Consider the following 72,089-nt stretch of genomic DNA (forward strand, 5'->3'; position numbering starts at 1 on the left):
CACTAAGTGACAGGCTAAAAGGCAAGGCATGAAAAGGGATTAGTGGGTGTGTGTATTCAAATAAAGGGGAGTTCCCCAGAAGCACATCAGTCTGAGAAGGCATCCTTCGACTGTCCATCGGTAGAAAAGCCGTTTGACTGGCAGATATGATTTTTTGGAACAAGCAATAATGGGGAGCTATGGGTGACAGATGTCAGATGTTGGCCGAGTGGCTGCCAAAACAAATCTCTCTCCACCTTCAGACATCAAGCTGAGGGGGGACTGGGCACAGTTGGACTGGCAGCTCCTTCTCGCTTGGATCATTGGTCACGTTATTATTTCTCAGTTGCTGGACAAAGCAGATGGTTTACCATGTATTTGTGATTTTCTTTTGGCCTAGAAATTCTATTCTTCCATCAGGGTACAGCATGTAATCAATTATGACAGTGGGTGGTGCAAGGAAATCCCTGCCAGTAAAAACCCAAGACTTTCTCTTGTATTAAATCTGCATAAATCAGTACAATTTCCAACTTAAAAGCAATAGAAGGAAAAAGCAAAGTAGTGGAGTTAGAAATAACGTGGGCAATTGCAAAACTGCAATTCTCAGACACTCCAGTTGGTCCCAGAGACTCTCAATCTGCGCTAATACCTGGAGTCAGTGTCACCCGTCCATTTTTAAGCTTAAACTTAAAATCCTCTGGACTCTATTCTGATGAGGCTTAAAGAGCTTTATCTTAGAATCATAAAGTGCCATAAATGAAAGTAACTACAATAAATACCAAGAATACATATACAGTACTCATCAACTGTTTTTGTTTTAATACTCAGAGTTGTTAAAAATAATAAGTGCACTTGCCTGGATGAGTGGTCACAAACATAGAGTGATATGTATATTCTTCTTCATCCACTCTCTGAATAACTTTTTGTGAAAGGTATGTTGCTTACTCATATGCATATGCTGATATCTCTGGAAACAGATCCTTTAGTAATGGGATGACACAGCATTTTTTAACATTAGAGCTATCACCTAAAGAAACCCTTTATATACAATTGACATGTTTCTTCTTGTCTTTTTAATGTGTGTGTGTGTGTGTGTGTGTGTGTATCTCCACTGGTGGAGCAGTGGTTAAGTGCTATGGCTGCTATAACCAAAAGGTCGGCAGTTCAGATCCACCAGCTGCTCATTGGAAACCCTATGGCGCAGTTCTACTCTTTTCTATAGAGTTGGAATCAACTCTACAGCGATGAGTTTATATGTATGTATGTTCGGAAACCCTGGTGGTGTATGTGGTTAAGAGCTACGGCTGCTAAACAGCAGGTCAGCAGTTCAAATCCACTGGACACTCCTTGGAAACCCTATGGGGGAGTTCTACTCTGTCCAACAGGGTTGCTACGGGTTGAAATTGACTCAATGGCAATGGGTTTGGTTTGGTTTGGACATATATGTGTGTGCATATATGTATCATAGACTCATTGTGAATAGTTTTATATCCTACCTTTTTTTTTTCTCCATTTAACCACATATCAGGAAAATGTTACCATGCCATTAAACGTTCTTTAGGAACATGATTTCTAATAATGACAAATACTGATTGAATTCCTACAGCATGTCTGGCACTATTCTAGGCTCTGAGGACATAGAGGAGAAGAGATAGTCCCTACCTTCAAGAAACTTATATTCTTGTGGAGAGAGACAGGCAATGAACATATAAAAACAGTAAATAAATGATAAATTTTTTCATCTAAGTGCTACAAAAGGGTGCTAGATAGTAATTATTCAGGTTACTTTGCTTGAGGGAAGGCCTCTTGAGGAACTGACTTTTGAGTTAAGACTAGAAGGAGGCAGCAATGCAAATATCCTGGGAAAGATCTTTGCAAGCAGAAGGAACAGAAGATGCAAAGACCCCACCCGAGGCAGGAATGAACATGACATGGTCTAGGAACAGAGAGACAGCCTTTTGGCTGGAGCTTGGTGAAGAGGGAAGGGCCAAATCACCTCAGCCTTGTAGGCCACGTAAGGAATTTGGACTCTATCCTAGTTTCAGTGAGACTCCATTAGAAGATTTTCAAGCAAGGGCATGACAGTCTGGTTTTGGAAATATCACTGTGGCTGCTCTTTAGGTGGTGGTTTATAGGGGGTAAGAGAGGAGGTGGCAGAGCTATGTTAACAGGCTTGTAAAAATGGCAGGGTAAAAATGGCATCTGACCTCTAACTTCACAAGGTGGGAGAGTCATTATCAGCATCAACAGCCCAAGGCTGAACTGTTAGGCAGAGGTCAGACATGCCTCCATCCTCCAATCTTTTTACCAATTCTGACACCATCCCTCCCTCCCACTGCACTCTCTACTTCTCTGCTAAACAAACAAACAAAAAAAAACCCCACTGCTGTTGAGTCAATTCTGACTCATAGAGACCCTATAGGACAGAGTAGAACTGCCCCATAGAATTTCCAAGGAACGCCTGGTGGATTCGAACTGCTAACCTTTTGGTTAGCAGCCATATCTATGGCTGCTAACTTCTCTGCTAGGCTGGATAATTACACACAGAGCTCACAGACAATACTCAGGATTATGGTGTTTATTAGGGACGTAACAGGGTACAACTCAGGATCAGGAAGGGCTCAGGATACAGTTATTCTATCTGGACAGCCTCTTCTCAGCAGTGCCCACAGGCAAGCCTCTCTCTGACCCTCATCCCCCAGGCCCAGCCTCTGCCCTGATCCGGCAAATGTTACCAAGCTCTTTAGCTCTGCCATTAAGTCCTGGAGGCACCCTACTTCTGCCACTAAGCTTTGGCCTGAAGGCACTCAGCTTTCTCACTTTGTGGGCTAGGAAGCTCAGTGCCCCATCTCCTGGTTCTGCTGTCTCTGCTGCCGCCACTACTCTGCTGCTGCTTCTCACTGTCTTGCTGTCTCCAGTGTTACAGCTGTCTGTCTGTCTCCTGGGTATAGGAGGGTCTCAATGCAGGGATTCCTAGTCCAGAGGACAAGCTCCACTCCTAGCTCTTCTTCCTTAGTAGTAGTCAGTTCCTTCCTTTCCACCTCTGGGATGGCTCATTTTAAGTCTAGCAAATGGCAAAACTTAACAATCCCCACATTAGGGATCCATACACCTTAATTGCATGGTCCCACCCCCACAAGGGTGCCATGCACCTTATTTGTATTATTAGCAAGCTGTCCAATCCCTTTGGTGGGCCACAAGTACCTTATTTGCATATTTTGGTGGCAGTTACAAGACCATGGCTAGAAAGGGTATATAAAAACCATCCATTGCACCACAAGGCTATTACAGTCATCCAGACAAGAGATGATGGAGGCTTAGCCCAGGATGTAGTAATGTCACAAGAAGTGGCAGATTCAAGACGTAATTTGGTAATAGGGTACTATAGAGATTTATGATGAAATTGATGGCAGGTGTTAGAGAAGGTGAAGAATTAAGAATGCCACCTAGCCTGAGCAACTAAGTAGATGGTGCTGCTGTATACTGGGATGAGAAGACTTGAAGACAAGTAGCTGCAGTCTTTGGAGGTAAAAATCAAAGTTTCATTGTAGACAAAGTCAAGCTTGAGATGCCTACCAGAGATCTACATGGAGATGTTGAATGAGTTACTGGGTAAATGAATGAGGAACTCAGGAGAAAGGCCCAGGCTGGGGATATAAATAAGATCTATACACTAGGTAAGATCACCTAGGAGACTGCATGGTGAGGAGAAAAAGCCAAAGGCAGAATTCTGGGACTTTCCAACATGCAGAGTATTTATGATTGGAACAGTGTCTACTCACTAAATATCCACATGTTCCCTTCCATTTCTCATCACTTTGCAGTTAGGCAGGGCCATGGGACTAGCTCTGGGCAATGACACAGGAAGCATTTCAGAGCTGATTTGGTGCCCTCCATCACACTCATTACCTGCCTCAGCAGTTATAAATCCATAGCTGAAGTCAACATGTCACAGTGACTATGTGGAAAAAAGCCCCTCCATGTCAGACATGCAGTGTGAGGTAGCAATAAACCTTAGGGTGAATTTGTTAGCGCACTATAAATTGACCTGTCCTGACTAATTCAGAATTCTGTCATATGATTGTGGGGGAAAAATGATTTGTCGAGTTGTCAGCAAATTATATCATGGCTATTTTAGCTTCTATATAAATCAAAGGACCCTGGTGATGCAGTGGGTAAGTGCTCGGCTGCTAACCAAAAGACACTGATTTACCCTCTACTGTGTAGGGTCGCTATGAGTCAGAATCAACTTGATGGCACTGGGTTTAGTTTTTTTGGTTTGTGTATACCTTTTCTCAAGCTTGTACTGTTTGCTGTTTCTGTTTCTTTTTAGCTTCAGCCTAAATGACCCCTCATAACCCTAGCTGACAGGAGTCCTGGTGGCACAGTGGTTAAGTACTTGGCTGCTAACTGAAAGATCAGTGGTTTGAACCCACCAGCTGCACAATGGGAGAAAGATGTGGTAGTCTGCTTCCATAAAGATTACATCCTTGGAAACCCTATGGCAATTCTACCCTGCTATGAGTGGGAATCGACTCAATGGCAGTGGGTTTGTTGTTGTTGTTGTTTTCTGGTAGCCCTAACTGTATCTAGTGGTTTCTCTCTATGCTTTTCTTTTGCTTCAGCCCTCACAGTGGGTTTGTTGTCGTTGTTGTTTTCTGGTAGCCCTAACTGTATCTAGTGGTTTCTCTCTATGCTTTTCTTTTGCTTCAGCCCTCACAGAAAACTACCTAATTCATTTAGTTTTTCTAGTTCAAATTTCCAGGAGAATCTTTTGGACTGATTGGTTCATTCAGGCATTCAGAATGTATCTTCAGAGTATCTAATATGTACAGGCATAATCTAGGCCCCTTAGGGCCTCCATCCTCATCCTGAAAATCCTTGCTGTTGTGATTGGAGCGTGTTAGAAATTCAAAATTTGGCTGCCACTCCAAAGATATTAAACCAGAACCTGCATTTCAACAAGATCCCCTAAGTGATTTGTGTGCATATTAAAGTTTCAAGAAGATAAAATACTTAGGAATAAATCTAAGCAGAGACGTAAAAGACCTATACAGAGAAAACTAAAAAACACTACTGCAGAAGCCAAAAGAGACCTACAGAAGTGAAAAAACACACCATGCTCATGAATAGAAAGACTCAACATTGTGAAAATGTCAATACTACGCAAAGCAATCTATAGATACAACACAATCCTCGCAAATTTCAACAGCATTTTTCTATGAGATGGAGAAACAAATCCCCAATTTTATATGGAAAGGAAAGAGGCCCTGGATAAGCACAGCACTATTGAAGAAGAAGAACAAAGTGGGAGACCTCACACCTAGAACCTATTATATAGCCATGGTGGTCAACTGATACTGATACTGGTGCAACAACAGACCAATGGAGCAGAACTGAGAACCCAGACATAAATTTATCCATCTGGTATATTGGTTAAGTGTTACAGCTGCTAACCAAAACATTGGCAGCTCGAATCCACCAGGCGCTCCCTGGCAACTCTATGGGGCAGTTTTATTCTGTCCTTTAGGGTCGCTATGAGTCAGAATCAACTCGACAGCAATGGGATGAGCACCTGATACTTGACAAAGGGCCAAAGTCCATTAAATGGGGGGAAAGACAGTCTCTTTAACAAATGGTGCTGGCATAATTGGATGTCCATCTGTAAAAAAATGAAACAAGATCCATATCTCACACCATACACAAAAACTAACTCAAAATGGGTCAGACTTAAATATAAAACCTAAAACAATGATCATGGAAGAAAAAATAGGGACAACACTACGAGCCCTAATACATGGCATAAATAGTATACAAACCATAACTAACAATGCACAAATGCCAGAAGAGAAACTAGATAACTTGGAGCTGCTAAATATAAACATTTATGCTCATCAAAAGACTTCACCAAAAGAATAAAAAGACAGCCTGCAGACTGGAAAAACATTTTTGGCTACGACATATCTGACAAGGATCTAATCTCTACAATCTACAAAATACTTCAACTCTTCAACCTTAAAAAGACAATGCAATTAAAAAATGGCCAAAGGATACGAACAGACACTTAACCAAAGAAGACATTCACGAGGCTAACAAACACATGAGGAAATGCTTGAGCTCTTTACCCATTAGAGAAATGCAAAGCAAAACTACAAGGAGATACCACCTCATCCCGAAAATTCTGGCACTAATCAAAAAAAGAAAAAATAACAAATGTTGGAGAGGCTTCAGGGAGATTGGAACTCTTATGCACTGCTGATTGGGAATGTAAAATGGTACAACCACTTTGGAAAGACATGGCGCTTCCTTAAAAAGCTAGAAATAGAAATACCATATGATCCAGCAATCCCACACCTACGAATATATCCTAGAGAACTAAGAACTGTCACATGACTAGACATATGCACACCCATGTTCATTGTGGCACTATTCACAATAGCAAAAAGATGGAAACAACCTAAGTGCCCATTAGCAGAAGAATGGATAAGCAAATTATGGTACATACACACAATGGAATACTACGCAATGATAAAGAACAATGATGAATCTGTGAAACATCTCACAACATGGATGAATCTGCAGGTCACTATGCTGAGTGAAATAAGTCAGTCACAAAAGGACAAACATTGTATAAGACCACTATTATATGAACTCAAGAAAAGGTTTACATACAGAAAAAAAAATTCTTTGATGGTTACGAGGGTAGGGAGGGAGAAGAAGGGGAAATCACTAATTAGATAGTAGGCAAATGTCAGCTTTGCTGAAGGGAAAGAACGCAGAAAAAGAAGAAAGAAAAATAAATAAATAAAAGGATCCCTTAAGTGATTTGTGTGCACACTAAAGTTTCAAAAGCATTGCTTTAAGTTCTAGCTCTCAAAACTGGCTGCCCATTGGAAACAATTGCGTATTAAAAAAAAAAAAATGATGCCTGGTTTCCTCCCCCAAACCTGTTGGCATCAAGTTGATTGACTCATAGAGGCCCTACAGGGCAGAGCAGAACTGCCTTTTAGGGTTCCAAGGCTGTAATCTTTACATGAACAGATCACCACATCTTTCTCTTGCCGCGGAGTGGCTGGTGGGTTCGAACAGCCAACCTTTTGATTAACAGCCCAGCGCTTAACCACCGTGCCACCAGGACTCCCTCTCCCAGAGGTTCAGATTTAATTTTTCTAGTATACTTCCTGGCATTCACAAGGTCCCTTGACAATTCTAATGTGGAGGTAGGTTTGGGAACCTCTGAACTAGTCCTGTGTCACCACACACCAGCTGAGTGAGCCTAGACAAGTTGCTTAGATTCTCTCTAGGCCAGATTTCTTACCTATTAAGTGCAGATAATATAAGTCACCTTGCCTACCTCACAGTTGTTCTGAGGGCCAAATGATAATACATGGGAAATTGTTTTAAAGTTTGTGCCTCTAACTTTCCTAAGCCCATCTTTTCATACATAAATGGGGTTCAAGAAACGAATTTATTATCAAATGTAATTTAGGTAAAAATGCATGGAAGGTATTATTGTGGTTAGGTACCTTTATCCCATTTTACTCATCACGTAACTGAGGGTTAGGTTAAGTAACTCTCACGGCCATGAGAGCTACTAAATGGCGGATTTGGGGACTGAAACTGGGTTGGCCTAAGCCCACGGACCTGACCTTGCAGACCCTGCAGCCTCCTGTGAAGGGTTAATGGCTAAACCTCATTGGACTTAATTTGTCTGGCGGTGTACACCTGTGAAGTATTCCTCACCCTTGCCAGCTATATGCGACTACTGGCTGCATTTCAGGCTCAAATCAGATCAACCAAAAATCCGAGAGTTGGTTTCCTTATCTACACTGAACCTCCGGGCTCCAAGCTTGCCCGGGCAGGAACCCTTTCTCTTGCTGACTCTCAAGGAGGGCCCCGCACGCACCTGCAGCGCGCCAATCACAAGGCCGCGCGCCGGGGCGCAAGCGCCACAGGCCTGGGCGGGGCCTTACCTTCTACAAGTCTCCGCTAGTCCTCCGACCTTCCATTTCCCTGATTGGCCTACCGGTGATGACGTCAGAGGCCGCCTCAGCCTATGGTGGCGAAACCGGCCGGCAGGTCGGGGTTGGCGGAAGTCGTGTAGGCAAAGTGATCCCGCAGTGCAGAGAGACGGCGAGGTGCGCGGGTGACTGGGATCGGACGCCCAACCGTAGCTATCACTTCGCCGCCCGAGAAGATGACCCGCTTCGCTCTGACCGTTGTCCGACAGTGAGTATTGCTGTTGCATGCTGCCCTTCTCTCTTTCTTCTCATCGGGTGTGTTCTGGGGTGGGTGAAAAAAAAGGGAGCACTAAACTACCACCCCTTCTCTTCAGCGGTTGCTCAGCCCGTGGAGGGATGACTTGGACTGAGCTGTTTTCTAGGCGCTTTCGCAAGTGTTACTTCATTTCGGCCCCTCCCCGAAGATTCCCGGAGAGAGGAACCAAAAAAGAAGGCCAGTCTTTTATCATTGTCAGTCCCGTGTTAACAGCTGAGAGTGAGGTCTAGAGGAGCAAATGATCAAGGTTCCCAGCCGGCTGGTGGCAGAGCTAAAATCGAAGAAAGGACTCCTCTCTGTGCACCATTTTTTCTCCCCAGCAGATTCCAAAGAGTTTGTAGAGTAGTTCGTCCATGGCTGATACTTTGATGCTGGCTGTATTGCACTTTCTCTTCTTTCTCAGCTGGCCCCTTCGCTTGCCAGGGTAAATCAGCCCCACGTGTTTATATGTGAGCTTTATTTCCTTCCTCCAGAGATTACGGTTCTGAGAGAGGAGATAAGGCCTCTGCCTTCTTGACAGCGGACCGCATTTCCCCTAGCAAATATTTTTATCATCACTACAGATTATATGCAGCTAAATGCTGAGATGTCTTTATGCTTCTTGTTCTTTCCTTCTGAACACTTATTTGCCAGGTATTAATGGTAAGTGAAACTCGCAGTAGTTAAGAGCACAGATATTTGAAGCAAGAGAAATCCCTCTTCCGGCTAGGCTCTCTGTATCTGGGCCTCAGTTAACCGACTTAATCTCTAAGCTCGGTTTCCTGATCCAGAAAACGGAGATTATGACAGTACCCACCTTCCTGTGTTCCTATGAGAATCAAATGAGAAAAGGTAAAATGGATAGCAAAATGGAGGGAGATAAATGTATCTGAGGATCCTGGTGACATAGTGGTTAAGTGCTGCTAACCAAAAGGTGGGCAGTTCGAATCCACCAGGCGCTCCTTGGAAACTCTATGGGGCAGGTCTACTCTGTCCTGTAGGGTCGCTGTGAGACGGAATTGACTTGATGGCAGTGGGTTTTTTTTTTTTTTTTTATTATTAACACATGGAGGCCCTGGGAGACATAAACGCTTAACGGTTAAGCATTTGACTACTAACACACAGGTCGGAGGTTCAAGTCCACCCAGAGGCACCTGGGAAGAAAGACCTGGTGATCTACTTCTGAAAAATCAACCATTGAACCAACTGTATGGAGCCATGAGGAGCCCTGGTGGTGCAGTGGTTAAGCCCTTGGCTGCTAACCGAAAGGTTTGCAGTTAGAACTCATCAGCCTTTCCATGGGAGAAAGATGTGGCAGATTGCTTTCATAAAGATTTACAGCCTTGAAAACTGTATGGGGCACTTCTACGTTGCACTATAGGGTCGCTGTGAGTGGGAATCAAATCCATGACAGTGGGTTATGGAGCAGTGAGTCAGAACCAACTCTCTTGTTTTGTTTGTTTGTTTCTATAAGGACAGCTCTAATAAAAATGGAGTTAGTTCTCAAATATGCATGTATAGTTTTATCGGACCAGCATTTTTGAGTAGCTGCTGTGTGCAAGTGGACTGGGTTACACAGATAAATAAGGTACCATTTCTGCCTTCACAGAGCTCACAAGGAACACTAATATGGTTTAACCATGTCAACTGACTTTAACTGCTGTCTTTTCTCTCCTGTTCTCCCTTTATACGAAGATAATCTTGGCAATCATCTCGTTATCTTTTTAGGATTTTAATGCCAAACTGGAAATTTTGTTCCTCCTTACCTCTTCTTTACCCTTTCCCATTTTATAGAAAGCTTTGGGAGGTTTCTTAACCTATTTAAGGTCGTAAGGAGTAGGATAGGGGCTAGGGTCCTGGTCCCTTTCTTCCAGTGTTAGAGAACTTTCTGGATGCCTTGACCCAGCTAGCACAGTGTCTGACTATTGAAGCTCAGAAGTTGTAAGAAATCTAGGTTAAAGCATTCCTGGAAAAAATAAGGTAATCTCAGTATAGATCCTTAATAGACAGTAGTTATATGCAGGGACAGATTACCCAATTAGCAGGGTAAGCATATGCTTGTGGCATCAACAAAACAGGAACCAGTTGTCCAAAGCAGACAGGACACAAGGAAAAGTGAGTGCCACAGTGGAAGGGAACTGGCAGGGCACTAAATAAAACTGATTACCAGCTCCAGTGAGTGAGAATGTGATGGCTGGAAATAAAGTTCACACAGGGTCACAGAGTGCACACAACCAAATGAGGCCCCTATCACTTCACATCCGTCTCCTATGGTCTCCTCCTGTAGGCAAGGACAGATTATAGTAACAGATAACAGGCCTCTGATCCATTTTGGAAACTAAGTTCACTGATTCATTTTCTTTGTTGTAGAATTTGTAGAAAATGTGGTAGGTAGTAAAAATCTCAGTACCCTCAGAACTGGATTTATAGTCCAGTTCACCTCATTCTGCTAAAACAGCATATACTACTTTTGCGTTTAATCATTAATATTATAGTTGCATTTGAAAGAATTTGCATCATGTATAGCTAAGACAAACACACATACATGTATACATATAACTCACATATCCTGTTCAAATGCATGAGTAAGCAGAGGAGGGGGTGCCACAGATTATCAGTGTTTTAGGGCCCACCCATGCCTGGATCTGTCCCTGGTTATATGAAATGAATTTTATCCCCTCCCTGCATCTTAATAAGGTCTGGATTGTGGAGGTCCTCATAGGAATCAATTAAAAAATAAGCCTTACTAAGTTATGAATATGGGCCAGGCACCGATCTAGTTAAATTCTGATAACAATCCACTGAGATAAAGACTGATAACCTCAATCTGCAGCTGAGGAAACAGACTCAGAGAGGTCACGTAACTGGCTTAAAGCCAAACAGCAAGTTGGGGAGGCAGGATTTGAATCAAAGCTACCTGAATCTAAATTCATGTTCTTAGCCACTGTATTCTTCTGCCTCTGTAAAAATGGCGTGATGGGGGCCCCTGACCTCCTCTGACTTCAGCAGGGGAAGGGGAGAGAATCAGCATCAGTCCAAGGCAGATTCCTATGAAGCAGAGGTTAGACTTACCTTCTCTCTCCAACCTTTTTAACTAACTCTGACACCAGCTATCCTTCCCAGGGCACTCCTCTGCTGGGTTTGCTAATTCGTTGCAGTGGCCGCACAGAACACACAGACAATACTTAGGATGATAAGGTTTATTAGGGAGGTAAGAGGTTACAATTCAGGATTGGGAATGACCCAGGATACAGTTCTTTGGTCAGGATAGTCTCTTCTCAGCCATGCCCGCAGGCAGGTCTCTCTCTGGTCCTTGGCCTGGCCTCTGCCCTGCTTGGACAAGTGTTACAAAGCTCTGCCAATTGGTGCTCAGGGCCACCGCACTCCACCAGTAAGCCTCAGTCCAGAGGGGCTCAGCTCTCTTGCTCTGTGGGTTGGCAAGCCTAGCTCTGCTGCCTAGTGCCCAGAGGTACCCCGACTCTGCCAGGAAGCCCCCTGCTTGAAGGCACTCAGTTTCCACCATGTGTCTTGTTCTTTGGACCAGGAAGCCTACCACTCTCACACCTGTCTCGTAGTTCTGCTGCTGCTGTTCCTCTGCCACTGCGTCAGTCCATCTTGCACTGTCTTCAGTGTTACAGCTCTCTCTTTCTCTGTGTCTTTGGGCTAGGAGGTTTTCAGTGCAGAGATACCAGGTCCAAAGGACGTGCTCCACTCCTGGCTCTTCTTTCTTGGTGGTAGTGAGGTCCCCTCTGCTCTGGGATGGGTCTCTTTTTAAGCCTAGCAGGATGGCAAAACTAACCAATCCCCTCAGTAGAGTTCCATATACCTTATTTGCGTGGTTCTACCTCCACAAGAGTGCCATTCAGATTATTGGCATTATCAGCAAACTGTCCAGTCCGCTCTGTGAGCCAGGAGTACCTTATTTGCATAGTCCCACTGGTTTTGTAGGAGTCACAAGACCATGGCGAGAAAGGCCATCTAAAAGTAAATTAATTGCACTGCAGCCACCTATTTTATTGTGTTAGAACCTAGTATTTGTAGAGACTTGAATATCCCCAACCATTTTAGGGGTTACTTTTTATTTCTTCTAATGTGAATCTGAAAGGTGGTAAGAGGGTAGTTTGTTTTGTTCTGTTTTTTATGTGGGAAAGTGAAGTGAAATTCTTTAAACAATTGACTGGGCTTTGTTTAGCTGCCTTTCCCCAAGCTTCAGGGTTCTCAAGGCGATTCTTTCAGGAAAAGAAGCTATTTCAGATTTGATTAATAATTACCATAATTAAATATAGTGACTTACAGGAAATAGCAGGATTGGATAACTTAGCATAATATTGGGAGTAGGCACTTGAAATTTCTATTACCTAATTCTTTATAACTCTAAGATAGTCAGATGCTTTGAAAATAATGGCTTGATCATTATTTTTAAGAGTCAAATAATTTTATTGAACAATGCCTCTTCAGATACTGTAGGAAAACATATTTGAAGCAATTTCTTTAAGTTTAGTCAAATCCTTTATGAACCTTGTGGTTATTGTATTCTGTCCTGATGCTGCTATAACAGAAATACCACACGTGGATGGCTTTAATGAACAGAAATTTATTTTCTCACAGTTAGGGGACTAATAAGTCCGAATTCAGGGCACTGAATCTAGTGGAAGGCTCTTTCTGTAGGCTCTGGGAGAAGGCCCTTGTCTCTTCAGCTTCTGCTCCTCAGTTCATGTGGCGTAACATCTGTCTTCCTACATCTATGTTTCCTTCTGTGCCTAACCTGCTGTTATATCTCAGCAGTGATTGGCCTAAAACACACCCAACCCTGGTGTGGTAATCATTAACATAACAAAGAGAAACTATTCCCAAATGAGATCTTATCCACAGGTAAAGGGTTAGTACTCCAGCACATATTTTGGGGGACACAATCCATTCCATAACATTCTACTTTTTGGCCCTTTCCCAGAATTCACATCCATAATCTCTTTGGCATACTAATGTGAATCATTTTGGGGAAAGAATGTCCAAGATTTCAAACTTCAGCTCTATTATTACTAAACTGTGACTTCTCATGATCTTATTAGTATGGCATTGTTGAAAAATCCAATATGTATATGTGTGTTTGTAATATATATATGTATAGGAATTACCATCAACTGTACAACACAATGAAGGCCCTACCGACCCGACCCATTACCGTCGAGTCAATTCTGACTTAAAGTGACCCTATAGGACAGAGTAGAACTGCCCCATAGGGTTTCCAAGGAGCACCTGGTAGATTCAAACTGCTGACCTTTTGGTTAGCAGCCATAGCTCTTAACCACTGCGACACCAGGGTTTCCTGAAGGCCCTCGTATTCCTTGAAATGTTATTTATAGATGTTTGCAATCAACTGCAAACTCATATATTTCACTTCCATTTTTAACCAGCTCTTAAAACTTTTAATATTTCTTAGAAACTAAATTTAGTTTACTTTTAGTGACTTAAAGGTAATGAATTAGTAAAGGTATTGATAAGAAGACTGGTTTCTTTTTTCTTATATTTACCTCTAGTGTCACTTCGTGTTGAATACTAATCATTGTTGGATCATCTGTAAGATATATGCAATTGTGTAACTGTGATTTTTTTTTGGAATGGCATTGATCAATTGGAGAGAGCCTTTGTAACTAGGGCTAATCTATGTCTAAACACAAATATATGAGGAGTTGGGAATTTTACATGTTTTCTGGTTTGTTTAGAGTTTTTGTATCAATCATCTAGTGAAAGTATCTGTGTTACCGACCCTTGAAATCTATATTTTCACATGAATTAATTGGTGTAGAGGAATTAAGATTAAGCTGTATTCATGATTAAATATCAGGTAATAATATGAGGCTTAACATTTTCATGTAAACTAAATCATATCTATTTTGAAAACTTGCCCTAAATGTATGCATATTTCTTGTGATTTATCTCTCTTTTGTGGCAAACAGTATTGTCTGTTGAATTTAAATTCTTTCAAACGATATGATTGCAAAATTAAGTTTCTATATGATTTTCAAAGAAATGCCATAGAATATAAATCAGAACTAACAAAACATCTTTTAGATGAAGAACAGTGTGATAACCTACAAAATAAATGATGTCCATTTGTAGGACCTATAAATGGCTAGTCATAAGACACCTTCTTGGCGTAAGCATTTGGATTCTTACAGAGTCAGGTGTTCTGTTTCGGAGACGAATCACACTGCGGATTCTGAAAATGAGTGGTGTTACCCCGACACCTTCAAAATATATTCATTTGAGCTTTCAGCTCCCTCCACCTTCTTTGTGGCTATCACAAGCCAATTTTTGGTCAAGGGAAGTAGATTAATAGTAAAATTAATTTGGCTATCTACTTTCCTTTCCTCCTCCTCAAACAAATTTTATACAGTTTCTTTAAGGACTTCCATAAACCTCTCAATAAAGCTGATAAAAGCTGTAAAACTAAATATTTGTGAAAGTTTTCATGAAAAAAATTCCGTTTCTGAATTCCTACTCTAATACTTAGAGAAAAGCGCTTTGAAGGCCAGAGTGCCCGATAGAAAGGTGAATGCCAACGGTTGTTAACAGCAGTTATGTTTGCAGCAATCTCTGTTGTTGACTTAATGCTAAATGGAATCTTTCATATCAGCCTTTTTTTTTTTTTCTCTGAAAATCGTTAGATGGTAGACCGGTACCTTCACAAAACTATCAAATAGGATGATCTTTTTGATAGTATGATGTTTAATTTTCCTCTGAATCTTCTATCAAATCGACCATTGGGGATTAAGTTAAATGTCAAACTAATCTTTTCAGCAAGCTACAAAAAGTTATCATCTTGGCTGACTTTGTATGATTTATAAAGACGTAGATTTTTTGTGGTGGTTCTAACATGATATTCGGGGGAGCGTAACTATTAAATTTATCTTCACCCTTGATTTTAAATTTATCTTCACCCTTGATTTTAAATTTGTAAAATTAGCAAGAGAGTTGGTAATCCCTGTGTAAAATCCCTTTTGAAATCCCCGTATCAAAGTTGGAGTACTTGGGTGGTTGCATACAGTTAACGTGCTCACCTGCTAACTGAAGGGCTGGAGGTCAGAGTGCATCCAGAGGTGTCCTGGAAGAAAGGCCTGGCGACCTACTTCTGAGAGGTCACAGATGTCGGAAGCCCTGTGGAGCACGGTTCTACCGTAACATGCGTGGGGTTACCACGAGTCGGAGTCTACTCTGTGGTCGCTGGTTTTACTGGTACAGAAAAAGATTGTGAATACAAGGGGTAGTATAGGGGAATGTCTTTGGTTTTTGCTGGAAATTGGCTACAAAGTTACCATCTAAAGAGGATGGTACTTGTATTTTGATTCTTGGTCTCAGCAAGATAATGAGGCTGAGACAGAACGTGAATCCAACGTATGGGAACCATTTTTTATATTGAACATGACGAAGCTTTCCCATATTTACATGACCAGGGTTCCCCATATTTGCCCTGGGTGCTGCTGCTTCACCTGTCTGGATGGTAGACGTTAATAACCTTTACACCTATATCATATGATTCCCAATGAATTTGGGAGTATAAGAAATCTTTTATTAATGGCAACAATAACAATGATGGTGATGTCAAATCACTGGCACTGGTTGTAGCCAAGGGATAAATAGTTCTGTGTAATTTCATTTATGTAGCATACATTTTTTTTTTTTCAGGTAATAAATCCACACGCTTAAAAATCAGGACAACTCTCCCTGTCTTCCATCCCCCTCCCCATGTTGTTGTTGTTGTTAGGTGCCGTCCAGTCTGTTCCAACTCATAGAATGAAACGCTGCCCGGTCCTGCGCCATTCCCACAGTCGTTGTTATGCTTGAGCCCATTGTTGCAGCCACTGTGTCAATCCACCTCGTTGAGGGTCTTCCACTTTTCCACTGACTCTGTACTTTGCCAAGCATGATGTCCTTCTTCAGGGACTGATCCCTCCTGACAACATGTCCAAAGTATGTAGGATGCAGTCTCACCATCCTTGCTTCTAAGGAGCGTTCTGGTTGTACTTCTTCTGAGGCAGATTTGTTCGTTCTTTTGGCAGTCCATGGTATATTCAATATTCTTCACAAACACCACAATTCAAAGGCGTCCATTCTTCTTTGGTCTTCCTTTTTTACCTGGTAGGCTTATTAAAGCACAGGTTGCTGGGCCTCGACCTCTGACTTTCAGATTCAGTAGGTCTAAGGTGGAGCCCAGAATTTGTGTTTTGAACGAGTTCCCAAGTGATGCTGATGCTTTTGGTTTGGAGAACATACTTTGAGAACCACCACCCTGGAGGATCTGTTGCATGCTGTACAAAGATAATTCATAGTGGCTTAGCCCCAAACTGGAAGCAATTTAAATGTCTATCAACAATAGAACCATAAATAACTTGTGGAATATTACACAGTAATGAGAATGCAAAGGGTACAGCCACACTCAGCAACATTGATGCATCTTGCAAACACTATTGAACAGAAGAGCAAGACACAGAAGACTATGTATAATAGAATCAACAACAGTTGAAACTAATCTCTACTATACAGTACATGGGTGGGAAAGCTATAAAGAAAGGCAAGGAAATGAGCATCCGAACCTCCAGTAGTGGATGCCCCTGGAGGTTGGGAGGACATTGGGGTGGGGAGAGCCTTCTAGGAGGCTGGTAGTGATCTGTTTCTTGGGTGGTGATTCTGTGGGTGTTGACTTTATAACTGTGTTATTTATTTTTTGCACCTAATTTCACAATTTTTAAAAAGATTAAAAAATATGTTGTTAAATAGTATTTATTTATTAAATCTCCAAACAGGAGCTCCGTTGTAGTGTTTATACTGTAAGTGTGGGGCAGGGAAACCTGAAGCTAAATCTTGGTTGATTTTTCTGCCAGCTGTTAGCGCTGGTCCTTCTCAAACTCCGGCAGCCTGACCCTTAAACTTGGCTCACTTGTTTCCAAACCATTCCACAACTAACAATTGATAGGTACCTTTTTATGCCCAGTTTTTTTTTCTAAAAATAATTTATCTTTTTTGTTGTTGAGAATATACACAACAAGAACATACACCAGTTCAAGTTTTTACATGTACATTTCACTGGCATTGATTATATTCTTCCAGTTGTACAACCATTCTCACCTTCCTTTTCTGAGTTGTTCCTCTTTTATTAACATAAACTCACTTCCCCTAAGGTTCCTATCTGTAGAGTTGCTGTTGTCACTTAGATCCCACATTAAAGAAAACCAAAAAACCAAACCAGGTGCCCTTGAGTCGATTCTGACTCCTAGCGACCCTATAGGACAGAGGAGAACTGCCCCATAGAGTTTCCATGGAGCACCTGGTGGATTGGGATTTGAACTGCTGATCTTTTGTTTAGCAGCTGTAGCTCTTAACCACAATGCCACCAGGGTTTCAAAATCCCGTATAGGTAGTTCTTAAAAGAGCACGATGGTTAAGGCAGAGATTATTTACTAGTTAAGCTAAACTATTGTTTGGTTTTTAAGAAGAGTTCAGGGAATATTTTTGTTTAAGGTTTAAAGATTATTTTAGAGCAACAGCTTTCATGGCTCCAGAAAGTCTGGATTCCATAAGAATTAGAATCCTGTTCTGCATTTTCTTCCTTTTGATCACAATTCTTCTATAGCATCTTTGATCAGAACGTTCAGTAATGGTAGCTGGGCACCATCGAGTTCTTCTGGTCTTGTGGCAGCAAAGGAGGCAGTTGTGCATGGATTATGCCCAAATTCTGTATTTATCAGAAGAACCCCATGAGGCTTTATTACTTCTGTTTTACATACTCTGGAGTGTGAGACTCAGAAGTGACTCAGTAATACTAAATGACTAGTCTAAAGCTATGCAGCTAATGATTTGGACGATTACTTTTATTATAGGCCCGCACCGTTCTCAGTCTTGTCCCTGTACCATCCCCTAATTTTTTCCTTCCTCCACCTGCCCCAGTTATGTCCCTACAAAGTTTCCAGTCTTTTTTATCTTTTGCTTGCTTCAATATTTTTTAAAATTTAATTTGGCTTGTTTTAATTTGCTTATTTAAAAACAATTACACATTATATTTTAGAGCAGGTTTAGGTTTACAGAAAAATTGTACATAAAGTATTGAGAGTTGATGAACTGACATTGATACTTCATTATTATGTAACTGAAGTCCACAGTTTACATTAAGGTTCACATAAGGTTCACTCTTTGTATCATGTGGAAACTCTGGTGGCATAGTGGTTGAGTGCTATGGCTGCTAACCAAGAGGTCGGCAGTTTCAATCTGCCAAGCACTCCTTGGAAACTATGGGGCAGTTCTGCTTTGTCCCGTAGGTCACTATGAGTCGGAATCGACTCCATGGCAGTGAGTTTTTTTTTTCTTTTTCGTTGTTATCGTACAGTTCTTTGTTTTTTTGTTTAAATAGGCTAGAGTTTTTAGAGCAGTTTTTAGTTTGTAGAAGAATTGTGCAAAGAGTCCAGAGAGTTCCTGCATTCCTTCTGTCCCCCTGCTCACAATTTTCCTATTATTAACATCTCGTATTCCTGTGTGTGGTGCGATGATGGATCACTTTTGTGTGGCCTTTCTTGTCATGGTCCTGTAATTCCCACCCAGGCAGTTGAGTGGGACCCTGCAGATAGGGTAATTGTGGCCCACCAAGGGGACTGGTCAGTTTTGCTGTCCTGCTGGGCTTGAAATGAGCCATCCCAGAGGTGCAAAAGGGAAGATCCCACCATCACCAAGGAAGGAGTGCCAAGAGTGGAGTGTGTCCTTCGGACCCAGGATCTTTGCTCTTGGAACCAGGAGAGAGAGAGAAAGCTGTAACACTGAAGATGACGAGAAGCAGTAGCAGAGAAGGGGCTGCAGGAGATGGTGTGGTGGGCTTCCTGGCCCACAGAGCGAGAAAGCAGAGTGTCTTTGGGCAGGAGGCTTGCTGGTAGAGTTGGGTGCCCCCGGGCAGTTGGTGGAGCTGGGTTTGCCAACCCATGGAGCTAGAGCTGAGTGCCTTCAGGCTGAGGCTTACTGGCAGAGTAGGGTTCTTCAGGGCACTTATCTGCAGAACTGAAAGAGCTTTGTAACACTTGCCTGGGCAAGGCAGAGGCGAAAAAAAGCTGTCCTGATGGAAGAACATTCCTTAACCTGTTGCTTCCCTAATAAACCCTGTAATTGTGAGTATTGTCTCTGAGTTCTGTGTGGCCATTGCAATGAATTACCGAATTCAACAGGGAAGTAGATATCGTTGTGGGAGGGATGGTTAGTGTCAGAACCGGTGAAGATGACAGAGAGAGGAGACATGTCTGACCTCCACCTCATAGCAGTCAGCCTTGAGCTGTTTATCTTGGTTCTTCTTCCCCCTTGTGAAGTTTGAAGAGGAGGTCAGCCACCACCCCCGTACCATTTTTACACTGTGGTATGCGGTTGTTACAATCGATGAACTAACATTGATACCTTATTAATTAAAGTCCATAGTTCACATTAGGGTTCATTCTTTGTGTTGTGCAGCCCTGTGGGTTTTGATAAGTGCTTATTGCCATGTGTCCACCATTGTAGTATCATACAGACTGTCCTAAAAATCCCTTGTGTTCCATCTATTTGTGGTTCCTTCTTCACCTAGACCCCTGGCAACTGCTGATCTTTTTACTGCCTCTGTAGTTTAGCTTTTTTGAAAATGCCATGTAGTTGGAATCCTGCAGTGTATAGCTTTTTTTGACAGGCTTCTTTCGTTTAGCAGTACAGATAGTCCCCAGCTTACGACAGGGCTCTCTTCCCACAATTGTAGCAAGTTGGTTCTGATGAAAGTCAAATACCTCTTTTTTTGTTTGTTTGTTTTCATTATTATTGCCTTTTATTTTTAGTATCTTTATAAACTTATCTTTATTTGTCTTTTGGGGGTTGGCATGAGAATGAAAACATCAGCAAATTACATGCTGCAACATTGTATGTAGTGCATATTACTAACTATAAGATGTTATGTAGTATATATTACTAATGATACGATGTTCCAAAAAAAAAAGACGGACAAAACTGCAATTCATCGTAACTCAAATATGTCGTAAGTCAGGGCCTACGTGTATACATTTAAAATTTCTCCGTGTCTTTTTGTAGCTTGAGATCTCATTTCTTTTTATTGCTGAGTAATATTCCACTGTATGGATGTACCACAGTTTATCTCCACACTATTGAAGGATAGCTTCCAGTTTTTGACAATTATGAATAAAGCTGCCGTATTTGTGTGCAAGTGTTTGTGTGGACATAAGTTTTCACCTCATTTGGGTAAATGCCTAGGAGTGTGATTGCTGGGATTGTGTGGTAAGCTTGTGTTGGTCTCTGTAAGACACTCAGGCTGCCTTCCAAAGCGGCTGGACCAGCTGCATTCCCACCAGCAGGAACGACAGCTTCTGCTGCCCCACATCCTCCTCAACATTTGATGTTGTCAGTGTTTTGGACTGGTGGGTTTTTTATTCAATTTTTTTTTTTTTGGTTGGTTTTTTTAATTCTTAAAAGTGTAGCACCTAAAGGTCAGTTCTTCAGCATGGTCTGCAGGTTGTTTTTCAGTACTACAAAACATAACAAGAAGATCTAGGAACTCGGGAAAGACAGGGGACGCCTCAGATCGGTGCACTTTTATGGGATTTTCTACTTGCAGTTGACTTGAGTGATTAATGATCAATACATTTTACTTTTGGGCAGTTTGAAATTCTTAGATCATCAATTACATACCACCACCAGGTGCCCTCCAGTTGATTCTGCCTCAGTGACCTGATGTGTGTCAGTAGAACTGTGCTTTGTAGGGTTTTCTTTCTCTTTCTCTCTCTTTTTTTTTTTTTTTTATTGTGGTGAAAATAGACATAACAAAACGTACGCCAGCTCCACGATTCCTGCACCTACAATTCAGTGACATTGATGACATTCTTCAGGTTGTGCAGCTGTTCTTGCTGTACTTTTCCATATGATTCCACCACCATTAACATAAACTCAGTGCCCCCTCCTCCATAGGGTTTTTAATGGCTGGCTTTTGGGAAGCAGATTGCCAGACCATTCTCCTGAGGTGCTTCTGGGTGGGCTTGAAGCTCAGCTTTTCGGTTTGTAGCCAAGCACATTAGTCATTTCACCACCCAGGGACTCCTCACGTTCAGAGTAGAAAACTGAATGTTAGTTTAGAATAAATTGTGTTTTTATAGATTATAAAACATGTTACAAGGTTCATAAGATACCTTTATGAATATCATTGCCCTTCATTATTTTATTATCTTAGTAATAATGTTGCTGATTTTTTTTTCTCATCTCAAAATAACATAATTTGATAATCGAGGTTTCTTTTTCCTTCTGTTTTAGTGGAGAAACCAGATTTAACAAGGAGAAAATAGTTCAAGGTTGGTATGACCCTGTTATTTTAGCTTTTCCTTCTAATGATATTGTGATATGTGAGTTAATTCTATATGGTGGGGTAGGCAGACTGGGCAGACTGTTATGAATTGGAATTACAGAATTAAAGCATCATAATAATAGAAATATGATCAGAACAATCGGTAACCAAGGAGACTAAATTGCTTAAGTGAACTATATGAAAAAAAAAAACAGTTCTCCAAATTGTGAGTAGCTTCAAAGTGGCCCAATCAGCTGACTAAGGAGCTATATTGGGTCTAGGTAGGTGTCTTAAAATATAACTGCCTGGGTTTAAAATAATTTCATATTTGGAAGCATGAAGTTTACTGGCTGGTGGTAATGGTATTTTTCTACTAAGATAGTTGTTTTAATTTTACTAGTAACAAAGAAGAGGTTTAAAAAAGACAGCTATTCTCACCTGTATTTATTACTTTATTCTGAACAGTTTTTTTCCTCCTCGTTCTGTTAACTTGGGCTCAGATCTTGAGCTCCCTGTGACCCAGCTAGTCTGGCTTTTTAAGACTGTCATGGGTGAACTTTCAGATAGACACACTATTTCTGTACTGCAATTATAAAAGCATCTAGAGTTTTTGTTGTTGTTAGGAATTTCTGAGGTTTGCAGAAAGTAATTTTCCCAGTGTGCATAACTCCCTCTTCTGGAAATGAGCCTGATAATTAAATGAACCTTTGTTTTCAGATGTCACGTGCCCCACCCAAATTATCCTTTGAACCTTAGTCTTTTAACCACCTTGTTGTTAGGTGCTATGGAGTAAAACTCTACTCATAAGAAGTCCATGTGACTATAATCTTTATTGAAGCAGATCGCCAGGTCTTTTCTTCCATGGAGCTGCTGGGTGGGTTCTAACTGCCAACCTTTTGGTTAGCAGCCAAGTGCCCAACCAGTGTACCACCAGGGCTCCTTTGTTGTTCCTTAGTGCTGCTTATTTGTCTTAGAAGCTGAAAATGGAATGTGAATAAATTTTTTTTTTTGTGCATCTGCACTCATTTTTAGGTTGATTTTGTAGCACCTTAAGGTTTTTTTTTTTTTTTTTTTTAAAGCGTTCTTTGGGGCAGAGTTTTTTTCTAAGTAACTATTTTTTGTTGTATTCCAACTTTTTGATTGTGATAGAATGCGTGTCATGAACAATTTGCTGTTTTAACCAGCCTTGTAAGTATACAGTTAGCTGTACGCACTGTGCTGTACGGCTGGCGGCACTGACCGGCAGGTCTGATATGAGTGATCACCTAAGTATCCAGCACCAAGTGTTCTCAGGTTCCACTGGGACTTCTTTGACATGTGAGTTATTTCAAACTATTTTTTAAATTTCTGAATGATTGGCTTTTTGTTTTTATTCTTTTTCTTTTGTGATTGACTTACAGTTTATTTGCTTTCTGTCCCAACAATATGGTTTATTTGAGAATACTTTGAAATTTATCAGCATGGTCAGGTTTTATAAATGTTCCACCGGGTGTCTGAGAAAAATTGTATTCTCTAATTGATTTTGTTGTTCAAATCTTCTGTGCTTTACTAAGTTTGTAAATGTACTAATTCGTCAGAATAACCTAAATATCAATTTATGAGTTAGTTGTGTTGGATCTCCCACTGTGGTGGCAAATTTATCGATTAGTACCTGGATTCTATCAATTTTTGCTTTCTGTATTCTGCTTTTATACAGTTAGTGGTTATTGTATTAGATACGTACATGTTTAAAATTGTTACATCTGTGTAGTGAATTGAATCATAGATTATTTATAGTGATCATCACAATCCCTATTTGGGCTTTTTTATCATAAAGCCATGCTTTTCTGATAGTCGTATATGTACGCCAGCCGATTTGGGGATGGCATTTGCCTGCTATGTATTTTTCCACCCCTTTCCTTTCAACCATTCTGTGTACCCAGGTTTTCAGTGTTATCTCATAAACAGTATGTAGCTAGTTTTTCTTTTGTAAAAACCCAATCTGTCTTTTATCTGGGAAGACTAGTCTGTTTACTTTTATTCTGGTTACTGGTATGTTTGACTTGTTTTCTTTGGGGTCCTTTTCTCCCTCTTTTTCTAGCCTTTTTCTTCTGAAGTGCTTGCTTTCATTATTTGTTTCCTTTTTAAATCCCCTCTCCTCTTCCCTACTGGTTTTAAATGCTGCAGCAATTCTGTTATTTTAATGATTTCCTTTGAAATTTTACTATTCATCCCAAATAATGTATAGAGTAATATTTCCTCTCTGAATAATGCAAAGAACTTATGTTACTCCTGTCTAGTATCTCAATTCTATCTTTTTCTAACCACACGAAGCAGACATCTTGTCATCATTTGTTATTTAGATAATATTTGTTTAGATTTATAAGTATATTTACCCATTTCTTTGCTAATCACTGCTTTTGTGTTCTTCTTTCCTGAAGTACATTTTTGGAAAGTTCCTCCAATGTAGATGGGTTGATGGCAAAGATAGTTCCACTCAGTACACTATTTTAGACTGACAGCTGTCTCAGCACTTGGAAGATATTATTCTACTAATTTTTTTTTTTTAATCCTCCATTATTCCTGTTAAGAAATTTTTTGTCAGCTAATTGGTGTTCCATGATAGATAATCTGCCTTTTCTCTGTAGCTGCTTTGAAAGTCTTCTCTTTGGTTTGGTATTCTACAGTTTCCCTCAATACGTCTAGGAAGAATGTCTGTCTTTCTCTATTTTCCATTTATCCTCCTTGTACGTTGTGCTTCCTTCTTCTATAGATTTATGTTTCCTCAATTGTAGAAAATTCTCAGCTATTATCGCTCCCTTTTTTAAAAAAAGTAATTTGTCTTATTTTTGTTGTTGAGAGTAGACAGAGCAAAACATACACCAAGTCAACAATTTCTGCACGTACAACTCAGTGACATTGATTACATTCTTTGAGTTGTGCAACTGTTCTTGCCCGTTGTTTATCCCACATTAACAAACTCACTGTCCCCTAAGTTTCTTATCTAACCTTTCAAGTTGCTTTTGTCAATTTGATCCCATATGCGTAGATCTTAAAACAATGTTCATCAACCTTTATCTGTTCATACTCCCTCTCCTCCACTTTCTCTGTTCTCCTTCTGGAGTCCCAGTTAGATGCACATTAGAAATCCTTACTCTCTCATTTATATCTCTAATATATCTTAAATGTGTTCCATCACCTTGTATCGGTGCTTCATTCTCGCAATATATTCAGCTCTGTTTTGAGTCCAAAAGGCTTCTTTTTAATTTAGACAAATCTCTTTATCCACTGAGAGAGTTTTTTTTTTTTTTTTCCCCCTCAGTAATTCTGTTTTTCATTATTAAAAGATCTGTTTGGTTCTTTTAAAAGCTGCCTGGTCACTTTTGATGTTCTCCTGTTGCTTTCTTATTTTTGTGATTCTGTCTTTTCTATTTATTTGTATTTGTTTTATGTTCTATATTTGCTGATTTTGCTCTCTGAAGTCTTTATGGGTCTAAATCTGTTACTTGTTGTTTCTGCAGACTTTCATTCATGGTGGATTATTTTCTTGTGTGTTTAGCCTTTGAGTGAACTACTATTTGCTCTAAATTGGTAAAAAAAAAAAAAAAAAAAAGAAAGAAAGAAAAAAACTGGTTAGCCTTTATTAAGGATGATACGCTTTGAGGAGGATTTGCGTTTGATTTCACCACGGACATGATTCAACATTAGTCTTCTTGTGGGTTCCCACGCATGCAGGAATACTAGGTTCAGTTTTCTCACCATACTGTCCTGTGCAGTGTACCTCGCTCACTCTCCACCTCCCAGTCCCCCCAGCTGACAGTGCTCATGTCGTGGCAACTTGTAACTTCTTCAACTTCTGTCTTGTGTGTTACCATTCAGGTTTCAGCTCAGGGTTTTGGTTGCTTTCCTCCATTTGCACCATTTAGTTCTTTTGTAGTGGAATGGCTTTTTAGAGTGTCTTATCAGCCTTTCTCCTGGAAATAGAGGCTCCAAAGTGTTTTAGAAATGATGAGAGAGAGAAGCAAAGCAATACAATTACAATACTGAACAGTTGGGCAGTGGAGATAAAGAGGAATAAACTCACAATGATCCTACCACCCCTTTAACACCTGAGTTGGGAACATAAACTCAGAATCAGAATTAATAAGATACAGTAATAGGGAAAAGCCTAAGATAGTTCTACTCACATCATCATCTAACTTTCATTAGGGAAACCATCTTTTGGAAAACATTTGAATACCTGTGTGTCTAAGTTTCTTAGTGCTACTGTAACGGAAGTACAAGTGGGTGTCTTCAACAAACAGAAATTTATTTTCTCACAGTTTAGGAGGCTAGAATTCTGAATTCAGGACACGGGCTCTAGGGGAAGGCTCTCTGTCCACTCTGGAGAAGAACCCTATCTCAGCTTCTCTAGACCCTGCTTTCCCGGGTTCCTTGGCGATTTACACATGGCATCTATCAAACGCCCCACCCCTCTTTGTACTTGCTTGTCTCTGTGTCTCATCTGCTCCTTACATCATTCAGAAGTGATTAGATTTAGGACACGTACACTGGTATGACCCATTAACATAACAAAAAAAACCCCTATTTTCAAATGGGATTACATCCTCGGGTATCCAAACCCCAAACCCATTGCCCTCAAGTTGATTCCAACTCATAGTGTCACTGTGAGACAAAGTAGAACTGCCCCATAGGGTTTCTAAGGCTGTAATCTTTATGGAAGCAGACTGCCACATATTTCTCCCATGGAGTGGCTGATGGGTTCAAACCGCTGACCTTTTGGTTGCAGCCAAGCACTTTAACCACTGTACAACCAGGGCTACTTTCCACAGGTATAGGGGCTAAAATTCCAACACATATTTTGGTGGTGGTGGGGGGCACAATTTAATCTATAACACTGAGCCTTTATGGGTATAGGTTCGTTTTACTTGCTATCAGTTCTCTGAAAAATTATGTGAAAAGCTACCCAAGGAAATCTGCTAAAACACTGATAATGCAACTAATATTCTTTTACATGCAATTTAATTTGTATTCCTTATATATATATAGTTTGAATGTTATCGTTCCTTCTCTTACTACCACAGGACAAGGATTCGATGAGCCTCTTTCAGAAACTGGGTTTAAACAGGCAGCAGCTGCTGGCCTATTCCTCAATAACGTGAAGTTTACGCATATTTTCTCCAGTGACCTCACGAGGACAAAGCAGGTACGTGTAGAGTCAAGGTGAAGCCTGACGGGTCAGAAGTCTGCACAATTGTGTAACCTTGGAAAATCTGCCACCAGAGACTGTAGGGAATTAAATCACACAGAGACACCGTCGCCCCAAACCTTCCTCCCACACAGCATGTATTTCTCTTTGTTTCACTTTTTTTACTTTGTTTTGGTAATTTTCAAATTAGAGTAGCTTTGGAAAAATGTCTAACAAGCCTACAAACAAGGTGTCCTGGAGGAGAACCAGCAGAAACAATAGATGGGCATATTTAACCCAAAGAAACATCAGATATTGGAATTACCAGATATAGTAAAAAAAAACAGTTACGTTAAGATATAAAAGAAATAAAAGACAAGTTTGAAAGATCTCAAGGGAACAGAATGTTATAAAAATGACCCTAGAGTTTAAAAAAAAGAAAAAGGACCAAATCAACTTCTAAAGGTATAAAATATGTTGAAATTAAAAATTCAACGGATGGAGACTTTTGCAACCAACCATGAGGGAATAACAGGGTTGAGAATTAGCCTCCCCCGTAAACAACTAGAAAACAGGACAAAAGATAGGAAACAAGTGTTTTCATACATTGAACTTCAGGCAGCACGGGACCATGTCCCTGAATGAAGAGAAACAAACAAGGTGAGCACTAAGGTTGTCCTAGTTTTTTGACTGAAACAATTTCCAGAGTATGGAAAACACATTGCCGTCAAGTCGATTCTGACTCATAGCAACTCTGTAAGACAGAGTAGAACTGCCTCATACGGTTTCCAAGGAGTGGCTGATGGATTCGAACTGTTGATCTTTTGGTTAGTAGCCAAATGCTTAACCACTGTGCGACCAGGCCCCTCCAGAGTATGGAGGAAGAATCTAAATAGAGCCCAGTGGTCTCAGTGAGTTGAGGAGACAGAGCTTGGTATTTGGGAAAGCCAGCATTGCTGAAATTTGTGGGACAGAATACCGGAAGAGGGAGCTACACAGAGAAGGAGTGTCAGAATCGTGCATAGGGGGTCCCCTTGATTATTTGAAATATTAATTTGCACGTACATAGCGTGAAATGGCATGAAGCCAGGCCAAAGGACAACTTCTGGGGAGAGAACCGTTACTGAGGAGCTGTAAGCTGACAATTCCTGGAGTCTCACAGGTCTGGGAATCAAATATTTGTGTTCCCGTGAGCCAAAGTAGATTTCTACCAGTACATTCAGTGTACAGTAAGGACTCCAGAGGTATCACACCTTAGTAATGAGGCTAAAATAGCCTTAAGAAAGGCTTGTCTAGACCTGTCCTCAAAAAGGTGACAAACAAACCTCAAAAAGTTCAAATGAATCTGCAAGTACTTTGGCCTTTTGGTCAGAATGATGATGACTTTTATGAGAAATGAAACAGCTGTGTTTTGATTTTCAGACCATGCATGGGATTTTGGAGAAAAGTACATTTTGCAAAGATATGACAGTCAAGTATGATTCAAGACTTCGAGAAAGGGTAAGCAATTTATTTACAGATTGCTGTTTGTGATAAATTGTCAATAAGCCACCTCATGGCTCAAGATTAAATGCATTCCAGCTAGGGATTTGGAACCAGTGAACCTGTGTTAGGAATTTACTCTTTGACAGTCATTGTTAAACACCCTCATATATAGTGCCTTATGACTTAATTATTAATATCATGTGAGATACATACTATAGAAGCAAGATATACTGGTGAGAACTTAACACAGTACAGAGAGTTCGAAGTAAAAGTGAAGCATTCCTTCCTCACCTCCCGATCCTGCTCCCCCGGCTTAAGCATGAATAGCTTTTCTTGTGTCCATTATGTCCGTTTTATGTACCAGAAATGAATCTTCCTGAAGCTGTGATTGAGCTAAAACCATGCAGCAGTTGCGTATCTGGGATTTGAACCCAACTCTTGTCCTAGAATTGCATTTTTATTTTACCCTGTAATGCTGACCTCTGAGCTGGTACGTGTCCCAGCTGGCCAACTCTGATCTCTTCTATATTGTCATTAGTTGCTGTCGAGTCAGCTCTCGGTAGGCTTTCCAAGGCTGTGACCTTTCAGAATCAGATCCCCAGACCTGTCTTCCTAGGCAGCTCTGGGTGGGTTTGACCTGCCAACCTTTCAACTAGTAGTCGAGCGCTTAACTGTGTGTGCCACACAGCGACTCATAACTTCTCCTATCGCCTGGTGGAAATGGAAGAAATGTAGAGCTTCAGCATCAGTGCTGCTTGGAAAGGCTCACTCTTTGCCTAAGAACCAGTGCTAAAATGTTGCTACACAAAAATGTTCTCAGCTCCGTGGAACGCTGAATGGGACCTTTTATCACATAATAGGAGAAGACGTTTTCCTTGGGCTCGGCCGTCTTTTCTTACGCTGTGCTCTCTTTGATGGCAGTTTCATCCTCTCCCTTGACTTAATTTACTGGGCTGGTGATTTCCAAATACAGTAAAACCTGCCAAACAGGAAGCTGTGTAAGGCGGAAACCTGTCAGAGAAGGTAAACTCAAATATTTTCCACTGATAGAAACTGATAGAAAAAATGGTAAAATAGCACCTTGTCAAAAGTGGAAAAGTGGCGAGACCTGGAAAAACAAGGCATTCGTATTGTGTCGCATTCCAGCTCTCAGAGGTTTCACTGTATATATTTTTAACTTAGATCTCTTACCTGAGCTTCACTGTCACATGTCAGGCTGCCCACCGTTAGTTTAGCTACTGCCAACTCAGTGGAACTCACTATCTTGTCTCTGACCTCCTCCTCCCTCACCCATTTACTCAAACCATCCATTCATGACTCTTATTGTGTCTCACCGGGCACATCTTCTCACCATCTTGTCAGTTCTCTCTCAGTAGTTCTTGAATCCATTGATTTCTCTCCAAGCCCACTGCTGCCTTTCTGTTGTAGGCCAGTGTCGTCTCTCACCTAGGTTACGTACTATAACAGGGATCCTCCTCTTTTCTGTTGAGCATGCTGTCTTCCAACCTTATTTCCACATTGCAGTCAGAGTCATTTGAAAATTAGATTGCTACGCTTCTGTGTAAAACAGTTCACTAGTTGTCTTTTCCTTCAAGAGGTTGTCCAGACTCTTAACCTGGCTGTGTGATCCACTTGATACTCAGCCTGCCTCCTCCATCTTGCCCTTGGCCCCTGTGCTCCAGCCTTAAAAGCAATAGCGAGCACTTACAGGGTGGTCAGCACATGCCGGCACTGCCATGCAGTGCAGGCTTATTCCACTTCACAAGAACCCGACGAGGAGATGCACAAGCCAAGGCGCGCAGAGATTTAAGTCCACATCCAGGGTGACCAAGCAAGTAACGGCAGAGCGGAGATTGGAGTCGAGATATCGGGCCCTGGAGCCCATGCTCTGGACCACTGATAGTAGACCTCCTATGCGTCTTCTCTGAGTTGCCCAAACACCCTTTGCTCTCTCCTCACTGAGCTTGTGAGTCTGTCGTCCAGTCTCCTTGGAATACTTGCTCCCCAGACCTGACCAACTTCGACTTGCCTTTCAGGCCTTGGCCTTCTGTGATTCCCCAAGTCCCAAATAGACCTCTCTCCTGTGCTTCTGTGTCTTGTGTCTCCTTCCATCACAGCACTCTTTCACTCTTGCTCATTGGTTAGTCCCCGACCCCTGTTGTCTCAGTGCAAGTGGGGAGCTCTGTGTGACTCTCCCCCCCTTCACCCCTGCAGCCCCATCACCTAATGTGTATTTCAAAGTAGCATTCAGAATATTTGTTATAGTAAATGAATGTTTTCGTTCTTGTGAAAACAAAGCCAGTGATGGTTTTTAATGTCCCTCTTTGTAATGAGGTCGCTTCAGATATATATGAGGACAGAAGAGTTTGGACTTGAGGGTCAGGGAGGTGACTGGCTTTATAGCACAATGTGCATATGTTCTTATTAAAATGTTCATATATTCTTATTGAAAACTGCCCTATAAGGCTGCTGTGAGTTAGAAGAAACTCGATGGCACACAGCAATAAGAACTACTGATGGGCATATAGGTTGTAACTTTTTTTTTTTCCACTGATATATGAATAATGTTAAAATAAACATTTGTACTTAGTTCTTTGTATACTTATATAATAAACTCCTAGAAATGGAATTGCTGAGTGGGTGCTTTTTAAGGCTTTTATACATACTGCTAAACTGCCTTCCAGAAATGTGCCAATGTATACTCCCATGCGTCATCTGCAGGGAAGTTTGTTTTCTCACACCAACACTAGGCAGTAGTCTTTTTGATCTTCCAGCTTAATAATTTAAAAATGGTACCATTTTAATTTTCACATTACTGATTCCTATGAGCTAGAAGATTTCCCCAGGTTTCTTGGCCATTTGTATTCCTTTTGTGATTTGTGTGTCCTTTGTTAGGGCAACATCTCAATGAATCTAGAAAGCTCATGAACTTTGAAGTTGCACAGAAGTGGATTTGAATTTTGAATTTCCTTATTATTGGCCATGAGAATACAGGCTAGTTGCTTAACCTGTCTGAAATTCAACCTCCTCATTTAGAAATATGGAGCTGCAAATACCGGTTTCATTGAGCTGTTATGAGGATCAAATGAGATACGTGTGGATGTAGCGTGGCTGGTGCCTTGCAGGAATGTTAGTCTCTAGCCCTGGAGTCTATGCATATCCCTGTATTCATCCAGTAAAGCCCCACCTTCTACTTAAGTTAGCTTGAATGAGTTGTTCCATATAGCTCACTGTGACATAGTGTACAACTGAAAATTTCAGTTGCTCTTTCTAGGGTGCGAGGCCCTGTACTCAATATATTCCCACTGTCAGTTCAGAGGAGTTATAATAAAGTAAGTGGGAGGAAACAAAGCTTTGTTCCAAATTGCCATAAACATGTGCTTAGTTTGCAAATTCATTTGAGGCAATTGAATCATTGCAGAAATACGGGGTTGCAGAAGGCAAGGCACTTGCTGAGCTGAGGGCATTGGCCAAAGCAGCTGGGGAAGAAATTCCCACGTTCACACCACCCGGAGGAGAGACGTTAGACCAGGTATGTAGCATGGGTACAAGTTGCCACGTGGATAAATTTGCCAGTGTCATAAAATAGCTGAAATTGACTCATTTTATCAATTAGATATTTCTAAATTTTAACTGAGCAGTTTGACAGTTGCTTGGTTCATAAAACAGCTCTGCATGATATGATATATATTGATATGATCACTTAATGACTGTATTATGCCGGTACACAGGTATTGCATAGTTTTTTGACCCTAGCTTGTTCACTCTAAGCAGACAGTCATTACTGATAATGGGTTTAAGGAAACGTTGTTATTAGATGGTTGTTACCATCAAGTTGACTCCAACTCATGGCTTCCCCATGTGTTTCAGAGTAGAACTATGCTCCATAGCGTTTCCGGTGGGTGATTTTTCAGGAGTACCAGGCGCCTCTGGGTGGACTCACACCTTTCTGTTAGCAGCTGAGCATATTAACCATTGCATATGAAGCAATAACTCTAACTGTAAGTAGTGGTAGCCCTAGGCTGTAATCTTTATGGAAGCAGACTGCCACGTCTTCCTCCCCCGGAGCGGCTGGTGGGTTTGAACCCACTGGTTAGCACCTGAGTGGGGCAGCTCTACTCTGTCCTATAGGGTTGCTGTGAGTTGGAATCAACTCGAAGGCAGTGGGTTTAGTAGTAGGAAAATAAGTATGGTGCTGTTCAAGGGGAGAGATAGGTGAAATTGTTCAAGAGATGAAATTTTTGAGGCCTCTACTGCCTCTTCAGCTCTGTTAATGACATCACTGTGACTGCATTTCTTTGGCGTGTTCTGCTTTAGAATTGCATTCTTGGTGCTTTCCCCCATTCTTTGTTTTCATAATTTTCTTGTGAAGACTTTATATTACTTTATTAAGAGGAAGATTATTTTTATTCTAACTGAGCTGAAGTGCCAGATGAAGTTTTCTGGTTAGCCGTATTTTGTAAGTTTCCGGAGACTTGTAGATGTCCCTAACTATACTGTGAGTGCTTTGAAGCCAGGGATCAGGAATTGTATCTCATTCATCCTTGTCCCCGGTCAACTCCCATAGTCCCGAACTTATGGTTGGCATTTATTGGTGTGTCTTTGGAACCACTGAAGGAGTGAGTAGAAAGATAGGCAGAGGTTCATCAGCTTATGTAGTACTTACATGGGCATATTAGATAAAATCAGATCAGTTATGTTTTACATTTATGATTTAAGGCCATCATTAATGTCACTCTGTCTGAGAACTTTCACTTTTTATTTCTCTCCTTGTAGGTGAAAATGCGTGGAAAAGACTTTTTTGAATTTCTCTGTCAACTGATCCTGAAAGAAGCAGATCAAAAACAACAGTTTTCCCAAGGAGCACCAGGCCACTGTCTGGAAACTTCTCTGGCAGAAATATTTCCTTTAGGAAAAAACTGTGGATCTGAATTTAATTCAGATGGTGGTACCCCAGGATTGGTAGCCAGTGTCTTAGTTGTGAGCCACGGAGCTTATATGAAAAGCCTGTTTGGTTATTTTCTGACTGACCTTAACTGTTCCCTACCAGCAACTCTGAGCAAATCCGAACTTATGTCAGTCAGCCCCAATACAGGGATCAGCCTCTTTATCATAAACTTTGAGGAAGGAAAAGAAGTGAAACCAACAATTCAGTGTGTTTGCATGAACCTACAGGATCATCTAAATGGAATGACGGAAACCCGCTAAGTTTAAATCTACATCAGCATCTAACAGCTTCAAGGCTCTGAGACAGTGTCTTTGGATTTATTTCCACCCTCTCCTAGTGCTGATTTGCAAACGGTTAAAAAGCTTTCTATTATAGCAAATTATAAAGTTCAAATGGAACCATAGCTACATAAAACACTAATGGAAAACCATTTAGAATTGACTTCTTTTCTCTGAGTACACTTGGCATTTTCCAGAATAATTTTACCACCCTGCTAAGTTACATCTCTGCATTGTAAATGGTTGAAGGAACTCACCTTTGCAAGATGGGAGATTAATAACTATGTCTGAAAAGTCTAGCCTATTGTATTGGCTCTTGGTAAGATACTGTATATTTTTATTATCTGCTCCAGTGCTTGGAAGAAGGAACTGTTTACTCTGTAATTTCTTCTTCATACTTATAGTGACAATACGTTATATGTTAAAAATTCTGTCCTTTAAATAAAAAATTCTTACCATCATAAAAAAATGTAAAATGAAATGACACTGAAATATTTTATGTAGAAATCAACTTGGGAATTTTTTTGTTCTAGAAGGATTGAAATGTGGATGAATGCAGATTATGATTGCAGAATGGTCTGGCAAGGAACAGAAATTAAGGCATCATTTGATTAAAAAAAGTAAAGACGGAATCTCTGAATAGGAGTTTTATGTAAAAGAGCAGAGCAACTCTTCTAAATGGTATGAAAATTAATCTGACAGATGACAAATTGGTGGAAGCTAGAAGAGAGCCTCCCCTGCCCTCTTCCCCCAATTTTTTTCTTGAATAGGAAAAAAGAGAAAAAAAATTATCCACTCGCTTCTTATCTAACCTGTGGGCTGAAGAAGTCTCTAAAGAGGGTAAGCAGTTACTACCCTACTCAGTAACCTGGAAACCCTGGTGGCATAGTGGTTAAGAGCTATGGCTGCTAACCAAAAGGCTGGCAGTTTGAATCCCAGGCGCTCCTTGGACACTGTATGGGGCAGCTCTCCTCTGTCCACTAGGGTGGCTGTGAGTCGGAATTGACTCGAGGGCAGCGGTTTTGTTTTGCTTTTTTTTTAAACACTGTAACCTCAGAGTAAAAGGAGTCACCATTGAAAAACAGTGTACTTGGAAAACAACAGGTTATTTTGTGGAAGGTCTGATTACCTCTTCTTGCCACCAGATGGCACTGGAGGAAAACAGTTTTGATGAATTTTGTGGCTAAGATTGGTCCTTCAAGTTTCGTTGACAAATACTGTGAGTAGAGTCTCAACTTGTAGGAGGATGAATACTAAATTATCAGTGAAGGCAAATCCCTTGTAGTCAAAATTTACTTCGAACCTTATTTAAATCACATACAAAGGCCAGTATTGTCCTGGTTTTCAATATGTCTGACACAACCTGTGTTTTCTGCCAGTATTGGAACAGAGCTTATGGTTGAGCACCAGAGAAAGTAAATGAAAACTTGGGGCGGGGGGGAGGAGCAGAAAAGGTTAAATAATAAATATTCACACTCCCACCGTTCAGAAATAATAATTAACTTTTTTTTATATTTGCTTTCCTTCTTTTTAATAAATAAAAGCTTATGATGTAAGTAAAGTCTCCTCTAACCAGTCCTCAAAGTTCCGTTCCTGTCCTGTACTCTGACGAGGCAATGAGTTTGTGTATACTTTCATTGATTTTTTACATATTCACCTGGTGTCTGTAGGAGACTTTATTGTTTTGCTGTTTTTAAAATGTACATCAGTGTCATCAAGCTGAATTTATTCTTTGTTTTCACATGTGTTTTGGGGGGTCTATCTGATTTTTTTATTTATGTTGATGGAAAGAAACCCTGGCAGCGTAGTGTTTAAGTGCTATGGCTGCTAACCAAAGGGTCAGTTCAAATCCACCAGGCGCTCCTTGGAAACTCTGTGGGGCAGTTCTACTCTGTCTTCTAGGGTCTCCATGAGTCGGAATTGACTGTACAGCACTGGGCTTGGTTTGTTTTGGTTTATACATATCAGCATAGATAACCCAGTGCCATCAAGTTGCTTCCAACTTATAATGACCCTGTAGGACCCTGTAGGGCAGAGTAGAACTGCCTCATAGAGTTTCAAGGCTGTAAATATTTACAGAAGCCGACTGCCACATATTTCTCCTGAGGAGCAGCTGGTAGGTTCAAACAGCCAAACTTTCGGTTAGCAGCTGAACACTAACCGCTGCACCACCAGGGCTCTGCATTGATATGTATTAAAACACCAAACCCATTGCCATGGAGTTGATTCCATCTCAGAGCAACCCTACAGGACAGAGTAGAACTGCCACACACGGTTTCCAAGGAGAACCTGGTGGATTCAAACTGCTGACCTTTTGGTTAGCAGCTGTAAGCTCTTAACCACTATGCCACCAGGGTTTTCTTGATATGTATAGATCTAGTTAGTCATATATAACCACTGTATTGAATAAATACAGCGCATTTAGTTTATGCCCCTGCTGATGGACATTTAAGTATATTCATCTGGCTCTTATAAAACCTGGAAATGCGCTTTTTTTTAAATGACCTAAGGGAAGATACAAAAAAGTTAAATGCAAAAGTGTTTTAATATTTTCCTATAGAAACAATTCTGCAGTGAACTTTTTTAATTAATTTTTTTTTTAATTTCTCCTTGGGTCAGAAAGTACATTTCCAGGTGTTATAAGAGCCAGATGGCCCTGGCAGTTTTCAGTCCCGTGAGCAGTATTTGAGAGCTCCTGTGTTCCCACACGCTTGTCAACACTTGAGAATAGTTTTTTTTTTTTTTTTTGCTATTCTAGTGAGTAAAAAGTATATCTCATTATTTTAATGACCTTTTCTGTTATTACTAACGCATCTGGGCATTTTAAATTTGATAATTTGTGTAATGATAATTAGGATTTTCTCACTGGTGAATAGTATATATTATTTCTTTTTTTTTTTTTTAGGGGGGTCCTGTTTGACTTTTTTTTTTACTGAGTTGCAGGAGTAATTTAAATATTCTAGGTACTAGTCCTCTCTCTGTTGTATACATTGCAGATATCTTCCAGTTGTTTCCTTGTCTTTTAGTCTTGTTTATGATACTTTTTTTTTTCCCATGGAAGTGTTTTTACTTTTTAAATCAAATGAATGTGTCTTATCCTTTGCTTTGTGTATGTTTCTTTAAGGAGTCCTCTCTAGCATGAGGTCAAACAGTAATCCCTTTTTTCTTCCAGTTTTAGAGGAGTATTGAGTGTTAAATCTCTCAACTATCTGGAATTTATTCTTGTGTGGCATAAGGTAAGAATACAATTATGTATTTTTTCCAGGTGGTGAAGCAATTATCCCACCAGCATTAAGAGTCTGCCCTTTCTCATTTGATATGTGATTTTCCTCTCATCTACCCCCCCACGCCCATATTTGATCTATATGATAATTTCCATAGCAATATTATACCTAGTAATTGTGGCTTTGCAATTGGATATGTCGTAGGGTGAATATCTCCTCTTGTACATTTCTTTACAATAGACTTCATGTGTTAAAGCAGTTTGAGTTTATAGAACAATCGTGCAGGATGTCCACGGAGTTCCCAAGCCCTCTTCCCCCTTCCCAGTGTCCCCTATTCACATCTGACATCAGTGCGGTAATTCATTACAATCGATGAACCGGTGTTGATACATTGTTAACTGAAGTCCATAGTTTACACTAGGGCTTATTCTTTGTGTTGCCCAATTCTGTGGGTTTTGACAAATGCTTAATGGCATGCGTCCGCCATTACTGTCATACAGAGTAGTTTCACTGCCTTAAAATCCCCTGTGCTCAGCATACTCACTCCTCCCCGAGCCCCTGCTAATGCTGCTGACCTTTTTACTGTCTCCTTTTCCAGGATGTTACATGGTTGGAATCATAAAGAACTGGCATCTTCCACTCAGCAGTATGCATTTAAGTTTCTCTGCCTTCATAGGTTTATGGCTCATTGCTTTTTACTGCTGAATAATATTCCATTGTATGGATGTACTATAATTTATTCACCTATTTAAGAACATCTTGGTTCCCATTTTTAACAATTATGAATAAAGCTGCCAAAAACATTCGTGTACAGGGTTTTATGTGCAAGTTTTCAACTCATTTGGGTAAATGCCTAGGAGTGTTATTACTGGATTGATTGCTAAGACTATGTTTAGCTCTGTAAAAAACTGTCAGACCGGCTTCCAAAGTAGCTGTACTGTTTCATTCCCACCAGCACAACAAATGAGAACCCCTGATGGCCCACATCCCCCCAGCATTCGGTGTTGTCAGTGGTGTGGATTTCAGCCATTCTTTTAATAGGCATGTGGGGGCAGTGGTGTTTCAGTGGTAGAATTCTTGCCCTCCGTGTTTCCTCAGCTTGGTGAGATTGCCACTCTGCCTGGGTTGCCTCTGCTCCGTAGCCATCAAGTGCCTCTAAGGCAGAAAGCTGGGGTGGTCGTGCGGCTTGGCTTGTGAGTTCCCTTTCTCCCGAGGATCATTTGTGCTGCTCTGTGCCTGAAAACAGTTGCCTCATATATTTTGTTCAGTTTCATGGTTCTTTTGGCAGGAGGCAAGTCTAGTACCAGTTACTCTGTCCTGGTGAGAAGTGGAGGCTATGTAGGTTTAAACGTATATGAGTTACAGTGTGCAAAACTTCGGTATAAACAGTAAGTACCTATAGAAATGTTTTAAGTGTTGTAACGACACTTTGGTCCCATGAGGATTTATAATCATGTAGACAAGACAGGTTAGGCTTGAAATAGTGGAAACCCTGCCTGAGGTTCGGTATCTGGAGCTTCTAGCAGTCAGATGTATATAATGTATCATAAAACTCCCTACAAATATATATGATGTAGTCACATTTTGTCTTCCCTTACCCTCTCCCATCCTCACCCCATTGTGTTGTGTTAAAAAGCTTTAAGTTTTCTTCTCTAAGGGAGGACTTTTTTGGCATGAGAAAGGAAATCTCCCAAGCCTGTGGAGGGAAAACATCCACAGGACATCTTTTTTCTCCTTCGATTTGAATTCCTCTTCTATGATGGAATGAAGGCCTCTTTACCCCCCCAGTGATTATTTTGGTATGCCTGCATTCTTATAGATTATCAGATTTTAAAGTCCTTTGGACCAGAAACAAAATTAAGAATCATTTGTTTCTTCTGCTTTTTGCTTCTGGAATACTATGGAAGGATAAACTTCATAAGCAGAGGCCAAAATGTTTAAAAGCAAGGCCTGGAGAGTACTTCTCAACCAGTAATTACAGTACCTGCCTTTGGTTGGAAACTCTGGTGGCTTAGTGGTTAAGAGCTAAGGCTGCTAACCAAAAGCTGCTAACCAGAAGGTCGGCAGTATGAATCCACCAGGTGCTCCTTGGAAACCCTATGGGGCAGTTCTACTCTGTCCTATAGGGTCGCCATGAGTTGGAATTGATTCCACAGCAGTGGGTGGTTGTTTGCCTTTGGTAAGTCGTTTTTATGTGAAAATAAATTTGGCCTGTGCCCTGTATTTAACCTGATGGTTATCCTTGTCTATAGCGTGGAGGACTTTGGTACTGAGACTCTTACAAGGGACATAATTAAAATAAAGTTCACTCTGTAGACCCTGTCAGAAGGTAATGTGAACACCAGTGAAAACAGTGAACCCTATCGTAAGTTCTTTTACATTAATTCCTAAAAGGGAGAAGCTCACAGCTCCAGTTAGATAATGAAAAACTAACTATTGACTTGAGCTAATGTGAATTGAAATAGAGAGAGATATAAATGTGTAATGGGCATCTTCGCTTCCTGTGTTTTAGTAGCCTTGTCAGAAGAAGGAATTCTCATGAAGAGAAGGTATCGAGATTCTTTATCTTGGCGCCCTGCCATCAAGTCCACCAGGCCATAACCTTGCGCACTGGTGGATTTGAATTGCCAACCTTTTGGTTAGCAGCTGAGCTCTTAATCACTGTGTCACTGAGGCTCTGCTAAGTGCATAGCTTCTGGTTTCCTGGGATATTGATGTTAAGTCTGCATATATTTTTTTCAAATAAAAAATTTTCTCTCTTTGAAGGAAACATGTTAGAGCTAGAATGATCAGATATTCATTATTGACGAAATTTCATTGTTTTCTATAGTTCTGTCTAGATTAATCAAAATTGTTGAGTCTAGAGTCTGCTTATGAATGGAAAAAAATCTTTGAATATTTAAAAATTCTGATAACTTTTCAAATTAGGTTTCTCTGTATTTTCTCAATGCTTCCTTCCCATAATCCCCTTTACCCTCATATTCTGACATATTTTATGTAGTAACATGAAAAGAGAAGCTAACAGAAGCTGAGATGAATTTTATTTTTTTTTAAACAGAAGAAAAAGATGAGGTTACTTTTTTTTATATAAATATAGAGTGATAGGCAAAATCTTTCAAATAAATAAATAAATATTGCCACATGCTAAGGGACATGGGAATTGTTGGGGTTACATTGGCTTTGCCAAAGAGAACACCGGTGATGGTGGTGGTGGTGGTGGTTGTGAGATACTACCAGTTTTCTACCAGAGTCCTTTTGGGATTTTCCATCTGCTTATCAGTATTATAGAGCTTCCAATAGTTATGCAGGGTAATATCTCCAATGGGAAATAAAAAGTATAAAAACAATATTTGCCACACACTGCTATATGATGCTGTACATAGTTTTAGTGTTTCATAATATGGTCTTTCAAGTTCAGCTTAAAATCATCAGGGAAAAACAGTGTCTCTGGTAAGTAAATAGAAGGGTCAATTTCTAAGGCTTGCTCCATGATGGCAGTGAAAAAAAATAAAAGGTGACTTGGAATAAGCCATTATTTAAGTCTACTTTGCTTGTTAACAGTCTGCTCTCTAGGAGGTCATTTACGTAGAGGTAGGAAAATGGGCCCCCCTTGTAGGAAGACTTTAAGTCATGGGGTAAGGCTAGCATGAGGGCTGAGCATCAGTCCCACTCCTCTGGTATTCCTCAGCTGTTTGGTAAGTGAGGCTTTATTTTCCTCAGGACAGAATTGGAGCACCTGGGACTGAAAGGTGTCTTCATTTAATGCCCAAGAATTCCCAAGTGGATAGAGCCCCCAAATGTCAGCTTAGGTTTGTTTCAACTAATTCCATAGCCACAGCTCTAGAGTGCTAAAGCGATTTCGGTCAAGTGTGCTGGCAGTGTTGTTTTTTTATAACTCCTGCACTTTGATATTGGACATCCTTTCCCCTAGCCCTCAATGCCACTTCACTTAGAAAAGGGACAGAAGTCAACAGTCTACAGAAAACCTAACCCAGAGCAGCCCCATTGTCTCAAGGCCCCTTCCCTATAACAGTAACATTGGATTGCTACTCAATCTGGAATTAGTAGTAGAAAAAAAATTTTTTTTTCTTTTTTATAGGTATAAAAAAAAAGAATAGGTATAGGCTTCATTAAATGCCTCTTAGGAAGAGTTTCAATTTTATTTCCATTTTGGAAAACAAATCCTAGCTGAGTAGGTTTTAATGAACTGACACTAAAGCTCTTCCTTAGGCCAAATTCACTAAAATTGAAGATGAGAACATCTTGTGAGCCACTTGGGAATGGAGCAGGGTTATTCTCAGCTTTCTGGCTTGACACAGAGGAAGAGAGCATGACAAGGGGTTCCCGCCCTGTCAGGGAGGTTGAGTTTTCTAGCATGATTTTTGCCTGAGTTCACTGAGCATTTAAGTTTTGAGAGCTTTTTCACAGAGATGCCCAAGGAAGAACAAAGCCTTGAAATTGGGATTTTCATCAACTTGCTTAGTTCAAGTGTTAATGTCCTAGGTCAGGGTTTGCCAACTCACATGCTACCAGGGTCCAGGCACATAACATAAATGCATGGAGCAATGTGGAAGCTGCTGGTATTGCCTCTTCCCCACACCTTGAAAGTAGTGAACTCACTAAGCCATTGCTCTGTTTGGGCTAAATTGGTTAGGAAGAGAGGCATAGGGAAGACAAATACAGAAAAAGCAATCCCTTCTCTCCCCCTTAATGAAAGGGAATGTTTTTAGTTTACCTGTTGGGGCTTCTTATTCAGAAAGGTGGTATATGTGGGATGGGGAAGGTGGTGAAACTCCGTTACTCAGGCCTCAAACGTTGACTCTCAGGGGACCTCTTGAGGAGGAGAATGGAGAGAAGAAGCTAATCCCACACATCACCCCCACCTTCCCCTTCCTTGGAGCATAAAGGGAACTAGTCTCTTACAGATGGTTTAGTTGGCTGAAGGATTGGTTAAAAAGTATTCCTTTCTGGTTTCCCTAGATGAACTTGGGGAAGGGGCGGCACCTTTCCACACCTATCCCACCAGCATGTGTGTTGACCCTATTGCTTCTGACCACTCCTAAAGGGTCATTGGCCACCACGCTGTTGTCTTCAGCACTCAGGAGTTCCTGGGAGCAAGAAGCTGGAGCAGGTGTCATACGGGGCCGGGGCTTCAGCACATTCAGTGGGTCCCGTTCAGAGTCATCCTCGGCACTCCGGGTGTGCCGCCGGGGCTTGGGGGTGTTGAAGTAAATCAAGGGGATCTCATTCCTCCGGGACAGGAACTGGGAGTAAGGTGGTGGGTTCATGCCTGGCAGGAAGGCCCTCTTCACGCGACCCAGACTGACCAGGAAATGATGCTGAGGAGAGTGATAGACGTCATATCCGTTTTCCAGCGTCCAGTGTTTGAACCTGCAGTTCTCTGGGTTGAAGTAATGCTGAAAGGGCAAAAGTGATGTAGGTAAGGAAAGCGAGCATGAGCTCCTAACCCCAAACTCCTTCTGAAGCCCTTGGGTGTTCATTATGTGTCAGCCTTTGCATCTATTGTTCATGCCTCTCAACAACAGCTCCATTAAACCAAAAAACCAAACCAGTTGCCACTAAGTTGATTCTGACTCATGGCGACCCCATGGGTTCCAGAGTAGAACTGAGCGTCACAGGGTTTTCAATGGCTGTGACCCTTCAGAAGTAGATCACCAGGCCTTTGTTTCAAGGTACCCCTACGTGGATTCGTACCTCCAAGTTTTCAGTTAGTAGCTGAGAGCTTAACCGTTTGCTCCACCCAGGAACTCCACAGATTTATTAGGTAGGTACTACTTAATCCAATTTTCAGCTTCCTTTTGGGTAAAAGTGATTTTGACCAATGCTTTCCAAAATTCCCCAAGGACTGAACATAGCTGCTCCAGCTTCCAGGGAGTGGCAGTCACCAGGGCCTTACAGCTCATTTCCCAGAGAAGTGGCCTGGTGGGTACATGGCTGGCTTGGCCAGTAGCTGAGAGAGCCAGCACACTCCTTGTGTTTCTGGAGGGAGGGCTATCTTAAATACAACATTGTTCCTCCCACTCTCTACCTTGTTGAACCCTCTTCTGGCTGAAAGTTGTCATGGGTCTGTCTCCTTACCTGGAGAAATGAGATGGGATAAAGTCTGTAGGGTCAAATAGAAATAAGGGTACCCCCATCAGACAGACAGTGTAGTTCGGGGACTAGGGACATGAACTTCAGCAACAGATGACCTGGGTTTGAGTCCTCACTCCGCCACTAACTGGTACCTGGTTTTATTGAGTGCCTACTTGGACCTTTATATAATGTTATGGATTAAATTGTATCCCCTTAAAATATGTGTTATAAGTCCTAACCCCTGTACCTGTGGTTATAATCCCATTTGGGATTGGGTTCTCTTTGTTAAATTAATGAGGGAGTATCAATGTCGGATATGTCTTGAGTCAATCTCTTTTGAGATATAAAAGGAGAAAATTAAGCAGATGCAATGCCACATGAAGATCACCTAGGAGCAGAAGCTCAAAAGAGACAGATATCTTCTCCCAGAGCCAACAGAAAAAGGCTTTCCCTAGAGTCAGCACCTTGAAACTGGACTTCTAGCCTCCTAAACTGAGAAAATAAATTTCTGCTTGTTAACACCGCCTACTTTGGTATTTCTGTTATAACAGCACTAGGTAACTAAGAAACATATTATTGCATTTAATTCTTGAACTCTATGAAGTAAGTATTTTACAGATGAGGACTATGTGTTTCTGTATTTGTTCAACAGATACTGATTGAGGGTCTACTCTGGACCAGACACTGTTGTAGGCGTAGGGACACAGCAGTGAGCAAAACAAAAATTCCCTGCTCTCATGGAGTTTCTAGTGGGTATGGCTGGTGGCGAGAAATGGCTGAGTTAAGCAGCCCTACAATTTTACTATCTCAAAATCCTTTGGAATATGCTGACAACTTTAGTTTGAGAAATTTGTTTGCTTTCAAATCTGAATGACCAGTTAATCACAATTGGGGCAGACATAACTAGAGATCTTTAAGCTGGAGGGGGTTTCACAGGTCTCAAGGTCCACCTCTGCACTTTCTCCAGGTGAGGATTCTGAAGTTGAGTGATATGAAGGTCACTCTTAGAAACAGAATCAAGAAGACACCCGTGACTTCTCACCTCTTCTAATGTGCTTTCCTCAACAACATGAATTTAGTGACTTGGAGACCTACTGCTGCATACAAGATGCTGTGTTAGATGGGGACCAACAGGTCATACAGGAGAGACGTGAAGAACTTGGGTTCTAGAACAAGACTGCCTAAGTTGAAACCCCAGCTGTAAAAACCTGAGCGTTCGATACTTAGACTGAATAAAGTACTCAGTGAAAACAGACCACCAAAAGACAGTGCAAATGGAAACTTTAAGCTATGAAAGTCTATGTTCTGTCAAAGCAATTCAGTATTTGTTTGCAAGTGGTGACCGGCACAAAAAAGGACTCACCGATCCAAAAATGTTGCCTCTGAAATCCATACAGAGGTATCTCCTACTCATCACCCCTGTAATCACCACGAAGCCGGCCTCCTCTGATCTGATTATCAGGGCACCTGTGGAGAAAGCATCCTTGTCAAACACTTGATGCATATCCAGTTCTCACCTTCAAGCACTTCCTGAAACACACCTTCATGAAATCTCCCTGGGAAGATTTTCAGAGCAGTGACGACTGCACAGACCTTCTCCTTGTACTTACTTGTTCAGGTCATCTCTTTTGTCCTGCTGCATTTGCCTTTTGCTTCATCTTCTTGCCTTGCGTGGCACTGGCTGAGCTCCCGGCCTCCTTTCACCTGCGCTATAACACATGCTTCTCTCTCTGCCTGGAGTGTCTTTACTTTCCCCTCCTTTGCCTGGCTAATACCTCTTGATGTTTGTGGTGGTGGCCATGTTCTTCCAGACCTTCCACTTTTGTGATTTTTAATCTGTACCAAGATGTTTTTCAAGCATTCACTTTGTATAGTCTGATTCTCCACTCAATGCTGAGCAGTAACTGTCTGTGATACAGCCATCAGCAAAGATTTTCTGAGCATCCATTGTGTGTTAAACACTGGATTAGGATTTATCTCTCACTACCTTCTCTGTTCATTGAAGTCTACTCAACCTTGAAGGAGCCCTGTTGCGCAATGGTTAACCGCTCGGCTGCTAACCGAAAGGTCAGTGGTTTGAACCCACCCAGTGGCTCTGTGGGAGAAAAGACCTGGCGATCTGCTTCCCTGGCTTCCGTAAAGATTACAGCCTTGGAATCCCTGTGGGGCAGTTCTGCTCTGTCCTGTAGGGTTGCTATAAGTTGGAATCGACTCGACAGCAAGTTTTTCAACTCATCCTGGAAGGCTGGGTTCTAATGTCATTATCTCTATGAAGATGTTCCTAATCCCCCTAAACAGAATCAATTGTTCCTTTTTGTCTAGCTCCCTCAGCACAGTGCCTACACCTCTATTATGTATTTCACTCGTCTTGGGTTAATTCAGTTTACATATCTAGTGCCTTCCTGAGAGTGAGCCGATAGGAGCTATTAGGAGCAATGTGTATATACTTGAATGCATGGGATTTTCTTCTTGGGACTCCATCAATGTCTTTTTCTCAGTTGGCGGTGCCCCCTCCAGGTTCAGTCCCCGATGATATTTCAATGTCCCCTCTCAAAAATGAGTCTCAGACAAAGGCCTGAAACCCATTCATACTGTTGCTGTTAGGTGCTGTCATGTCGATTTTGACTCATGGCGACCCCATGTGTTACAGAGTAGAACTGCTCCATGGGGTTTTCTTGGCTGTAGTTTTATGCAAGCAGATCAACCAGGCCTTTCTCCCATGGCACAGCTGAGTGGGTTCAAACTGCCACCTTTTAGGTTGGCGGTTGAACACAAACCATTTGCACCAATCCATACCCATTGCCATCGAGTTGATTCTGACTCATAGCGACCCAATAGGACAGAGTAGAACTGCACCATAGGGTTTCCAAGGCTGTAATCTTTACGGAAGCAGACTGCCACATCTATCTCCTGCAAATTGGCTGGTGGGTTTGAACAGCCAACCTTTTGGTCCACAGCCAACCGCTTAACCGCTGTGCCACCAAGGCTCCTTTGCTCTACCCAGGGACCTTAAATAATTGTTACATTTTAAGTGTGACTTCTCATCATGGGGGCTTGCATTTTTAACGAGTATCAATACCTAGTTACATAACTGAAGTCTGAAGCTCTTTTGTGGTGAGGGTACAGCTAGGTCATACCAAACCAAAACCCCACTGCCATCAAGTCGATTCTGACTCACAGTGACCCTATAGGACAGAGTAGAACTGCCCGATAGAGTTTCCAAGAAGCACCTGGTGGATTCGAACTGCCGACCTCTTGGTTAGCAGCTGTCACACTTAACTACTACACCACCAGGGTTTACAGTTAAGAGTGGTATAATTTGAGTAAGATGTCTGTCCCAAATGCTGTTCAGCTACCCCAAGTTTTCTGTTAGAATATTTAGGTCTTTGCGGCCACCCTTAAAAACCCAAAACCCATTGCTGTGGAGTCGATTCTGACTCATAGTGACCCTATAGGACAGAGTACAACTGTCCCATAGGGTTTCCAAGGAATGCCTGGTAGATTCGAACTGCCGACCTTTTGATTAGCAGCCATAGCTCTTAACCACTACGCCACCAGGGCTTCCTTGGGGCCGTTAGAGGGCCCCTATTGATAACAACTTTCATTTGCCTACCAAAGAATTTCTGAGTGCATTTTATTTGACTCACAGCCTCAGGGAGTTAGGCAAAGCAGGGATTCTAAGCCCCTTTTCTACAAATGTACCTTGCCTCCCAAAGTCTGTGCCTAGTAAGTGGTGGCGCCTGATTTAAAGCCCAAGGCTTCTCCCCTCCCCATGTAGGCTCAATACAGCTGCCTTTGAGGAGAGTAAGCAGGCAATAATTAGACACTAGCTGAGTACAGAGCTTTATGGACTGAGATTGGAATGATTTGGGACACAGGAAATGAAAGTGGGAGCGAACCCAGAAAGCAGAGAAAGGAAGAAGACCAAAGAGAAAATTTAATTTGTTTCCAAGTTTGAGGGTTAGCTATGAGATTTGGAGTCAAGTTGTCCTCCAGGTCATTTACTACCTGTGTGAGGAGAGAAGGTTCTGGAAGGCATGTGGGGACGTGGGAGGGGCACCATTACTCCAAAATGGTGTCTGCTTATGTCTCTCAAATGTATGGCTAATTTTGTGGTAAGCCCTGAGAGAAACATAAGGAACACATGGGAAATGGTTTCTGTCCTGATGAATTTTCAGTCTAATTGGGGGAAAAAAATATACTTATTATTTTTTGAGGGGTTGTTCTCTAGATACTTTACATATTTTAAATTCTCAAAACAACTTACATCATTAATATGATTATTATTATTGGTATCTTAATTTAAATGATAAGGAAACTAAGGCAGGATTCAAACTCAGGTCAGTGACCCTAACATCCTCTTCTCACTCCCTGTTGCTTGCCTCCAACAGAAATCATACAAGTATGAGAAGACAAAAATCAAGTGCCAAAATAAATACTGCAGGCCATGGGAACCCCAAGTCACGCTGCCCCTGAATGGACCAGGGAAGGGGCACTACCAGGAGTCTTGGATTCTGCTTCCAGCTCTGCCACTTACTAACCTTATAGCCTTGGGCAATTCATTTCTCCAGCCTCAGTTTCCTCAGCTGTAAAATGAGAATAATGGTAGCTGTTCTGCCTACTTCATAGGGTTACTCTGAAATCAAATGGGATGATTGTAAAAAGTGACTTGAAAGCTGCTGAGCAAATGGAAAACATGGTGTATTATGTGCTGACCTGCCATTTGGGACAACCTCATACCTGGACAGCCTGGAAATGTATAATTAATTAAGAGAAAAAAGACAAAACAAAATTAAACAAAAAGCCGTGCTGCCTTAATGCTTGGGGTCAGCATGGACAGTGTGTACGGCACACCAGTTCCTAGTTTCCCTGGGCAGTTCCAACAGAAATTGGCCTGCAGGGTAACTGTGAGCAGATGCTATGGAGGGTGCACCGATTCTTGAATCAAACTGACACACACAAAACCCAAACCAAACCCGCTGTTGTTGAGTGGAGTCCAACTCATAGTGATCTATATATAAACTGACACAAGCCAACCTGAAAGTTAGAAAATCTAAAAGAGGAAGAATTTGTTCCCTCTGCAACTTCAGAGGACCTGTTTTCATAGTCTCCGCAGATTCAAGGGGAGAACCTGGCAGAAGGAAGGAACAATCACTCTGGCTAGAACCACAACCCGCTGGAGGGGGGCAGACTCCATGGACACTTCCTTCAGTGACCGAGGGTATCTTTATGCATGGGTCTTGGACAAAGCATGGGATTTGGGGTCAAGTGGTCCTCCAGGTCATTTACTCCGTGTGACCTTGAACCAGATATTTAAGGTCTTTAAACCTCTATTTTCTCATATGGAAAATGGGGATAGTTGAAATATTTACCTCGTTTGGTCATCTTGAGGACGTAATGTGATAATTTCTTATCCACTATAAAGCACTTTCTAAACGTTAGTAATTACTATTACCACTTCGCCTCAACCTCTGCTATCACAGTAGAAAATTATCTGCTCCATTCTATTCTCAAAGCCAATAAACGAAAAATAAGATGATAGATGTGAAGTGCTTTCAGCTCCTCAAAAGAAAGATAATATTATGAAGAAGGATTAAAGAGCTTCAAGTAAAGTCAGTTCCAGTGGGGAGGGTGGAGGAAGTTAAAGACATTAGAATCTAGGAAGTGATAGATAGTAACCAGGGGTAATAAGCATCTCTTTTCTTCTGTTTCCACACAGAGAGGATAATGGGGTGTGAGAGGGTGGTCTTGTTCGTATTAGGAGGTATAGACATTGGAGGGACCCCCTGAGGTCTGTGTTTGTGAACCCCAAGGAAGTTAGAGTCTCCAAGGCAGATGGTTTCATTTTGTCAGAAACCATTAACTGGTTAGGTTGGGCACTGAACCATTAGTCAAGAATTTACTAAAGCAACGTAATCAGATGAGCTAGATTTAACTGAAAATGTATAATTAATTAGGAGAAAGAAAGACAAAACAAAATTAAACAAAAAACAAACCAACCCCACGCCCTTCCATTAGCGTAAAAGTGTTCATTTACATTCCTTGATGAGGTACTTACAAATCCTTCTTCAGTCTTTTTAAGCTGTTTTTTTTTTTTTTTTTTTACTGCCTATCCATATGTATCAATGTTTCCTTTTGGGTAACTTTTTATGTTCGTATATACATTTTTTGTTTCCTTTTTTTTGAAATACACATGTTAATGGATTTGAATGCTACAAAAGGTTTCATGTACCAGGAAAAGTAGGTCTCTATGACCCTGGGTTCCCCTCTGCAGCATCTTTCCAGAGACACACTGCTTATCTGGCATCTATATCAGACAAAATAAAATCAAATTTCTATAAAAATATCTGAAATCCATTCAGTTCATTTTGCTTCTTCTTAGTCTTTTTAAGGCACTTCAATGAGTACTTGCTGGGGCCCTCTGGGCCTGACTCCTAGTAGATATTTGAAGAACAAAGTTCTATAATTGAGACTGCTCTCTAGGTAGGCTGTGCTCTGCACACACCGCATCACTCACTGCACCACGATAGCCGGCTTGGACTGTTTTACTCTTTTCTGGTTAAGAAGAACATGTCTTTGAGGGGGTCCTTTCAGCAAAGGGATTCCATGATTCTAGGCAAGTTTCTGTCTATGGGAATGAAAATGATTTACCATAATCCATTCTCCAGCATTCTAAATCGCGCAGAGCCTTGCAGTAGAAGTAAGGATCCCCTCTACCAGAGGTGCAAAACTGCATTTCCTGTAGGTCTGATAATGAGCTGGGGGACAATATGAGATGAGACTATGAGGTCCTTCAAGGCTGGGGCTGTGTCTTCTTTGAGTCGATTGTGACTCATAGCAACTGGTATATTAGGGTTGCAAGGCGTGGGTTGGGCTATAATCATTATGGAAGCAGACTACCACATGCAAATGCCGATCTTTCAGTTCGCAGCTGAGCACTTTACCACTGTGCCACCAGAGCTCCTTTCAACCCTGAATAGGTGTGTACAATGAGCCCACCTTTGAACACGTAGCTAACTGATCGACTACTCGGGACTGTGAATCTACTTTCCACAATCTTTAAAAGGGGTCTCTGGGTGGTGCATGTGGTTTACGTGCTCGGCTGCTAACCTAACGTTAGAGGTTCCAGTCTACCCAGAGGTTCTTTGAAAGAAAGTCCTAGTTATCTACTTTTGAAAAATCAGCCATTGAAAATTCCATGAGGCACAGGTTCTACTCTAACATACATAGGGTCACCATGAATCAGAATGGCTTGATGGTAACTGGTAATTTTTTAAAAGATTCCAGCTACTGATACTGAGTGGATACATTTCAGCTCCACAGAGAAGAATCATCAACTCATACCAAACTGGGCACCTCTGAAACACCCAGTAAAACTGGTCGGATGGATGGATGAGTGCGTACATAGGTGTATGGATGGATTCTCAGAGGACAACCTGATCCAGGTTAGACTCTCCAAGACAACACATCTGAACAATCTGTCTTCAATACTTTTTTCTTAAGAAATTTTTATAAAGCCGGAATACTAGACTTCATCTATCTACCCTGAGTTCATCTATCCTTATCCTTGGTCTGGTGCAGGAATCTTCTTTACAACCTCCCTAGCTAATCCAGTCCAAAGCTCATGAGCTCCAGCTCAGTGTCTATTGCTTTGTCTGGTTTCTTTTTCTCTCAGCCTCCTTACCTTTCTTTCTGTACAATCTGACTGCTTGGACAGGGCAAAAGGAAAGGGGCTCCTACTGTGGGAAGAGGAATTTAGTAAACACTAATTACAGAGGTGGGAGAATCTTCCCCCAGGGTTAAAGACCACACAAAATAAGAGGATTCTGGCCAAGAAGCTAGAAGCCTAGATTAGCCTCTGCCTTTCTAGCCCAAGGCACCCCAAGCCCCTTGTTCTGGATGGACAGGAGAGCTCACCCTTCTTCCCAACCAGAATCCCCTACTCACTGTAGATGGTCTGGTCCGGCGTACCATCCACATGGCCGTCCTTGTGGATCTGCAGGTGGTAGCTGTTCCTGGCGGTGGCTGTGTACAGGTGGGTCAGGCCACCCCAGCTGGAGTGGAGCAGCGGGGAGGCATTGGGATAGGCTCTGACACTGCACATGCTGCAGGCACTGCACAGGGTGCAGACCCAGAGCCTGAGGCGGGCCCCCAACATCGCGGCTCTCTGAATGGCTGGAGCCAAGTTTGAAATCTGACACTCTCCCTGACTCCGCTGGCCTGTGCCTTCCTGGCCTTTTTCTCCTCTTCTTCGTTGTGGATATCTGGAGTGAGGATCTGAGGCTGGATTCCCTCCTTTTTTCCCTCGGACTTTTAAAGGGTAGCAGCATGACATCAAACAGGAAAAACTCCACTGTCCACATCCTCTGTGTTGTAATCAGCCCATTTGAAGAGAGTGCAGAGACCTCTGGGGATCACGGGAGGTACTTGGGTTCCAGACATACGCGTGCACGCGCACACACACACACACACGCACATCCCTCAATTTCAAGCCAATGCTCCAAAAAGTGAATGTGTGGGCAAAAGTTATCTGCAACTCTGGGCTGGGTTGTCTGCTGACCTATCCCACTTCCACCAGGAAATGTGAAGGCAGCCAGCGGTTTCGAAAAAATCCAGCTTCAGTCATGTAGTCAACGGACTCCTACGCAATCAATCTCCCATCGAGTCTACTCATTTTGGTTTCTCCAGTCCTTTTAATTTCAATCAGCAGGTTCTTACCCAGCGCCTTTTCTGTGCACAACACTAAGTAGGTATTTTGAGAACCAAAACCATGTGCTGTGGAGTCAATTCCGACTCATGGTGGCCCCATGTGTGTCAGAGTAGAACTGTGCTCCATAGGGTTTTCAATGGCTGTGAGCTTTTGGAAGTATATCGCCAGGCCTTTCTTCCGAGACGCTTTTGGGGGCACTCAAACTGCCAACCTTTTAGTTGGCAGCCAAGCATGGTAACTGTTTGCACTACCCAGTGACTCCAGGTATTTTGAAGGATGGAAAAATACGTGACACCATTAGGCAAATGGCATTCCCTGAGACCCCCGCCTCATGAAAAACATGGATGCTGGGAGCAGTGGTTGGAAAAACCAAAGTTGCCATCTTGTGAAGATTTGAAAATGGGACGAAAGAAAAAAAGGGCATATGGTCACTGATGTTTTATAAAAAAAATGCCAAGATTTGCTTTCTCAGTTTTCCCAGTTTGGACTGTCTAGGGCAAACAAACTAGCAATATTGCTCTCTCCGATTTTAGGGAGACTAATTCAGACATCTTGGGAATATTGGAAGGTTGCTGGCCAAGCAGAGGGGATGAGAACTCAGGAAGGGTCCCAGGGCTGTAGGACAGGGTGTCCCCACAGTCCGTGTCTACCAATGGGTGCCCTGCTTCTGTCACTGGACACTTTCTTACAGATGCTGCTCACAGGTGTGCCCATTGGAAAGCTCCAGGCTGATGTGGGGGACTAGTTCTAGCACATATCATCCAATGGGAAGGAAGCTACTAGAACACATAGAGGAAAAGCATGTATACAAGCAGACTGCTGCTCCTCCACGTTCCCACTTACTGAATGCATACCACATACAGCCACCAGGCTAGACATCCTGGTGATGTGATCCCTGTCTCAAGGAGCTCACAATCTCATGGAGGAGGCAGACAAAAATAGGTAACCATAACACAAAGCATAATGTGACGTGCAACCATACCAAATGCAAAACAAACCTGTTGCCATCGAGTCGATTCCAATTCATAGTGACGCTAAGAATAGAGTAGAACTGCCCCATAGGGCTTCCAAGGCAGTAGTTTTTACAGAAGCAGACTGCCACATCTTTCTCCCATGGAGCAGCTGGTGGGTTTGAACCAATGACCTTTCAGTTAGCAGCCAAACTGGGGCTAACTGCGCCACTAGGGAGCCTTTGCAGCCATACAGGTGCAGGCAAAAAGAGATGGCATTTGTTACCTTACATTCATACATACAGATGTTTATAGTTTATAAAGTACTTTCACATGTATTGGCTCATTTGAACCTCACTGGAACCCTGTGAGACAGGCTGACTGGACATTCCAAACCAAAACCAAACCCGTTGCTGTCGAGTCTATTCTGACTCATAGAGACCCTATAGGTCAGAGTAGACCTGCCCCATAGAGTTTCCAAGGAGCACCTGGCAGACTTGAACTGCCAACCTTTTGGTTAGCAGCTGTAGCACTTAACCACTAAAAAAAAAAAAAAAAAAAAAAACCACTATACCACCCAATATTTAAGTTTTATACACGAAGAAATGGAGCTCTTCTTGGGTTCTGTCTAGAATCACAAAGCAAATAAACGAGAGAGCTGGGACGAGGTCTTCGGATTTCGTAGGCTATTTCTCCAATAATAATCACAGCAACAACAATACATATTGAGAATTTACTTTTCCACTTACTGTTCTACCTGCTTTACTTATAATAAGTCATTGAGTCTTCATAATAACTCTCTGAGGAGGTGCTGCTATCACCTTTATACAGATGGGAAAACTGATTCATACAGAATTGAAATAGCTCGTCCAAAGATAACCTCTAACAAGTAGATGAGGTTGGATTTGAATCCAGGTAGTCTGACTCCAGACCTCCCAACCACTTTGCTAGAGGTACAAACCGTCACCAAGCTACGAGCTGGGTAAGAAAGTGCAAGCAGCAACGAGACAGAGTATCCCTTGTTCCTTCTCCACGCCTTTACCCAGGATTTGTCTCTAGGAAATGCCGACCGTGCTTGTCTTTCCAGGGCTAGATAGAGGATTTATGACATAGATAGAACAGTCCTCTCTTATAACAGCCACAGAAGAGTTCATAAATATAGTACCACATCTTAGCTAATTAAATAAATAGCTAGCGTTCAGAATTGAAATGCAAATCATTTAGGAACATTTGCTAATTGATAACCCTGCGTTTCCTCTTCTGGTTAAAAGTGGTAGAGAGAAGGGAAGTACCTGTGAAGCAATCAGCAGGTATCGCGAATGTTCTCTGCAAGAGAGAAGGAAGGGTGGGTCTTAAACGAATTAAAATGCAGTACAAACCAGAGCTTCAAACCAGTTTGTCCTGGTTCAAACCCCTGCTGAGAAGGTGCATTTCCACCCCAGGTATACTGAATCAAACCCCCCCAGTGCCGTGGAGTCGATTCCGACCCATAGCGACCCTATAGGACAGCGTAGAACTGCCCCATAGAGTTTCCAAGGAGCGCCTGGATCAAAATTTACTGTTAAAAAGACCCCTAGGTGATTCTTATGTATAACTTCCTGGAACTTGTTAGAAATGCAAATTCTCAGCAGGGGTTTGAACCTGAACGAACAGATTTGAAGCCCTGGAACAAACTTATACTCAAGGGGCTGACAATATAATTGAGCAGAGAAAATCTCTGTTGAATACAAGGCAGTGTGTGTTGTTAGTCGCCATTGAGGTGGCTCTGGTCATGATGACCGTATGTATAACAGAATGAAACGTCGCCCTGTCCTGTGCCATAATTCGAGCCCACTGTTAGGGCTAAGTGTGAGAGGTGCTAAATTACTAGGACATAAAAGAAATGCTAACGCAATTCTGAAAGGGGAGAGAGCAGGGTGGGTGGACGTTGGGTCAAGGAGGACTTTGATAGGAAAGACTTGAGGGGGCTTTGTAGGACGGACAGAGTAAGGGATCTCCCAGCACCTGCCAAGGCACCGTTGGGAGGGACTGTCTTGGGAAGGAGGACGTGGTTATTTACTCGGTTCCTGGAGCAATTGGGGTGACCTCCCTGGCCACTTTAGCTTGTCTCATTAGGAAAGAGAATTGATGTGCTAGCTTATTCCACTCCAAGACTTCCCTTCAAGAAGCAGCCCTGAATGCCTACCCGCTGGGTCTAAGGGCAGAGCAGAGCTGAGGGGAGCAGGTTTATTCCTGAGGGGAGCAGGGGAAGGTGGAGGAGCATTCCATTCTTGGCGAGAGTAAAGGAAGATACGGAAGATCTCAGCACAATTCTTCCTATCTGAGATATGGAAAAACTGAGAGAGGAGGCCAGGATTTGTCTATCAGCACGTAGAGACTGCCTAACTTCCAGCTCTTGGCTGAACTCACTACCAGAGTTTCTCAAACCTGGCTGCCCATTCAAATCACCTGAGGCACTTTAATAGTCACTACCCCAATTTTTTTTTTTACCCCAAGACTTTAGACCTAAGAAATTTGCAGGGGTGAAGCCCAGGTATTTGGAATTTTTCAAGCTACCTGGGAGATTCGAATCCACCACACTTGAGGTTACTGACACGAAAAGAACTTATCAATATAAAGACTTTGAGTTCCAACTGTGCTCTGGGATTAGTACACAGAGATCAAGGCCCCTCAGTTGCCTGCTCAATTTCCTGTTCCCTTCGAGAATTTCCACCCTACCTGAGCAGGTTGAGATGTAAATGGGCCTTTCTAGGGAATCCTATGGAGCCCTGGTGGCACAAAGTGCTGACGGCTACCCCAAAAGTCAGAGGTTCAAACCCACCCAGTGGCTCCATGAAAGCAAGACCTGGTGATCTGCTTCCGTAAAGATTACAGCCTAGAAAATTCTATGGGGTAGTCCTACTGCGTCACATGGGACGGTGTGAGTCGGATCTGCTTGATAGCAAACAGCAACAACACATTTTAGTACTGAATACAAATCAGTATGCTGTACCTGTAGGAAGTGTTTCCTTGGGGCCTCGTGGATGTGGGTGTCTCCTCTGCAGCTTCAGAGAGTGAGGGAAAGGAGAGCTCAGGGTATGTTCCTGTTCTTTGCACCTAGAGGGCACTCATCTGTCATAGCTCAGGTCGACAATCTGGGAAGTAGTGTGGCCTTAGTAGCCACGCATGAAACTCTGACAGCAGATGGGAGCCAGCAGCTCAGGGAGAGGCTGCTGGTTTGTGCTTTTTGGATGTCACTGTCCTTGGTCTTCAGGTGGCTGCCTGGGATGCCGCAGAGGGGCCAGTCCCGTGGCAGGTGGGGTCAAGTGGCTGGCTGGTCTCCAGCCTGGCCTGGAAGCCCTGGCTCCCGCATCAGGAGAATTTGCCCATGGAGCTTCATGAAGGCCTGTGGTCCAGCCTCTGCATTTGCACTCATAGAACCAAGGCTCTGAATATGGATTGATAAGGGACTATATAGAGGATTCTATACTCCCACAAGTTCATCCCTCTCCCTCATCTGACTTCTTTTTCTCAGAATCCTCTCTGAGAAGGAAATGGGGAGGGTCATCTCCCCCAGATTATATTCTCTCACTGCAGAGACCTTTCAACAATTTTCAAAAAAGTAACATTGTCTTGACTGCCATTAGGCTATGATGAAAACAAGAGACAGGAATCAAAGTGAAAGAAACAAAAACTGAGAGATAAAAGAGGAGGTAGGCTGGGGTGGCTTACAGGTTTAATTATTATTATTATTTTTTTTACTTTATTTTTGCAGGGGTGGGTAGGGGCTCTCTCCCAGATGAAAAAAGTAAAACAAAACCACTTGTGGAGAGTTGATTCCGACTCATGGTGACTCCATGTGTTACAGAGTAGAACTGCTCCACAGGGCCTTCTGGGCTGTATTCTTTATGGAAGCAGATTGCCACTGGGTGAATCTGAACCATCAATTTGAACCTTTAGGTTAGTAGTCAAGTGCAAACTGTTTGTGCCATCCAGGGACCTTCTCCCAGATGAGGCTCTATCTGAAGGCTTGGTCCCACAGCTGTGAAGACCTGGCAAGCTTCTGCTCTCTATGGCCCCTCTTCACTATCCTGTATCCATGTCAGTCCTGCCTCCACCACCATCTTGCTTTCTCAGAGGACTAACTCGTCCAGTCCCTGGGTTCAGGCAGCTGGACGTCTAAGCCATTTAGGACAAAAGGCTGTTTCTTCTCTTCTCAAAGTTCCCCGGGGAAGTGTTACAGCCTTCCTCAAATGCCATCCCTATTCTTGCCATCCTGACAGTTAAAACGCACTTCCTTAAATCCAATCAGGTTCTCTCTTGCTTACTATATCCACTCAGTCAGCACCTAACTATTCATAGAAAGCCTACTGTATGGCCAGTACCTTGCAGAAAATCTTTAGGGAAGCCTAAGAAGAAATAGCACAGTCCCAGTCTTCAAAGAGCTTGCAGTTTACTCAGCAGAATATATTTTACATTTTTCCAGCCCTTCACAACCCACAATGTACAGTTCACACCTGTTGTCTCATTTGGTTGGCTGGGACATGTTGGAAATGACTTGCCCAAAAGCATCCCGGCTCCTGATATACACATATCATCAGTATTGAAGGAATTTAAAAGAAAGGAAAAAAAAAATCATTATTATTTTTTTTTTATCGTACTTTAGATGAAGGTTTACAAGAGCAAATTAGTTTCTCAATAAACAATACACATACTATTTTGTGACACTGGTTGCTAACCCCACGACATGTCAACACTCTCCCCTTCTCAACCTTCGGTTCCCTATTGCCAGCTTTCCTGTCCCCTCCTGCCTTCTCGTCCTTGCCCCTGGGCTCGTGTGCCCCTTTAGTCTTGTTTTGTTTTACGGGCCTATTTAAATTCTGGTTGGAGGGTGAACCTCAGGAGTGACTTCAGTACTGAGTTAAAAGGGTATCTGGGGGCCATATTCTTTGGGGTTTCTCCAGTCTCTGTCAGGCCATTAAGTCTGGTCTTTTTCTGTGAGTTAGAATTTTGTTCTACATCTTTCTCCAGCTCCGTCTAAAAAATCATTATTTTAAAATACATATTTATCAAAATGTCAACAAATACAGAATTTTATGGAGTTGGACATGAACATCCCCTATAGTTGCCACCCTCCAGAGGTAAAATATTACCGTTTGGGTTATACTGTTATATATACTTACACATGCACATATATGCATTTTTTAAAACCAAAATTGCGATCATACTATATATGGTATAAGCCCGTTTTGTCTATTCGCAAGTCTATTGGACTTTCTTTCCAGGTCAGTATGTGTATCTCTAACCTCATTCTTTTTAAAGGCATTACATTCTGTCATATTCTATTTGAGAGTGGTCAGTTCTTTTGGCAGCCTCATTTCCTCCATACCACACTCTGCCCAAGAGACTTTTGGGCTGGTTCCCAAGGCCAAAGAACTTTCACACACACACACACACACACACACACACACACACACACACACACACACCCCACTTACAGGCATGCATACATACACACAAACAGGGTGATGGCCCTCCATGAGGTGGTCCTGGTGGCTGCGGTCTCATGGGGTCACCACAGTTCTCTGCCACTTCAAGAACTCATCACCTTTTAGCTAGAATCCAGACCTCCCATGGGGTAAATCTCTTCTACTTTCCTACTTCCTCTCCAAATGAGATGTTCCCATTTCTCCCCCCAGGACAAAGTTTCCAGCTTACTTTTGTCATAGAAGCCTTTCCAAGGGGGTAAAAAATGCCCCTGGGAGGGCTTGTCTTCAGAGCAGGCCTGTCGTCAACATCCTGGGCAAGGGATCCTAGAACTCAAGCAGAGTGGGACACCAAGGCCTAGAAGGGGTTCAAATCTATATACAATGTTGAGGTGTTTCTCAAAGGTTTAGCTGGAAGTGGTTTCATGTCTGCTGCTTCTACCAATGACCCCCCAACGTTCCAGTGATCTTGCGTAGACCACACCAGTTAACTCACAAATATTGATACTCATAGCCTAGCAACGACTGCTGATGAAAAGGACTGGCATCTGAGTATGATTTACTTAACCCTTTTGAAAATAAGCTTAGATTTTCAAATGCGTAATATAAAACTTTGCTACCAATTTTACTCTTAATACAGCATACAAAGGTTTTTAAAAGAATAGCAGATATTTCAGAGTATTTAATTAAAACTATGCATGTCTGGGAGTCCCTGGATGGTTGTAAATGGGTAAATATGTGACTACTAGCTGAAAGATTGCCAGTTCAAACCCACCCAGAGGCACCTTGGAAGACAGGCCTGGCTATCTGCTTCTGAAAGGTCACAGCCTTGAAAACCCTATGGGGCAGTTCTACTCGGCACACATGGGGTCACCATGAGTTGGAGCAGACTTGATACCAACTAGCAACAACAGCAATGCATCTCTGAGTGTTTACTTAGAGGTTTACATTTTTCAAGAGTATAAAACAGCTGTACTGAGTATAAAGGAAACCCTAGTAGTATAGTGGTTAAGAGCTATGGCTACTAACCAAAAGGTCAGCAGTTCGAATCCACCAGGTGCTCCTTGGAAACTGTACGGGGAAGCTCTACACTGTCCCATAGGGTCGCTACGAGTTGGAATCGACTCAATGGCAACGGGTTTTTTACTGAGTATAAAAATTCTGAGGAACATTAGAAGAGAGACCAGATGTATGGTGACTGAAAGGTGACTTCTACAAGAACACTGAAGAAAGAAAGGCTAGAAATGAAAAGAAGCAGAAAAGCGCAGGACTACAATGGTGGTTCAGTGGTAGAATTCTTGCCTTCTATGTGGGAGACCTGGGTTTGACTCCAGCCAATGCACCTCAAATACAGCTACCACCCATCCGTCAGTGGAGGCTTGTGTTACTATTATGATGGCCAGGTTTCAGTGGAGCTTCCAGACTAGGATGGACTAGGAAGAAAAGCCTGGCAATCTACTTCTGAAAATCAGCCAATGAAAAACCTGTGGGTCGTAATGGGTTTTCTGCAACTGAGCTGCAATCGATGATGGGGATAGCGCAGGACCAGGCAACATTTTATTCTGTAGTGCATGGGCTCGCCATAAATTGGGGGTAGACTTGGTGGCAGATAACAACAACACTCAACAGGCATAGTCAACAACCAAGAGCACCACATGCGAAATGCTTTACACAGTGGGCAACACTCTGCAAAATGTTAGGCTCCAGTGTTGAACGTATATGCAATTGATATACAACATATGGTAATTTGTGGGTAGGTGTCACTTAGTCCAATGTCTGAGAAGTTGCCCAACGAGGAGAGCTGAGTACAGGGAAGACATACAAGGCAAAGAACTAGAACACAGGACATTTTTAGGGCAGTGAACCTATTCTGTATGAGGCTGTCATGGTAGACACATGACATTCTGCATTCCTTAAAACCCATAGGATTGTACAACATAAAGAGTGAACCCTACCATAAACTATGACCTTCAGTTAATAATAACGTATCAATGTACCTTCATCAATTGTCACAAATGTACCATTAATGCAAGATGTTAATAATAAGGGAAACTCTGTGTGGGGTTATAGAGAGAGAAGGTATATGGGAACTTTCTGTACTTTCTGCTCAATTTTTCTGTAAGCCTAAAACAGTTCTAAGATCTAAAACCCACTGTTATTGAGTAGATTCCGACTCAACGGCAATGCCATGTGTTACAGAGTACAGCTGCTCTATAAGATTTTATGGAAGCAGATCACCAGACCTTTCTTCCACGGCACCATGGGGTGGATTTGAACTGCCAACCTTTATGTTAGTAGTCAAGCAGAAACCATTTGTGCCACCCAGGCACCTCTAAAATATAAAGTCTATTAAAAAGAAATGCATGAGAGCAAAAACTCAGCAATGGTGTTTGCCTCAAAAGGTGTCAAGATTTAAACACTACCTGGAATGGTTCATTCCAGGGTCAGATAATAAAATGTGCTAAAACAGCATCTATTCTACTGCATACAGTTAGTTACCTTTCATTCCTTTAAAATAAGACACAAGTAAATCTCTCGCCCATTCCTGTCACCATATATCAGCTTCCCTGTCAAAATTGGAAACCATTTCATTTTAAAACTGTTTGTGTAGCCTTGGACACACTACTCCCTCTTTCTGCACCTACACTTCCCCCAGCTATAAGCTGGGGAGAGGGGATGAAAAATGAAATAAGCTCTAAACTTCATCTCAGCCGTTGAGGTCTAGGAACCTCTCCGGGGTTAGGATGCAGACTTGTCCCCCATCCCTCCCAAATTCTTTGCTTTATCACCTGCTACGCTAATCACCTATATGTGAGCTACCCACTTTGCAGAGGGTGAATGGAAGTGTTTAAATTCCCTGTGGGTGGACTTGTTTTTTCTCTCCCTGCCGTGCTTAAAATGTCCAGACTGGATTAGGAATAAACACAAGGAAGGCAGATTCACTACACGATCAATCTCAGCCCAACACCTTTACTCAAAAGTAAATCCAAATAAATCAATACGATTCTCATTACACGTTCCAAAACTAAATACAAATGACTTCTGTAATACCCCAGAGCCCACGCTACTGCTCTCTCACCTTTGGTGCCCATAACCAGAAGCTTATTTTGCAAAGACAAAAAAGGGTTAAAGAATCTTGGATCACCTCCGCTGGAGACCCCTAGTAAACTGAAGGTGGCAGAAGATTGGAAAGCAAATGGGCACAGAGGTCCAGGTGATTGATCAATAACTGCAGCCTCGACTCCCTTTTCCTTCCCTCTCGACTCCTCACCCCCCTCATCTTTTCCGCTAACACCCTCCTTACTGGACACCTCTCCTGGCCTCCACCTCTAGCGCTGTGGGAGATAAGACCACATGTCTCACGGTGGGGGAGGCAGAGCCTGTGTGAAAGACTTCACCAGCGACTCACTTTGTGTGATAAGAGCAGGCGTATGCTTGCTTCACTCAGGACAAACCAAGGAGTTAGGTCAGATATAGAGGCGAGGGGCGTAGGCACACAGCTTTTGAATTAAGGATTCTCAGTGTAAGGTCTGCCAATTTGATAGCCTCCCCTTCCACAAACCCTACACATATTCCCATGTCCAGGGGTCTCTGACTCTCCTTCCTTTCTCTTCATTACTCTTTACTCTCTAAGAAAAAAAAAAAAAAAGTATTTATTTTTGAAAATAAATACTTTCATGATGGTTATCATCCGTGTCCCTCACAAAAATAGGGTACTTGGAAAGGCTTCTAAGACTTGCAGCACTTCCCCTAAACTGTTATTTCCACACAAAAAAACCCAAACCCGTTGCCACTGAGTTCGATCCCAACTCACAGTGACCTTACAGGGCAGATTAGAACTACCCCATAGGGTTTCCGAAGCTGAAATCTTTACAGAAGCAGATTGCCATGTCTTTCTCCCACGGAGCGGCTGGTGGGTTCAAACCGCTGACCTTTGGGTTAGCAGCTGAGCACTTAACCACTGTGCCACCAGGGCTTCTTCCTATAAGTCAGTATCAAATCAAGGGTCCCTCTGACTGGCCAGACTGGAGCACTTTGTGCCCCCTGCTGGAGTGACAGTCTCCCTAGCTTTCCCGTTCCCACCTGATGCATTCCCACATGGCTTCTCCTTGTACCTTTCTGAATCAGAAACCCAACTGGAGTTTTCTGAGCTGGCAAAACTCATCATTTTCTTCCATGTCCTGCCAACTCCCCCCACCAGGGCAGTGAGAGTCCCTTCTTTCCTCCACGTTCCTCTTTGTGGAAGTCATAGGAACGCAGAATCCCAGAGTTGGATGTTGGGCACCTTGGAGATCATCATTCTAGCCTGTTTGTAAAAAGAGGAAAACTGATGTCCAGAGGTGATATGTCCAAGGTCACACATCAAAGTAAGTAGCAGGGCTTGGCATTAGAACCAGGTTTCTGACCCTCAGCAAAGAGTCCCTTCCACCATACCACACTGTCATTTATTCATTGGAATAAATTCATTGGAAGGCAATCAGGCCACCTGAGTTCTGAGCCTACCTCATGCCTGGCTGGTGGTTCTCTTCCTCTGATTTGCACAGGTGTCCCATGCATGCACTGCTTGTTCCACATAAGACAGGTGGAGTGATGGAGATCAAGGAAGTCATATTGGGGCATTGGATGAGCTATTTGTGAACAGACCCATTCTTTCCTTCCTAGTCCTAGCGCTGGCTCAGGAATCTAAAGGCTTATCAGAAAAACAAAAACAGAACCAAATCCATTGCTGTCGAGTTGACTAACAGCAACCCTATACGACAGGGTAGAACAGCCCCATAGGATTTCCAAGGCTGTATCTTTATGGAAAACCCAAACCTGTTGCCGTTGAGTTTGATTCTGACTCATAGTGGCCCTACAGGACAGATTAGAACTACCCCATAAGGTTTCCAAGGCTGTAATCTTTACGGAAGCAGAGTGCCTCTTCTTTCTCCCATGGAGCGGCTGGTGGGTTCGAACCACTGACCTTTTGGTTAGCAGCTAAGTGCTTAACCACTGTACCACCAGTCCTTCTTAGTGGAAACCCTGGTGGTGTAGTGGTTAAGTGCTATGGCTGCTAACCAAAAGGTCAGCAGTTCAAATCTGCCAGGGGCTCCTTGGAAACTCTATGGGGCAGTTCTACTCTGTCCTATAGGGTTGCTATGAGTTGGAATTGACTTGATGGCAGTGGGTTTTTTTTTTTTTTTTTAAATCTTTAGGGAAGCAGACTGCCACATCTCTGTCCTGTGGGGCTGCTGGTGGTTTCAGTTAGCAGCTGAGTGCTTAACCACTGTGCAACCAGGGTTCCTTTCTAAAGACTTAGTCCACCACGATTTCATTTTCTCATCTCAGGGACATTAACACCTGTTAGTACTTACAGTGGAAGTCTTGGAATTATTCCTTCTACAACTATTTCATCTCTGGCCCTGATCTGCCTCTATCAATTTGTATGGTATAAAGGAGCCCTGGTGGCGCAACAGTTAAGTGCTCAGCTGCTAACCTAAATGTTGGTGGTTTGAACCCACCCAGTGGCTCCACAGGAGAAAGACCGGTGGTCTGCTTCCATAAAGATTATAATCTTGGAAACTCTATGGGGGCAGTTCTACTCTATCTGTCACATGGGTTGCTATGAGTTGAAAATCAACTTGATGGCACCTAACGACAACAACAACAGTGGAGAGAGCAGACCTTGGAGGTAGGAGTCCTGGTTATGATCTTGGGCAAGCTTGTCATCACCTTTATGGATCTCGTTCCTGCCCTTTGCTGAATAATGGCATTCAACCAGAAGAAATGTTCTTTGAGGCATATCCAGCTTTGAAATCTAACTCAGCCTATAGTCATGGTTACACTGGCTGTTTCCTCATTGTCATTGCTATACCCAGAAAATTGGCTGCTAAAGGTAAAAAATTATTTTGCCTTTTTACAAATTTTTAACAATTTGTGTCATCTTGGTTGAAGCATTCCAACAATCTCTAGAAGTCTCATCTTCCTTATTCACCAACTAATTTCAATTTTTTTTTTTTTTGGAGGAGTTTATAATTCTAAGAGCTTCCTGAAGTGTCCTGGAAGTCCCAGGGGGTGACAGGCGTGTAGGGCATTGACCTTCTCAGCCTGCAGTGGCTAGACGCTCTGGGATGGTTGCCTCTGGGTCTTGAGCATTCAGAACGTCATACAAATATTACCGTTTTCTGTGTGGACCATGACAAGAAAAAGATTGGAAAGCCCTTCTCTTAGATAAATGCTGCAGTTACAGGTATAATTACCACAATGACAAAGGGCTTTCTCAGAACTGCTCATACTTGGGCCACAAATAACCCCATAAGAAGACCAGAGCTGTATCATAACATGAGATGATTAAAGGATATGCCTAAGATGACCCATAACTGAAGCTGGATCTACACCCCAGGCCTTTCAGTTTCATGTAATGATAGAAGTCAGCCCTAACGTTTGTACAAGACTTAACAGTTTACAAAGAGCTTTCCAAACTGTATACTGGATACAGAGCGTCCTCAAACATGCATTGCCATCTTTGATCTTTCCAACCACTCCATGAAACACTGAGACTCCTCATCTGGTGCATGAAGACACTAGTCATCAGGTTGTGATTTGCCCAGTGCCATACACCTAGAACTGGGAGTCAAACCCAGGTCTTCTACTCCAAATTCAGAGCTCTGTCAATGACACCATACCCTTTCTGTGACTGTCTCTGTTTTCAAGACCATGCCTCTAGGACTAAAGCCACCAGGATTGGAACTCAGCAGGCAGAGGACAGTGAGAGGAGAAGTAGGGCTATTTGGTATACCGGACACAAGCTCTCCTCTGTGAATTCTGGATATTGGTTCTTTTCTAGGTGAGGGAAGAAGGAGCAATGGCAGGGCCCTTGGCTACTCTGTCTGCAGGGCTTTGCCATACTTCTGTCAACTTCTGTTATCCCACCCTGCTGCTTTGTCTAAAACCAGAGGCAAGACAGGGATGTTTCCAGAGCTGGGATTCTGCCCAGGGAAGGAACAACAGAAACTTTGGTCTGCAGAAAAGATGTGTGTATGTGTGTGTGTGCGCGCGTGCGTGTGCGCATACGCAGCTGCCTGAATTGATTGGTGCTCAAACGCTGCACAAAGGGACCCAGCCCGCCCTCTCAGGATGCCTGGGGCTTGTCACGCAGCCCACGTCGGGGAGCAGACATCCTGGTTCCCACTCACCTCTGCGGAGCCTGTGACCCAGGCCAGCCCACCATGTTTGGGACTCTGCACATCCGGTTCCGTGTTATCTCGGGATCCTGGGACTCCTTGGCTCCTCTGCCCTGCCTCCTCCCCTCCCTGTGGACACGTAGCCACCACATACTTCTCGGAGGGCTATTTCTAGCTGAGGGGCCGGTAATTGGGCCCCAGCCTGTCAGGTCAGGTCGTTTGTGTGGCGCAGCTGGGACGGGTGGCCTGACACGTTGTGGGTTCAGCAGAATGCAGGATGTTGGGGCTTCCGGAGGCAGGCATCCCCTCGGCCTGCTGGAGGTCAGGGTTGCTGAGACGTGGGGGTGGGGGACAGACAGGATGCTCCTGCCACACGGCTGAGAGGAGCAGGCGTCTACAGAAGAGGCTAGAATTTTCCTTCTCACACCTCCAGCGGTTCTCTGTACCTAGACCACTGCAGTGCTTTCTCCGGAAAGAATCATTTTTCTTTAGTGTCCCGAGAGTTAACATAGCCCTGTGGTTGAATGCAGGTCCCAGGGTTAGGCAGCCTGGGTGAGAAACTGAGCTATGCCACACACTGGCTGTGCTACCTTGGGCAAGTTGCTTCACCTCTCTGAGCCTCAGTTTCCTCAACTGTAAAAAAGGAGATAATAAATGTACCTGCCTCATATATTGTTGAGAGAATTTAATATTATAGCACATATAGTACTTAGTTTCTTATAAAACAGTCATATAGATCTCCTTTGGCTTATAAAAAAAAAATTATTTTCTGGGCTTGTTTTTTGTTGTGTTTTCCCCCTTTCTAAGTCTCAATCTGGTGGCGTAGTGGTAAGTGCTACGGCTGCTAACCAAAGGGTTGGCAGTCTGAATCCGTCAGGCGCTCCTTGGAAACTCTATGGGGCAGTTCTACTCCGTCCTATAGGGTCGATATGAGTCGGAATCAACTCGAGGGCACTGGGTTTGGTTAAGTCTCAATCTAGTATCACAACTTCCAGTAGTTCCTACATGGCCCTCACCTCCCAACACAATTCCTCACAGATGACTTTCAGAGTTATGGTGTTTCTGATGCCTGGATCATTCTAGGTGCTTAATTCATATTCACCCAATGAGTGAATGAATTCCTCTGTTAGCTGGATATGATGAAAGAACACTGACCTGGGAAATTAAACAAAAAAACAAAACCAAGTTTCAAATCCCAGCTGTACCACTTTGCTAGTGTTGTGACCTGCCAAAGGAAGCTTGAGCACTTGTTCTCAACGTCCTTCAGTTTCCTCATCTGCCAAGTAGGGGTAATGACTCCTTTCCAGTCTTCTTCCCAGAGTTGTTAGGAACAATGAACAAAGGGTGTGAGAGGCTGTGCAGCTCATGGCAGATTATTCTTTACCTCCAATTATTCCACATTTCGGATTTCCCACTCCAAGAAGATAGATCTATTCTAGTTAACCCTTTTCACATGGACATGTTCTCACCCAGTACTGAGGTTTACGTTGGCTATACTAAAGTCTCTGCCTTCCTTTTCCCTTCTCTCCCTCAAAATATGGGGCTACCTTCAGAACTGACCTAACTTCCCTCATAAATGAAGCCTTCCCCCACCAGCCTCACCCAAACCCAGGAGTTCCATTCAACCCATCCTCCCAACGCTCCTGGTACAAAGGTGTTAGCCAACCAGTTGCCATTGAATCGATTCTGACTCATAGCGACCCCTTGTGTGTCAGAGTAGAACTGTGCTCCATAGGGTTTTCAATGATGATTTTTCAGAAGCAGAGCATCAGGCACCTCTGGGTGAACTCAAACCTTCAACCTGCTGGTTAGCAGCTGAGCACTTTAAATATCTGCACCACGCAGGGACCCCCATATTCTTTTTCTCTGGGCATGTTCCAATATTTTTTGAGGAATTCATTCATCCAATTCTTATGGCGACCATCTAGGCCACATGATCTCATTTGAACTTTACTATGGCTTTGTGGGGAGGTAAGACTGATACTATTTCTCTCATTTTATAGGTGAGAAAATTCAGACCTAATAGAAGTTATTGATTCTCTCAAGGTCTCATAACCCAGTTATCCAGTCTTCTCTGTATTACAGCTGAGGAATTCAGAAGGTGAGGTAATATACACCAGGGTTCTTCTGATGAGTCACATGTCGTCAAGTTCAAGCTTCATGCCTAATAGACCTGGGTGTTCAAGCCCTGCTTGCCCTCTTATTAGCTATGATTTTAGAAAAATTACTTGGCTTGTCTGAGCTCAGTTAACTTGTCTGTAAAATGGGGATATAGTATCTACCACATATACAAAGTACCTGGCCCATACATAGTAGGTACCCAGCATTTCCTTCCATTCCTCACATTTCCTCAAAGCTCCCAACAGTCTCTAAAACTGGTGTGCACATTATATTAATTGCCATTATGTAGAAAATTATGGAAATATTCTAGGTGAGAGATGACAATAGGCTGAACTAAAGCAGGGGCCAGTTGGGGCTAGGAAAAAAAGTGATTATAGGAGATCTTTAGAAGAAGAACCCACTGGAATAAATGATTGATTATCCATGGGAGTTAGAGAGAGGAAGGAGTTAAGGATGATCCCTGGCTTTCTGACTTGAGTGTTTCGAGCAGCTGATGGTACCATCACCTGGCTAGAGAATATCAGAAAGGAGTCAGTTTGGTAGGAGAAATGATGGGTTCAGTTTCGTTGGGCTTGTGGTGTATTAGGACATGTATGGCTCTCAGGAGAGAGATCAGACCTTGTGGTAGAGAAATGGGAGTAGTTTGTATGCAGGTGATAGTCAAAGCAATCTCAAAGATGAATCATCCAGGCAGAGCACATGGATTAAGAAAGGAAGGCTCAGGATAGAACCCTGGGGAATAGCAACTATTAAGAAGAGGCTGGAGGAAGAGGAGCCCACAAAGGAGACCAAGAAATGCTGGTCATGGAGTTTTGGCTGAGATACCTGAGTACTTGATTCCTTTGGGTGTAGTGGATTCCAAAAGGATAGAAGATGTACAGAAGATGCCGCAGGAAAATCAATGTCTTTATTCTGAGCCAGAACCTCTTCCCCGATCAGCTGTGCTGGCTAGTGTGTGAGCCCTGAGGGCCACACTAACTTTAACTTGAGGTCTTGACTAAAGACAGAGGGAGGAATCCTTCTTCTCAGCCTCTTTCTCCAAGCTTCCGTTCTGCTCTTGACACATTTGGGGGTCTTACCTCTTGAACTGACAAAGGAGAAGATGAACGAAGACATTTAAGTAAAGGGAAGAATTAAGGGCTCTTTCCTAAAAGCTGGAGCAGAGCTGATCTAGCCTCTTCTCCCTCCAATTCTGCTCTGATGTCCACTAGGCTGCTAAAAGGAACAAAAACAGAAGGGGAAGAATAGAAGGGATCTTAGCAACTGAGAAGAAGGCACAGTGCAATTCGTTTCAGGCCACTTCTGTGTATAGTTTCTTTATTCTTCCTTTTTAAAAGCTCCAGTTGCTAGTACCAGGACATCAGTATACATCCCTAAGGGGAAGAAGTCCATTTGGTTGACTGATATCTTTGTTTCCATTCATGGGAGTGGAGAGAAGAGGAAGTCTTCATCTCTCTCCAGAGATCAGAGCATGTTCTTAATTATAAGAAATGAGGGCAAGTACAATGGGAGAGTGGCATGTTCGGGAAGCCAAAGGATGCAAGATTACCAGAAAAAGGACATGATCAGCCATGACAAATGCTGCAGGGAGGTGACATAAACTAAAGGACCAGAGGATTTGCAATTTTTCATTTTTGACCTTGCAAATAACTGTTTCAATGGAGTAGGATTGGATGCCAGAGACTGTGGTGGGTTGAGGACGGAACAAGGAACAAGGCAATGGAAATAGAAATAAAGAGTGTGGAATCCTTTTAAAGCACAGAAGGACAATTATAGGAAGGGACGTAGAGTGACATTCCAAGCTAACTGGTTAAGAAACTCAAAGGGAAAGCGCCATATTCATCAGACCACAAAAAGAACACTTTTAGAGAAACATTACTGCCAATCCTCGTTTGCCTTATTTGTTCCTATCAGAACTTTTAGCCTTGGGAGACTTAAAGGGCCAACAGGTGTCTGTCTTCTCCAGTTAGGGAAGTGGGAAATTGAAGACTACGTTCTGAATTTCAAAAATTACTTCCTCCTTAATATGCCCAAGGGACGTATAGTCTGATAAATTTAGCAAAACCAGAGAATTTGATTTAGAAAACAAAGCAGTTGCTGTGTGCTGCTGTAATATCTGTCTGTGACATGATCCCAGCACTTCTATTGTCTATTGAGTAGAGTTGCTTCGTGCTACACATGGGACTTCAGGGATAAAATAGACAGGCATAGCCTCTGCTCTCCAGGGAGCAGCGTCTAGCGGGGAAAAAAGATAATTTTATAAATAACATTAAAGTGTTGTGAAGGTTACAATAGGGATAGAACACAGACCCATAAGAAGGGGCGGCAGTGGGCACCATCTAGGCATACCAGAACCAAACCCGTTGTTGTGGAGTTGATTCCAACTCATAGCGACCCTATAGGACAGAGTAGAACTGCCCCATAGAGTTTCCAAGGAATGGCTGGTGGATTTAAATGGCCTACCTTTTGGTTAGCAGGCAAACATTTTAACCACTGCACCACCAGGGCTCCATCTAGGCATAAGGGTCAGTGAAAGACCCGGAGGAAAAGATGATGGCTAAGGTCAGATCTGAAAGATGAGCAACTTTGGGAAATACGGCAAAGTACAGGGGAAAAAGCATCCACAGTTTGTCTGAATGTAGACAATTATTTAATAACCTCTTGGCGCATTTTATTCTGACATTTTTTTCTTTCTTGAATAATTTCTGGTTTTGTGAAAATAATAATTGCTCAGTGATAATTAAAAAAAAAATGTAAGAAGGACAAACTATAAAAACACTTAAAACCAAAAACCCACTGCTGTCAAGTAGATTCTGACTCATAGCGACCCTATAGGACACAGTAGAACTGCCCTGTAGAGTTTCCAAGGAGTACCTGGCGGATTTGAACTGCCAACCTCTTGGTTAACAGTGGTAGCACTTAACCACTATGCCACCAGGGTTTCCATAAAAACACTTACCATCCATAAATATCCATGCTTGGATATTTTTCCAGAAGTACTTACAGGCCTATATATGGAAAGAATAATAACTAGAAACATAGGCAGAACTACTTTTATAAAAATGAGATCATGCCATATATGCTATTTTATATAAACAATAGTTTTTTAGCTAAATTTTACTTGGATTTGACAGAAAAAAATGAAACTGGTGGGATTGGCGAACTTTATTTTTAGTTGGAATTGGTGAATGTCAGATGAATGTGTATTTTGCACAAGAGATTTTATTTATACATATGGGATTGCTATATGCAGATAGTATATAAATTCACAAACTTGTTAACAAAATACCTATAGATTTATATGCAGATAATATAATACTTCCACATTTAGGAAAATAGATCATGAAAATATGAAAAACATTAAGAGGTTAGAATTATTGCCTATGTGTTTTAAATTAAGCAGTTTAGATTAAATATCTGCTATGATTTTTTTTATGAAAAATAAGATAATTAGGGTTTCTCACACTTCCTTTCACTCTCTTCTCCCTGTAACTCCCTAATTTTGCTAATTATATTACTAGTTTTACATTGTCAAAATTTACCTAAAATTTTTCAAATTTAACATTATCAAAAAGTGTCCTATAATCCTAATTTCTGAAGTTGCCTATTCTTCCGTTGGTATCTAATGGTTTTAGTCCTTGCCACCAGTACTTTCTCAATTGTTTCTCTTTTCCTGAATTTTTCACTTGATTCATCCTTTAATACATAAAATTTTCTTATCAAGTGGGTTTTTTTGTTGTTATTTTTTTCAAGCAGGAATCACGGGTGCTGTCTTCCTAAGTTCTTTCAGGTTTGAGAAATTCTGCTTTTTGTCTTTATGTTGAATGACTTCTTGATGATAATAATTTTGGCTACCATTTTCTTTTGCTCAAAACTTTGCAACTATTGCTCCATTCTTTTCATTGTATGTGTTTATTTACTCAAATGTTTTCCATTATTTAACAGCATTAAATAATGCTAAGGTCAGCTCGATTTTTCTTCATTATAGGTAAATTGTTTTTATGCCTAGCATTTTTTCCCTTTTTTTTTTTTGAGGAAGGCACTACTTTAACCAATTTTGAAATTTGAGTTAATTAATTAAATTAATTAATTTAGTATTTCATTACATCTTCAGGATGACTACAGAATCCTTGAAGTTCAGTAGGTTAAGAAGATATATTTTGGTGTTGAAGGTTCTGTGTCAGTTTTTCATGGAACTACTGTGTACTTTCAATTTGAAACTTTTTTACTTTTTGTTTAGTCCAGCTGTGCTGACCTCCCCTGTATTGTATGTTGTCTTTCCCTTCACCAAAATAGTTCTTGTCTACTATCCAATTAGTGTAATCCTCTCTCCCTCCTTCCCTCCCTACTCTCGTAACCATCAAAGAATATTTTCTTCTCTGTTTAAACTATTTCTCCAGTTCTTATAATAGTGGTCTCATACAGTATTTGTCCTTTTGCAACTGACTAATTTCACTCAGCATAATGTCTTCCAGATTCTTCCATGTTATGAAATGTTTCATGGATTAATCATTGTTCTTTATCGATGCGTAGTATTCCATTGTATGAACATACCATAATTTATTTATCCATTCATCTGCTGATGGGCACCTCGGTTGCTTCCATCTTTTTGCTATTGTAAACAGAGCTGCAATAAACATGGGTGTGCATATATCTGTTTGTGTGAAGGCTCTTATTTCTCTAGGATGTATTACAAGGAGTGGGATTGCTGGATCATATGATAGTTCTATTTCTAGTTTTTTAAGGAAGCGCCAAATCAATTTCCAAGGAGGTTGTACCTTTTGCATTCCCACCAGCACTGTATTAAGTGTTCCAGTCTCTCCACAACCTCTCCAACATTTATTCTTTTGTGTTTTTTGGATTAATGCCAGCCTTGTTGGAGTGAAGTGGAATCTCATTGTA

General features: G+C 42.1%; 2 protein-coding genes across 2 annotated transcripts; one reads left to right on the forward strand and one right to left on the reverse strand.

Annotated features, from left to right (window-relative positions):
* The first annotated feature begins 7,965 nt into the window (after positions 1-7,965).
* TIGAR (TP53 induced glycolysis regulatory phosphatase) lies at positions 7,966-35,940 on the forward strand. Its single transcript, XM_049882241.1, has 6 exons — positions 7,966-8,208; positions 21,550-21,587; positions 26,644-26,765; positions 28,170-28,247; positions 31,654-31,764; positions 33,009-35,940. The coding sequence occupies exons 1-6, from the start codon at positions 8,177-8,179 to the stop codon at positions 33,438-33,440; spliced, it is 813 nt and encodes a 270-aa protein (XP_049738198.1). The 5' UTR covers positions 7,966-8,176; the 3' UTR covers positions 33,441-35,940.
* A 3,773-nt stretch (positions 35,941-39,713) lies between these two features.
* On the reverse strand, positions 39,714-51,085 carry FGF23 (fibroblast growth factor 23). The gene is made up of 3 exons (XM_049882243.1): positions 50,726-51,085; positions 44,142-44,245; positions 39,714-42,099 (listed from the first exon to the last, which is right to left on the reverse strand). Exons 1-3 carry the CDS (start codon positions 50,934-50,936, stop codon positions 41,659-41,661), a joined length of 756 nt encoding a protein of 251 aa, XP_049738200.1. The 5' UTR covers positions 50,937-51,085; the 3' UTR covers positions 39,714-41,658.
* Between the last annotated feature and the right edge of the window lie 21,004 nt (positions 51,086-72,089).

The sequence above is a fragment of the Elephas maximus genome, chromosome 4, assembly GCF_024166365.1.
Source record: "Elephas maximus indicus isolate mEleMax1 chromosome 4, mEleMax1 primary haplotype, whole genome shotgun sequence".
In the NCBI taxonomy this organism is placed as follows: Eukaryota; Metazoa; Chordata; class Mammalia; order Proboscidea; family Elephantidae; genus Elephas; species Elephas maximus.

Coding starts and splice junctions, on each gene's coding strand:
- TIGAR (XM_049882241.1), top strand. CDS start 8,177: ATGACCCGCTTCGCTCTGACCGTTGTCCGACA. Junction 8,209..21,549: donor GCTCTGACCGTTGTCCGACA/GTGAGTATTGCT, acceptor CTTCTGTTTTAG/TGGAGAAACCAGATTTAACA. Junction 28,248..31,653: donor ATTCAAGACTTCGAGAAAGG/GTAAGCAATTTA, acceptor GAATCATTGCAG/AAATACGGGGTTGCAGAAGG.
- FGF23 (XM_049882243.1), bottom strand. CDS start 50,936: ATGTTGGGGGCCCGCCTCAGGCTCTGGGTCTGCACCCTGTGCAGTGCC. Junction 44,246..50,725: donor GCCGGACCAGACCATCTACA/GTGAGTAGGGGA, acceptor CTTTCTCCACAG/GTGCCCTGATAATCAGATCA. Junction 42,100..44,141: donor GAGGCAACATTTTTGGATCG/GTGAGTCCTTTT, acceptor TTGCCCTTTCAG/CATTACTTCAACCCAGAGAA.